General features: G+C 39.0%; 1 protein-coding gene across 2 annotated transcripts; it reads right to left on the bottom strand.

The window, feature by feature from the left end:
• Positions 1 to 18,802: 18,802 nt before the first annotated feature.
• TFAP2D (transcription factor AP-2 delta) lies at positions 18,803 to 70,357 on the bottom strand. Of its 2 annotated transcripts, XM_004424034.2 has the most exons (8): positions 70,319 to 70,357; positions 68,822 to 69,319; positions 65,305 to 65,365; positions 55,668 to 55,833; positions 55,372 to 55,490; positions 41,527 to 41,668; positions 35,973 to 36,086; positions 18,803 to 19,022 (listed from the first exon to the last, which is right to left on the bottom strand). In XM_004424034.2, exons 1-8 carry the CDS (start codon positions 70,355 to 70,357, stop codon positions 18,803 to 18,805), a joined length of 1,359 nt encoding a protein of 452 aa, XP_004424091.1. The 2 variants fall into 2 exon arrangements, with proteins under 2 accessions (XP_004424091.1, XP_087294011.1); XM_087437885.1 differs by lacking the exon at positions 70,319 to 70,357 and having other exon boundaries at positions 68,822 to 69,370.
• Between the last annotated feature and the right edge of the window lie 1,732 nt (positions 70,358 to 72,089).

Below are 72,089 nucleotides of genomic sequence, written 5' to 3'. Positions count from 1 at the left end.
GAAAATATGATCCACTACTTACTCTGTGAGTTAAGTATATGAAAGTTACCTAACACTGTCTGTGCCTTAGTTTCCTCGTTGGTAAAATGAGGATTATAACAGTCCCTCCCTCATGGGGCTGTTATACATAGTACATATTATGCAAGTGTTTGCTCGAAGAGTTATTAATGTTCTGTTAGAGCTGAGATTCAAACCCAAGTTGTTTGAATCTGAAACCCACGCTATTTCCTTGCCAATGATTGGAACAACGTTGCTGAGCCAGTGTTCCAGCCCAAACACCACCCACTGAGTCAAGATGCATCATTTAGACTTAAAAGCACCTGGCAAGGGAGGACTCAACACATTCCCAAACTAGGACCAATTACATTTGTAAGCCATTATATTTCACATAAATCTTCTGGAAACTTTGAATTAAATCCATGGTTCCAATAAAATTGAGGTTAATTATATCATCCATATTTTAAGAAAATTTACACACACAAACACACACTGTATATTTGTCACCCTCAGTGTGCTTGTAACGTTGGAGTAAAAACTTTAAAGGTAGGTGAACTGAGGCACAAATCAATGCAATTATTTATTTACTGTTGTAGTAAGTGCTCTCATGGACTTCACGGTCCAGCAGGGCTCGTAAGTGAATAGAGAAATATAATAAAGAATTAAGATATGGCAATAAGGTCTTCTTTACCCATCCATTTATACTTTATTTGACACCCACTTTCCTGCGTTTCTCACCTAGATCTTTTGCCTCTCCTGAGCAGCCTCAGTTTATCAATTGTCTGCACACTGGTTAGGATCCTCTCCTTCCATGTTCCCTACTCGTCAAATGGTTATCATTTTTAAAGTGTTATCCTAGTTTTATTTGGCAGGTTTGTAAAAGTTTAACTTAGTTCTGTAAATTGATCTAATATAGTTGCAGAATATAGATAGTCGATCTTGTCTCTGAATAATAGCCTATCATCATCTATCTATCTATCATCTATTTATCTATATATCATCTATATTAGAGGATATATTAGCTGGTAGGTGATAAATAACTAGTTGAATGAATTAGAGAGAGAGCAGCCATTTTCTCCTCTGACTCTTGCAGTCTAGTTGATGAGTGATAACTTGCTCCGTCTTCCAGCAGAGGGCAGTAGAATACGCTCTCTAGCTTATCAAGGCCGTGGGAGCTATTGCTGATATTTTGAAAGGAAGTACTGTGTTCCGATATGTTTGAAGAAAGAGCGATGTGCGAGTTTTCGGGGAAAACAAAGTTAGAGGAAAAGTGGGGGTTACGTTAATTCCTATTAGAAATCAGAATAAAAATTGATTTCTCATTGTAACTTTTTTCTTCTTCAGGGAATTGGTAATAGGTATGTGACTCAAAAGTATTCATCACCACATACTCCTGTAATTTTCAAGTATCTTCATTAATTATCTTCTATGTTTAAGTGATACTTCATTCATATTGTATTTCCTTGTGAAATGGGCTATAGAAATATAAATCTGCCCCTATGGCTACTAGTTTATTTTGTAAGGTAAATCTATGCCTTATAGTTACTAAAATATTTAGCAGTCAGATAAATCTGTGGCCTATAATTATTATTTTATTTATCATTTATCCAAGAAACATTTTAAAAATAACTTTAAAAAATTGTTTTTAGGGCAGAGATCTCTTCCAGAGCCCCACTTCTATAGATTTTTTTGACACCTTGTTTGTTCAGGCCATACCTGTGAATGTGTTAGGATATGCAGAAAGTTTTCTCAGTCCTCACCCTTTGACCTCACGACGTATTTGGTCATATTTTCATACCCTGTCACTCACGTGTACACATCTCTATCATCCACAAACATCCACCCACCCTAGTCCCTCCTTCCCCTGTAGTTATCCCTGTCTGTGCCAATTTTCAATTAGGAAGAGAGAAAGGAAAGGGAGTACGAAATCCAAACATTCCCCTGGATCACAACTCCTTGAGGTGTCCTGGTGTTGGAGATACTCAGTTGCTTCTTCGCCATGATGAAGGTGAAACTGGAATTTGGGGAAACAACGGGTAGAGAAGAAGAATGGGCCACAACAGAAGAGAGAGGAAGGGTTTGCTGAGAAAAGTCACATACACAGCAGTTTTTAATAGCTGTCCTGGATAAGATTTAGAGTTTATATCATCTCAAATATTGTATTAATTCTTATTTTTTATAGAACTGAGAGACTGGATTGTATTACATCTATGGTTCATTCCAACTCCAAATTCTCTAAATAGCTCCTTTTACCTGAGTGTTTGTCTGAGAGGTCTGAGGTAACAGTCTTCATCAAGAACATTTTTTGCTGTCCCAGACACTGTAGGAATAAGATATATGGGGTCCCTGCTGTCTTGTGGACTTTACAGCCCAGTAGAGCTCATAAATGAATAGAGAAATGAAATAAAGAATTATGATGTTGCCCCTCTATTTAGCCTTTGTGTATTTATTTGACTAATATTTATTGATGACCTACTCTGTGTCAGGTACCCCCACTCCCATGGAGACATGAAATAAATCACTAAACAAATAAATAAGATAATTTCAGATAGTGGTAAGTATTATGAAAAAAGTAAATAGAGTAATACAAAATGGAGTGAATGGGAGAAGAGTGTGCTCTGATTGCATCTAGCCTTGATTTTGATTGTAGTTTTGGTAGTTGTGAGGGATATCACGGAATACTCATCAAAGGATGTGATATGTAAACTAAGACCCAGAAGATTCACAGGCGTGAGAAGTGAAGGGGAAGGTGGTGGGTGGAGAGCACTCCTGTTTGTGCAAGATCTAGATGGTATGACTTGCCCTTTCAGGTTGCTGAAAATGTTCAGAATCTTCCCTGGATCTTGGAATGAGTATGGTGGGTGGTGGGGATTGGAGAGGCTGACAGGGCAAAAAATTGAAGGGTCCCTATGCCTTGTTAAGGTATTCGGACTTTGTCACAAGAGTAGTGGGAAACTAATATTCATTTAAATGGAATTGCTTAAAATTTTAAGAAATATTTTCTGGATATGCTTTGGTACTGGGTACCATTTTCTGCTTTGTGAACTCTTACTTTTGGCATAGCAGCAACATTTTTTTCTAAGGCCCCTGTATTAAACATGTGTTTTCAAAAGAATACTTTTAATTTCATTCATTTATTCATCAATATTTAAATGAATGCTTCATGTCAGGCACTGTTTTGGGTGATAGGATACATCAATGACCAAATAGATTAAATTTCCCCACACATGAGGTTCATGTGAAGGCATAAATTAAAGAGAATTCCTTAGGGAATGGTTTTGTCAAGAACAGTGAAGGGTCTGAGATTTTTATCTTGCTTGCAAACTAGCAAGTTAGCCTGCCGCAGTTTCATATAAGCTGGCAGAAGACATGAGACTCCTAGGTCAGAGACAAGGGACTTTGTTACTCATGGTAATAGCAATAGCCAGAGTGTAAGCACTTGTACCAGTTTCTAGTTCCCATGGGACAATGTGAAGAGGGCCTGTTGATACCTATACATGCAATGGGTTGTGTTATAAGAGAGGAAACCTGGGGCCAGCCTTGTGGCACAAGCGGTTAAGTACGCGCACGCCACTGTGGCGGCCCGTGGTTCGCCGGTTCGGATCCCAGGCGTGCACCGACACACTGCTTGGCAAGCCATGCTGTGGCAGCGCCCCATATAAAGTGGAGGAAGATGGGCATGGATGTTAGCCCAGGACCAGTCTTCCTCAGCAAAAAAAGAGGCAGATTGGCAGATGTTAGCACAGGGCTGATCTCCTCACAAAAAAAAAAAAAGAGAGAGTGGAAACGTAAGCCTATGGAACATGAATCTTTTGTCAAGGGCAGTAAACGAAAGCATGACTATTCTCTGCTCCAGAGGGAGACACTATATCTATCTCCCACAACTATTTACAGTACAAATATCCTTGAAAAGCTAGTTCAGACCAAAATAGTCAGTGCAAAAGACATGTAGAAAGACAGGAGACCCATGGAGAATTGTCTCCCGACAGGTTTGTCTTTGTTTTAGTCAACTTAAAGCATGGGTCGCAAAATTATTACAAGGCCAAACCAAGACTGAACATTCATCTGTTTCTTTTATAAGAAACAGTATGTCTGGATATATCCTTAGTGGGTCTGCATAGGTGAGCTTTTGTGAATACTGGCCTCAAAGCATTAGATCTGCAGAGTTTGGTCCTGTCTGCAGACACGTTCTCAGCGAGGCTGGGAAATGTGAGGGTTTTATATACTCCCTTTATGACTGATTGAAGTTTGTTATCCCTTTTAGCCAACTTCAAGGCTGTGTTTTCTGTTTATGTTGAATTTATGTGCTTATGTAAAAAGATAAGAACTAGGTATGATAAAATATACTCAGAAATAAATTTCTAGGGCCGGCCCCATGGCTTAGCGGTTAAGTGCGCGCGCTCTGCTGCTGGAGGCCCGGGTTCACGTCCCGGGCGCGCACGGACGCACCACTTGTCTGGCCATGCTGAGGCCGTGTCCCACATACAGCAACTAGAAGGATGTGCAGCTATGACATACAACTATCTACTGGGGCTTTGGGGGGAAAAAAATAAAAAAAAAAAAAAGAAAGAAATTTCTACTCAACAATTAATTTGTAAAATTACCAAGGTGGTACCTCTTAAAAAATGGTCATAGAGAATTTTCTGGCCCAATTTTTAACAAATATTAAGATTGGGGATCCTTTTTGATGCCTTTAAGTGGTTTTAAGTGGTTTTCAATCATATAGATAGTATTTTAACTATTACTTTCAACTCTAGAAATCTAGTTAATTTGAAATTTAATGTTATAATAATTCCATGCAGCATATATTTAGTTCCTTATGCAATAATTATTATGAATTTTAAAAATGAGAAATGCTACACTTGTGAAACATACAAAACATCCAATTTTGGGGGTTGCATGGATAAAAGTATTTTAAAATATAATAGGACACAAGACCAATGGCTTACTTAGGTAAGCACAGGATTTTTTTTAGAAAAAAAAGAATCACACTTGAAAGATTCATTTTGTTTAAAACCATTGATCAATCCAAAGCAACATTTAACTTCACTTATGGATTTTACCCGAAATCCTTTGTCCTCTCCTTTTTGGATAAGCAAATGCATGGCAATCTAGATGACTTTTACCTCAAGGATTTAAATGGGAGTAGCTGTTTCATTTTTTCTCTAAAAGAAGGCAGGGTTGGCATTTTTATACCGTTCATCCATGTTTGTATTTCTCGGTATCACAGGAATATTCATAGTTTTAAAGACTATCACAGCATTAGTTCGGGTTCCTTAGGCCAGTCTCTGGGTTTATCTGCCTATTTTATGCAACTATTCTGGTAACAATCTCATTCATGTGACAATGTTAAACTTGACATGAGCCTTGTGTTCTTGGAAAACCTCGATGGATAAGAAGTCCTCCCACCATTTTGTGTTTAGGGAAATGGCTTATTGCAAAGAAACACCTTTCCTCATATGACTTAGTTAAGACTCAGATGCCCCCTTGTTGACCTGTGACAATGCCAGACACACACCCTCCAAATTCCCATTCATTCTCTCGTAAATGATGAGTTGAACTGTTTGTACCCACTGACTAATCTGAACAAAATACCTACTTGACCAAACTGTAGGTAAGCTGCTTTCCTTCCCCCAGGCCCCAGAACTTTGACTCACTCTCATGCTGAGCCAACGTACAACCCTTCCTGAACAGCGCTTCCAAGGACAGGCAGACCAAAAGGAAAGACATTCCTGGGTTAACTGTCCTATCACTCCACCCACTCCCCAACACCAGACTCTTTCTAGCCTTGTTTCTCCCTCCATAGTAAAGAAAAGTTCTTTCCTGCTTGACTTTCGAGACCTGCAGGCCTTACGATTGGAGTGTTCTCTCTATTGCAATAGGCCCCTTTCCCTTCTTGCAACCATCCCTTTGAATGCAGTTTCTCCTTAACTGAGCCCAGGTTAGTTTTTATTTAACACGTTTCATCTCCAGTATTGTTCTTCTCACTGCTCTGCAAGGAAATTGTGAACCTTGTCTACAGGGAAAATTAAGTTCTGTTCACCGACATGTACAAAACACTTGACTATGTATGGTGATGGATGTTAACCAGACTTACTGTGATCATTGCACAATATATACAAATATGGAATCATTGTGTTGTACACTTAAAACTAATATAATGTTATATGTCAATTATATCTCAATTAAAAAAGACCAAAACAAACAAAAAGACCACTTGACTATTATTTGCAAATACTTGGAATACATCTAAAATGTCAAGTTTACTTTCAAACGAATCCACTCTGAAGATGCAACATGATGTAGCTAATGCCTGCGAATCTACTGGTTGTCAGATCCACTATCAACAATCCTCCTTCCAGGGAATTAGAACCTCGGACACCGAAAGGAGAGGTTCCGTGATGCTCTTTGGTTGGTGTCTTCACTGAGGGCTTCAGCAACCCTGGGTTTTGAAGATGAGGATCATCTTGCTCCCTTCTGTGTCTGAGGGTCAGGGTGGGGGGTGGGGCTGGACAAGTGCTAGCCTCCCCTCAGGATCTTGCCAACGCTCCTTGACCATATGGTCCTACCGGCACAAACCTGCTTTCCTAATGAGATTTAAAAATATTTACTTCCAAGCTCTCCACATCACCCTCCTGTTTTCCTGCTAGAAGGGGGCCTGAGGAAAAAGGAAGGAGTGGGATAAGAAATCTAAAGGGCAGGTGATAGGAGGTGTCACGGACTGAAAACCCTAATTGGTTTCATCACTTTCTGGATTAAAAATCCTCACTGGCTCCCTATTGTAGTTACCATGAAATACAGGCTCTTCAGCAGGGCCACATGCTTAGGAACATTTCTGCAGCCTCATCTCTACCCCCTACCCCTGGTTCACCTGCCCCTGGCTCACTATATGGCAGCCTCTCTGACCTCTGAGAGTTCCTGCCAACGCCAAGCTCTCTCCCTCCTCGGGGGCTCAGCACATGCTGTTCCTCCACCAAGAATGCTCTTCCCTTTCTCCTTGGACTGGTTAACTACCACTCATCCTTCAGGTCATTCTCCTTTCCATTGGAGAGGTCTGCCCTTCCTCTCCTTGACTAAGTTGAATCTCTGCCATTTTATCTTCATAATAGCACTTAAAATTTGTGTGTTTGTTAACGAATTTTAATAAAATTATAGATAAATGAATGAGTGTTTACTGTGAGTCAGGCATATACTAAGTACTTTACATGGTTTATCTCCTTTAATTCTCCCTATATTATTTATCCTAGCTTGCACAAGATTTAGAAACATTGTGGAACTTTCCCAGGGCACACAGCTAGGAAAGTGGTTGAGCCCGAATTACAACTGAAGCAGTCTGACTCCAGCACCCTCTTCACTCCTGATCTTTGCAAAACTGCCTCCAAAATGACTTTTTCTGTGCTAGGCTCTCTGGTAAACAATTTGCATGCACTCATTTCTGCGCGCAAACTCACAACAATCTTGGAAGTTATATTAGTGTAATCATCTTCATTTTGCAGATAGGAAAAACAAGGCATGGAGAGTAATTTGCCTAAAGTTATACCCAATTTGAAAGCATATATTTGAACAAGCAAGGGAAATGGCCAAGCCAAGGTCACAGGCCAGGCAACTTGACCTCAGTCTCTGCTTTAAACTAATCCGATAACGTGGCCCCCAGTGCTGCTCTCCCCCTCTGGCTCCATGCGTGCAGGGACTCTGTCTGTTTTGCTTAGCACCACATATCCAGCACAACGCTAAGCTCAGAGGAGCAAACCAATATATATTTGTTGAAGGAATGGAAAAACAGTGTTGGTTTTTTCAATCATAGCTGAAAAATTTGTTTGCTCAAATCAACATATATTTTATCATTAGAAATTATTCTCCAAAAACTTACAAATACCTTTGTTATATTAACTGTGAAACAGTTTCCCCCCTTTGATCACTTGTCCAATGCTTTTGGTGTCTATATAGAGCATTTCCAGCAGACACATTGTCAGCTCACTCAGAGCAAGGGTGAGAAGTTCTTCATCGACTCCTCCATTTTTCAAAAAAGATGTCATCCTGTTTCCAGTAAAGCAGATTTTAATCAACAACTGTGTCAGTTACATAGTGCTGGGTAACAAGTCACCCCAAAACTTAGTGAATGTAAACAGCAACCATTATCTTTCACTGCAACCCAATATCTATCAGAAGTTCAGCTTTTCTTCACATTCTCTTCATGTCCTGACTGACGGATATCAGTTAATGACTCTAAATATAACCCTGGATTAAGTCAGGCCAGTAGAGAGCTGAATAACTGGACTATTGTTTTGACCAAAAAGGGTCTTGTTTTCACTGAACTGTGTTTTGATATAATGCCATTTGTCTAAGAAACAGTTTCTCCTTGTTGGATGTACTACAGTGGTTCTTAACGGACAGGGCTTAGTGGGGTGGGATTTTGGCTTCCAGGGGACATTTAGCAATGTCTGCAGACAGTTCCGGTTGTGACAGTTGGGGGAGTGGTGCTACTGTCATCTAATGGGGACGTTCCAGGAATTGCTGCTAAATACCCTACAATGCATAGGACATCCCCCCACAGCAAAGAATTACCCAGCCAATCTGTCAAAGGTATCAAGGCTAAGAAACTCTAGTTTGCTGAAAGAATGTTGTTCATAGTTCTTTTTGCAAGGATTCTTTTGAAAAACTTCTTTATTCTAATCTAAGTGTTAGAAATAGTTGTATTTCTGCTGAGTAATTGTTTTGGCTTAGTCTTAGACACAAACACAGCGAATTGAATAAATGATCATCTTTTCCATTTTGCAATGGCTATTAGAAAGCTCAGAGTTAAATTTGTTACCCACCTGTAGGAAACACTCATAAATCTATTTTTTATTAGCCTCATTTCTAGCTCTATTTTATAACTTTACCATTAATTTGCCTTTTTATTTCTCAGCTATTTCTAATTTATAGTATTTTATCATTTGTATAAGTTCCTGAAAGCTATATTAAATCTTACTTTTGAAGAATCTAGGGGCAAAAATGAATAAATGTATCAAATAGAGTATTTCTAGTCTGTGATCAAGGACTTATTAAAAAATTAGTACATAATGAGAATTGCTATTTATAGCCACTGGAAATGAGCATGAGCTCTCAGATCTAGGACTTGAAATTAATATAAATCTTAAAGAAACAAGAACAATGAAAACAAAGGATTGACTACGATTTACAGTTCTAGTGCTAAACTTATTCAGCATTTTCTATTCTATCTTTAGCATAGCAACTGGCATATACTAAGTTCTCAATAAGTATTTGTTGAATAAATGAATGAATGAATGAATTTAATTAGGCTTCATTCTGATAAAGGCTGTGAGAAAATTTTAAAAAAAAATTCTGGGTTCAGGAACATCTTTGTTGATTAAATATGATTTATTGCTTATGGTTAGAATTTTACCTTGATCAATTTGCAAAGAAATCTGGAATTTCAAAGTTACCATCACATGTTCTAGGAGTTATGTGTCCATATGACAATGAAATACATGCTTATATACAGGGTAAGTTTAGCCAGACAGTAGGGAGAAAACTTATACGTAGTGTGCTCTGAGCATAGTACCGCTTTTTCCTCCTGTGTTCTAAGGAAGGCACAGGCAATCTTCTCCAAAACCCTTTCAACAAAACCATTACAGCAATCTTCTGTCTCAAAATCGTTATAATAGCTTTATAACCTCTAGGATAAAAGATAATTTCCAGTGGAATTCTGTCATTTATTAAGAAAACAAAACTTCTCCACTATAAAAAGGAAGTTACCTAATTAGAGAAAACATTTATGAAGCCAGAAGGAAATGTAGCTTTTCCACACCCCCTCAACTACTTTTAGAAAAAAGACATCTCGACTGTGCTAGTAAATAGGCTTCAAATAGATAATTAGGATAATTAGGAACAATAAGCCTTTACACCCATTTCAATGCTGTTTGAGGATACAATAATTTGTACAAAGAATGATTTGCTGTAGATGAGACAATAGTTGTCAGTTTTATTTTCCATTACTCTTGTATTTAAAATCTTAGTTTTAACAATGTGCTTACGGGATTTATACATTGGAGACTGAGTGTGATGATGACTTTCTGTGTTAATGCCTGAGATATGTTACACCTATCACTTTTCACTTGGGCACTGTGAATCTGAAAACACTTCTAGGGCTTTCAGTAATTTATGGTTGCCCCATTTCTTCCAGAGAATATTACATATTTTCTCTATAGACCTCGTGTTGGTCCTTGAATTCCATATTCATTCATTCGCCCATCATTCATTCCTGCCAAGCATATGCCAGGTAGGCATTGGGCTAGTTGCTGGGAACACAATGCTAGGCAAGATATATGGATTCTCTCTTCAAAACCTAATGATATTTAATACTAACAATTCCAATACTTGCAATAATATTAACAGCATCATTTGGGGCCCTTACCATGTCTCAGGCATTCTTATTATTGTTTTACATGGAAAATGTCATTAATCTTTATAACAACCTAATGATGTAAATTCTATAATTATCCTCATTTTCAGTTGTGGAAACTGGAGATCTTGGGAGTGGATTCTTCTCTAGAGGCTCCAGATAAGAGCCCAGGCTGGCTGTTATTTTGAGTTCAGCCTTCTGAGAGTTTAAGCAGAGACACAGTTGAGTCTGGCTGGACTTGTGACCTATAGAAATGTGCACTCATAAATGGATACTGATTTAAGCCGCTAAGTTTATGGTAATATGTTATGTAGCAATAGAAAACTCATATAGTTGCACTGAATTAGTAACTTTTTAGCTGATATCTGAAAGATAAGTAGAAGCTGGCTTGGTGAAGGAGGTTGGGTAGAACATGATGTTCCAAGCTAAGATAACTATATATGAAAAGTCTTAGATTGTGGAGAGTTTCAGGAATTCAAAGACACTTAATGTACCCGGACCATGGAGCGTGTATGTGGTGGGGCGGAGGAGAAAATGTGATAGGGGAAGCAGGGATGCAAGATACAGCCGGAGGAGGCTGAAGGAGAAAGCAAAGGCCAGGTCAGAAGGATATTGTAAATCCTCTAAGAGTCTGATTTTATTTTAAGGGCAACAGCAAGCCATGAAGAGTTTTATTTGGGATGTGCAAATCAGATGTACTTTTTAGAAGGACTCTCGGCAGTGTGGGGAATGGAATAACGAAGAGCAAGACTGGAGGCAGGAAAACCATTTAGGAGGCTATTGCAATAATGCAATCACAAATTGATGGTGCCCTGAACTAGGGGAATGGCTGCCTCATACAGTCAGTCACCAGGTTCTGACAAATTAATTTATTATAATATTATGGTATTAATTTGTCAGAATCTAGTGAGTAACTGTAGTAAGGGGTAGAGATAGGGAAACATTTAAGATGACTTACAGGTTTCTGTCTTGGGCAACTGTATGAAGATATCATTAACATAAATAGAAAGGGGCCAGCCCCATGGCGCAGCGGTTAAGGGCACGGGCTCCGCTGGCAGCCCGGGTTTGGATCCTGGCGCACACCACTGTGCCGCTTGTCAGGCCATGCTGTGGTGGCGTACCACATACAGTAGAGGAAGATGGACACGGCTAACATCAGTGTCTTTTTACTGTGTCTTCCTCGGTAAAAAGAGGAGGATTGGCAGGGATGTTAGCTCAAGGCTGGTCTTCCTCACACACACACACACACAAAAATAGAAAACTCAGGAGGAGGAAGGGTTGGTTGAGGGAGGGAATGGTTAAGAATCCATATTTTGATATATGTTGAGTTTGAAGATGCTGTTTTTCAGAAGGAGATATCCATAGGAAGTTGCTTACATGGATCTGGAGTGCCAATAGTCTGGGATGAAGATATGGATTTGTAATTCATCCGCTTGTGTTAGGCTAGGCTAACAAATAGTAACAAGTAAACCCTCCTGCCCCTCCACAGTTTCAGTGGTTTAAAGTAACAGAAGTTTAGGTCGGAGTAATGTGCACTTCTCTTCCATGTGGTCATTCAGGGATCCGGGTACATCTATCTTGTGTTTCCGGCATCTCTAAGACAGTGGTTCTTAACTAGGAGTAATTTTTTTCCCCCAGGAGTCATTTAGCAATGTCTGGAGACAATTTTGATTGTCACAATTAGGAGAGATGCTACTGGCATCTAGGGCATAGAAGCCAAGGATCTGCTAAATATCCTACAACACACAGGACAGTCCCTTACAATAAGGAATTACCTGGCCCCAAATATCAATAGTGCCAAGGTTGAGAATCCTCGCCCTAGTGCCTCATCATCGTCTCATGCAGCTAGTAGAAGAGGACATAACATGGAGGCAAGGGCATGGCTGGTTTTGAATGGTAAAATCTGGAAGTGGCAAATATCACTTCCACTCCCCCACTGGAGAGAACTTAATCACCTAGCTACAAACAGAAAGAAATGCTGATAAATTTAACCTAGGTCAGAGGTTAGCAAACTACGGCCCTGAGGACTAATCCAGCCCAATGTCTAGTTTTGTAAATAAAGATTTATTGGAATAGTCGTGCCCATTGGTTTACATATTGTCTATTGCTGCTTTTATATTACGATGGCACAGTTGAGTAGTTGCAACAGAGACTATATGGCCTGCATAGACTAAATATTTACTATTTGGCCTTTTACAGAAAAAGTTTGGCAACCCCAGGTAGAGATGTATATCCAAGACAAAGTTAAAATGTACTTTGTTAGATGGCTGTTGTTTTTTGCCACAAGAAAAGACATTATAGTTGAAATTACAATAGAAGATGATATTTTCCAGGGAGAATGTGTGTGGTGAGAAGATAAAAGATGCTAATATTATGCACACAATCAACTTTTATTGATAGTGAGAACACCGTGTTTGGACTTGGAAGGAAGACTAGACATAAATATCATCTTAGTGCCCTTTCTCCACATAGCCATTGACATCAAAGAACTAATTAAGAAAATACAACGTTAAAGAAAGAATAGCTTTGAAAATTTATATTAGACTTTGGCAATAACTCACACGTCCATGTTTACTTTTTGTTTTTATTCTTTTCTGCCTTTTATGGGGGACTGTTGAGTTATTTTGAATTTTCTTAAGTATCTTGGACTTTTAAAATCCTCCATGATGTAGATGGCAAGTAGCTGAAATACAGTTTTTAAGTGTAGTAGGTATGAATGTCTGTCTGCCAATTTGGATATTTGAGAAATGTCACTTTATTTTCCGTGATGTGACATAATTTCTGTATTTGAGCATTCATTTTAAACGTGGCAGAAATTTGATCTCAGTCCATTTAGGGTCTTCTTGGGTTGTATCTATGTCCCAGAATTGGGTGGGGAGGGCTTCTGTAGCACCAAGCTGTGTGGGGGAACGTGTGCCTGGATCTTCATCTATTGATGCTGGCATCTGCAGAGATGCCCACTCTTCTGTACTGTGTGATGCTGAGGCTGGAAATCTACAAACTATCTTCCTCATAACCCTTGCCTGCTGGCTTCTAATTAGGTTCTGGCAATGGGAGACACTGGTGGGAATTCAAAGGAAGAAGGAAGAGAAAGCGAAGTTGTACATATTTCCAGTTCCTGTCAGCATCCCTCAAACAAAAGAGGAAGGTTATGCCTCCAGCCTCCAGATTCTTTTGCATTCCCAGCACTAGCCATGCTCTACCCTCTCAGAGGAATCACCAGTACCAGTTTCAAAGGCTCAAGCAACAACTATGGAGAGGAAAATGCCCTCCTCCAAGCTCCCAGATGCAGGTAACCTCACCTCCTTCCTTTTGTTCTCCCGTCTGTAGGAGCGGTTGCTATTTTTTAAAATTATTAATATTTGGGTGATTCAGTGCCTCATTTTCGCTTTTTTACCCTTCTTACACCTGTTTAATCAGTTGTCTTTATTAAATCCTTTCTCTTTGAAATCCCTAAAGGGGTTTCTGTTCTCCTGACTGGACTCTAACTGATACACTTGAATTCCCATCTGGTCTTGATTGACACATGTCTCAGGTTTCTCCTGTGTGTACTTGTGTCCAACTGCAAGGATTTTGCATGCCTGCCAGCTACCACGGTCACTCCCAGGTGTGCCTGAAATATCCTTTTGCTGCTGCACCCCCTCTGGGTTGTAGGAATTGCTGCTTCTTTGTTTTCTCCTTGCACCCACATCATCCTTGTCTCTCCATGCCATGTTGAGAGAAAGTCCTTGGGAGAAACCCTGTGAGGCTGTCTGAGAACCATCTGCCTAGACACATACCACATAGACAGCTCTTCTGCCTCTGCACTATGCTGGGTGTTCTTCCTCCCTGGGCTTTTCTCTGGGATAGGGACATGGTTCCCTCTGTCCCCAACATCACCCCCAGGACCTGGTCCCTTCTCAGAGATGCAATGAGAGCTAAGCTTTGTTTAATTCCTCTTTTATCCTCTCCTTCTTGCCCCAACCTGGTATCCCGTGTGTGTGTGTGTGTGTGCGTGTGTGTGTGTATGCCTGTGAGGAGGAAAGAAAAGGCCCTGATATGCCCTTAAACCTCAAGTCCTCCTTAGAGCCTAGGATTCTGAAACTGAAAACTTGCAAAAAAGTTCAACTCTTTTGTTGCCTACATTCCATTGTGTCACATCCCTGCCCTAAGGCCATACAGACAAAATATTAGCTGCTTAAAAATGGGAGGAGCAGGGGGGAGGGTAGGAATAACCAGAAATACAAGGTGCATTTGTTAATTTTCAAAATAGCATCCTGCCCCAAATGTTTTTAATTCACCCAGAACCATAAAGTCTCTTTTCTCCTGATCTTCACCTTTCCCTTTCTCTGACCACAACTCCCTTTCTTGATTTTCCACCCTCCCCTCTACTGTTAACACCCCTCCTCCCAACTCCCTGGACTCTGGTCTGGTCTGTGTTGGGGCAACTTGTGCACGTTTTCATCACGGCACTTACCATATTTTAACGGCTGGGATCTTCATGGGAGATTGTGAGAGACTTGCAAGAAAAATGTTCTATTCCACTCTGTATCTTCAGTCTCTAGGACAGAGCCTGGCATATAGAAAAGGTTCAATAAACTAAGGAGAAGCTAATATCTAGGTTTAAAAAAATAGTTTGTCTAAACTCTAAGTATTAAGGACAACAGCTAACACATGTCACACTAAGCATGCCCCTGTTTTGCTCTTAGCAATTTAGATACTTTGATTCTGACAGTAATTATGCATTATTATCCTCATCTTAGACATGGGGAAATGGAGGCACAGATAGGTTTAGCAACTTGCCCAAGGTCACACGGTAGCAAGTGAAATAGCCATGATTTGAAACCAGGTAATTAAGCTTTAGAGTGTATGCTCTTAGTCACTAGGCCATGCCACCTCTCGCATATTGACTTGGCTTTGTAAGGAGATGGCATGCTCATTGTGTAATGGATTTTGATACAATTTTAAAATTGCACTCATCTAAAATGCCTCCAATGAGGCATAAAAGGAAGAAAATATAGGGAAATGGAATTATATTGTTTTACTCATTATTAATAAGGATAATTTATTGACACATTTACCTTAAAACCACCAGGCGGCAAAAAGTCAAATTCTTATCACTGTCACAGTGGGATGAGGATGCTCATGGTGCTAAAGGGTCATGTTCTGTCCTGGACATTGAAGAGAGCATACCCCAAAGAAGGGAAAGAAAAAATGGACTGTAAATCCAGGAAGAATTATCCCTATTTTTAAAGCATCTGAAAAGAAAGGAGCAGGAGACTAAGCATCTTGCCAGTGCTCTAATTTTTCCGGAGAAGAAAATATAGAGTAATTCAGAGTTTGCATTCAGTTTTCTAGAGCTGCTAAACTTAAGCCAAATGGTAACTCTATTGAAATAGCCACGGAAGTGGCATTTAAATTGGTCACTGAAACAGCCTTAAAAAAAACATTTCTTTCTGTAGGAATTTGACTCAATCTTTCATAAGTTTAAGTATAAAAATTTTACATTAATTTTCATTACTAACTTTGAGTAAGTATGAGAGGTTTGGATAAATTTTCTGGGCTGTATTACTTATTATAATACTGAAAATCAGATAGAGTTTTTTGTGAGCTACCTTCCTTTACTATAATCTATGATACTGCTAACTTTATAACTTTACGTTTGCTAAAATTCTGATATCCACCTAATTTTCTTTATTATTCTATGTTAAGTACATCCAACTTGCAACTAATATGATATAGTGGAAATATTTCCTTATTAAAATAAATAAAAAGAATTATCCATAAATTACGATGGAAGAAGCAAGGCAGATTGAAGCACTGAGTACTGAAAAAAAGTCAAAAGTAAAAGGTCCTTTGGCCTATTTTGGACAAAGAACACACACATATTCATTTACTCATTTATTTAAAAAGTGTTGAGTACCTATTATATACAAGGCAAAAGTCGGTATGTTAACAATGTCTATTAGAATATGATAATAAATAATGACTCTCAACATGACCAGTCCATCAATTCATTTATGTCCTAATGGCTGGTTAAGTTAATGATGGGTGCTGTCCATTTAAGCCTCTTAAGACACCCAAAATCCTGGTAAATAATATGCACTGTAGTTATAGTAATACTTTTGTTTCCAAGGCTAATAAGTAATAACACCCCATTGAGGTGTTAAGAACCTCAACTAGTCACAACTATGGGTGGAGAAGTAAGCTGGTACTATAAGCCAGATCTAATTTTTCATCTGATTATTGGTGAACATTTGACATAGTATATAACTACATTAAGTACCTAGCAGATATGCATATCAAAATGCCATATTAAATACATATGTATTATTATAATAAAAGGAGTAAAAGTTAATGTGGAGATTTCATTAAGGAAATATTAGTAGCCCACGACATCTGTATATAGCTTTCCTACTACTTATTAAACTGAAATATTCATTATTTTTGTTTCATGTGTATATTTTACAATATGGGAAATTTCATGTAAAATGGAATCATTTATTTTGTGATGAAATTTGGAACTGCAGCAGAATCTTAGCTTTATTCTATTTTATTTCAAAAAATTTAAAGCCGTGAATAATGGTAAAATTTTAAAAATGGAACTAGATAAACACAGGAAATCACAACTCATTACTTTTATGTTTCCTTATTTTAAACTCTTCTACTGTGTAACTATAAAACCCCTTTATTATAGAATTCCTTAGTAGTATCTTCTGTTAATTGAATTTAGTCTAGAAAATTTAGATTTTCATTGGTTGTGTCCCTCTTTTCTGCACAAGATTGAAGATAAAGTCAAATAATTTTAAGAATTATTGTTAGGTAAAAATACTTTTTGTGATCTCTATATGAACACCCTTGAGCAATTTCCTCTCAATTAAAAATAATACTAATATTCCCCATGGGGTTATAATATGGCAGACTTTTTGAAAGTAATTGAAACATGTTAACGGGAGGAGAATATTTTCATGCTAAACTTGGTGTTGGGAGTCCACGTTATTGAAATGATTTTTTTTTCATAGATATTGACTTACATCTTTATTTGCCTAGAAGTTTGAAAATTGTTAACAGTAGAAAGGTAAGTACAATGTGGTACCAGTCATACACATCAGGTTTCTTGACACATTCAGGTTTAAACGGACGGAACTTTCATTCAATTAGCCCCCGGCCCTTGCAGTCAGGAACCTCTTGTTTTCAGTGTCTTAACTAAAGGACAATGAAACTGTAAGAACAAGCTACAAAAAAAGGAAGCATCTTAAAAGCAAAAGTCTTTTCTGATCATTCTGTTTTTGTTTTTTTTATTGAAGACAGACCTGAATGCTTCTGTGCCTCTAAAGATTTCCAACACAGCTATCAGGCAGGTAGAAGAAGCACAAAGGTAGAAAAAGATGGGGTCTCGTTTTAATCATACAATCATTGGCCACCAGCACTTCAAGGGGCCTCCACTAGTTCCCTGGGCTCCTCTCCTGTCTCTGTGGGGCAGGGCTTTCTGGAAAGATCATTGTTCCTATTCCCATGCTTTCCCAGGCAACATAATATCAATGCTTTCCATTGGGAGCCCAAGAGTGGCAAAGCTACCTTTTCCTGTATCCATCCTGCCCCGACCCACTAAGTGCCATCTGTTTCCTTGAACTGTTAGGTGGGGGATAGGAAGCGAATGGATAGAAGAGTTCACCTGTTATCTCTTCAATATTATGCTAAGTCTCTTCTTAGCTATCAGGAAAAAATAAAAAGGACCTAGGATGGGGTGGGAATGGTCATACATAGAAGGGACAAAGTTTTCTGGAAGTTTTAAACACCACCAAGGCACTGGTAGTTAAGTGGGCTAGGGGAGACCAAAATTTGAGAATTTCTGTCAATTCACAGGACAAAGATTCATGACTGCCCTTTTCAGTTCCCAAAGCATTTATTGACAGATTGATTGCCAGAGTGGTCTATTGAATGAAGAGAGGCACTCTTCTGTTATAGGGAATGAAGTCAAGAAAGGTTGGAGCTGTAAGCACTGGTGTTGGATTCCAGTTTGGTCATGCTTTCTGATCCCTAACTACATAGCTGGATAAGGAAGTGCATCAGTTAGATGTGAAAAAGCATGTGTTGTCTCTCCAAAGTCCAGAAGTGCTGAAAAACTGTGATGGATATAATTCGGAACAATCAATTACGTGCACAAAAGGAGTTTATCATAACATAAAATTAAAAGGTGACAATTTCATCACACGGTTACACTGCTGTTTTCCTTTTTTTTTTCTTTTTTTTGGGTTTTGTCCTTTTTTCTTTCATTTTGCATTTCCCTTTTTGTTTTTTATGAAGGGTTGGGGGAGGGTAGAGATTTGGTCCACTGAAGATTAATCACCCTCAATGATATATATATTAGAAAAAATATCAGCAGCAAGACTCTCTGGAAATAGATTCTGTTTGATGTAGCTAGTCTGTCTTTTCTGTTTTGCCCTCTTTCACAGCAGCCTCTGAAGTTTTCCGCAGGGGGGCTTTCTCCGAGTTGGCATGTCCTTGGCCGGAATCCGCCGCTCCGCCATTTTTGTGGGTAGTGTGTTTTTCCAAGTAGTTCAGCATTTCACTGAGGACTGTTTGGAAAGTGCTTAGGGCTGCACATATTGCTGGAGTCCCAAAGCCATGAGTGATCAAACTGGAAATGAGAAGTGGTAGGAAAAAGAGATGAACAATTTACAGTCTGATGCAGGACAACAAATCCTCTCATTAGATCCAGAACATTCTATTAACAGGCATTTATTGTATTCATAAATGGCACCAAGCATTGTGGAAGTCAGAACACAAATCAATGTATTGCTTTTGACCATAAGAAATTTAGGACGTGTTTGGAAGAAGACTTGTCATTGATAGATTTGATATGCACTAGTTATTAACACGTCTGAGTGTTTAACACATGACTTGACTCTGCTTCTCTATCTCATTAAGAACCAAGAAGATACAACTTTCTACGTGTGGGAATCATCTTGTTTTTAAGAATGGCTTATATGCTTGTATGGGCATAGATCACACAAGAAGAAATCAAAATTGGCTGAGTGTGTTTGATGGCCAGCTGTTCCCCTAAACTCATTCTTCTCTTCTTTATAGTAATGGAGTTTTACCTGGGCACATGGCCATCTAGCTGGAGGCTAGGATGCTACCTCAATTTCCAAGCTTTCCTTGCAGCTAGGTTTGGACATGGGACTAACCCCCCACAATAGAACATGAGGGGAAGTGTTGTATGCCATTCCCACCTGCTTAAAAGGAAACTGAGTGCCCTTTATTTCCTCTCAAAATAGTTATGCAGCTATGCAGACGAGGATAATCACCTTGGTGGTGGGGACAGAACAAGATGGAAGGAACCCACTCACCGCCAAGCTCCTATATGAGAGAAAATAAAATTCCATCTTATGTAAGTCACTCTACACGTTAAGTAGCTAACTACTTAACTAATGCACAGATGTAAGGAGTGTTGTGGCAACCCCAGCACGGGTAGCCCCTCCTACCATGACAAATATCATCTCTAGTTAAACAAATGTGTAATTATAGATTCACTCTTCTTGTGAACAGAATCCACCTAAACTGTTCATTTGGTTAATTGTTTCTGAAGTGACACTCTGCCAGATTGCTCCCCATAATGCATTTCTTGTAATAATATAGAAAAACATGTTTGACATATATTATGCATATGTATAATATATATACAACATGATATATATATTGTAGATTCAATAAATGAAGTTATTAACTGCTGCTTACAAGTCGTAGAGTATTACGGTTGTTATGACATTACCAGTTTTTAAATAAGATAGTACCATCCTCCATAATATGTTAACTAGTTAGTCACCCCTCTTAGGGTATATAATCTTTAGGAACAAAAATAATGAGATTTTAAAACAACGCAAATGAGGGATTTAGATTCCAAGGCAGCCTACTGATATGCCTCCATGATGATAATAATAGGATCTACCACACAGAATTGCTGTTTATATTAATCCATGCAACGGCCTCAGGATGATGCCAGACCTATAGTGAGTGCTCAATAAATGGTAGATATTGTTGGCTGTGTGATATTCACGGTGAGGATAAAATTTTCTGCATGTTCCTCATTACACTCCACAGGTTGCTAGCATCTTTCATCAGGACATTTTACAAAGCTTGCCCTATGCCTTGGTCATAATTAACATACATCAAAAAGGAAAAAGACTTCAGTCTCCAATTATTTAGAAAATAAGAATGGTCAATAGTTGAGCAACTATGTATGCCAAAATTTGTAATATGAGACATCACCACAGTTCAAGCATCTGCATATCTGTGCTGCAGTGTCTAGCATTGCTGAGCAGGAAAACTGACTTCAGCTCCATTTCTACAATGAGATAACTAGAGGGGAATCTGTATGTTTTAGGCTCTATCAGGGAGTCTGGACAATGAATGGAATTGATTAGAGTGGTGGAAGAATTAATCATGGCTGCACCCACAAAAAGAACTGAGTGAAGTCATCTATTAATGTCTAGATGCTTGGCCTGGGTATAACTGCCTCTTTTCTCATGCTTTATTTCTGTTTAGGGCTCCTTGTACCATTAGATGAGTTTTGTTTTCCTCTATACTGTCATGTCCTCTTGGTTGTGACTGCACTCTTCACCTACACCTGAGTATGCAGAATTTAGTTTCACTAGGTTAAAGTTAATAGCCAGTATTTGAGTTCTGACCATAGGCCAAGCCCTGTCCTAAGTGCTTTATTCTATGTCACCTCATGTAATCCTGGCAACAACACTAAGAAGTAGGTATTATTATTTCCATTTTACAGATGAAGAAACTAATGCCCAGAGAAGTTAAATAATTTGCCTGAGATATCTGATATTGTGTATGGCCTCTGTGCTTATGTTATTCTCAGGCTGAGGGTGTGTTTTATGCCTTTTATTTGAGAAATCACATTCTGTTGGCAGTTTTAGCTTAGTTTCTCTAACTTTGTTCTAGTGCAGACTTGTAGGCCTGGAAGACGATAATTCTTCTTACTCACTTTCCTGTCTAAGACCAGGGTTGTAAAAAATCAAGTACAAAGTGGAAAGGTTTATATAAGCACTTTAATTCTCCATGTCGAGAAGAGTTGTTGCCCTAACTAAAGACTCTTAAACTGGTATCCTTTCTTGGCTGATGGTCTTTCTTGCTTCTAAAATATGTATCTGACCATTAGCCTGTTGAATTGTCATCTTTGCCCTGCACTGAGAACCAGGTGTACCACGTCTTCACATTGGCTCTGACCTTAGGCACTTTGTGATTTGGAGGAAGTTATTTAGCCTTGTAAGATGACAATGGTCTGACTAGACCATCTACGAAAATCTTTCCAATTCTAAGCTTCAATTCACCAGTATTAATAGCGCTCTTCTTAAAACTCAGATCATGGACAGAGGTTATGGAAGTTGAAAGACCACTGAGCTCCACAGAGAAGTCTAAAATTGATTGTGGAATATTCAACATAAGAAAAGTAACTACTTGAAGCATTATCTTTCAACATGAAAAACATAATGTAAATTTTGTTAGTTTCCTTAACATTATCTGCACATGAAAAAATATGTGTGGCACCTTGCATAGGATGATACTCAGTGCAAAGGACAGTCTCTGATCTAGCAGTTCTCAGTGAAGTTTATGAGTCCAAATAATTAAAGTAATCTAATATTGTATAGAATAGCACAGAAAAAAGTGTGAAATCACAAGATGATTAAAAAGAATTTATAGGAATATCATGCTATTCTGTTAGCCCCAACCACTCCAGAAAAATAGGTGTATATCTCCTTCATAGTGACATACAAAAAGGAGAAAAACAGTAATATAGAATCTACGGAAAAATAAAAGAAAAACAGAAATGATAGGGCTGACTTCCAGTCCTAGAAAGAAAATAAACTAAGGTCATCTGTAAGGGAATACATTATAGTCAAATCTCCAAAATCTTTGGTAATGGAGAATATTTTTTGCCTTTAGAAAGGATTATTTTTCAGCCACAGACTTAATATTTAAGTTATATTTGGCATTTGCATATATTTTCATCAGATTAACATCAGAGAGCATTTCACAAGCAAATATTACCTGGGTTAAATAATAGCCATGATGGTTTGAAGTAGGCAGTCAAAATCTAGAAGATCTTCTAAAATCAGATTCATCTAAAAGTTTATCCTCAATGAGACAAGTGAAAGAGACAACTACCATCTTCACGCCACGTTTTAAAATTTTTGCTGAACAGTGGCAGAGGGTACAAATGTATCAGATTTCTTAATTTATTTGCATTTCCCAGGTCTCCTTCCTTCACCCTTTGTAATCATGTGTTCTGTTACTTTATTTTTGAAAGGCTTATCTCTTCTTTACCCCCAAACCTATGATGGCTATTCTATTGTACACCTTTGTCCTCCCTCTTCTTTTCAGCCAATCTAAAGTCCATTCACCCTTCAAAGCTCTTTGGACAATATTGAAAAGAAGGAATTAGTTTCCTGATTCGTTGATTAAGATATTGAAAAAGATGTGCTTCTGCCAAAGGATAGAAACTTGCCAAAGTGATGAGAAAACTTAAATAGAATTCCGAGGAGAAAAGAGTACCATTCCTCCCAAAAAATGTAAAACTAGAGCCCAGCGAAGACAACAGGAAGAAAATAGACAGATGAGGGTAAGATCTCAGTCATCAAAGTGAGGAGGAGGAGTGGGAGCCGTATGGGTGGCCTTAGATCATAAGCGATAATCAAAGTCTACCAGAGTTTAATATGAGCGCCGGTAAGATGCTATACATGTCTCTAAAAATTTGTGGTTTGGGCTCTTACTATAAATTGGTAATTAAAATTATAGTTTCATCTTAAGAAAAATACAAAGAATGTTAAAAGAAAATAAAAGATACCACAAACCAACAGCAACAACAACAAAAACAAACAGGGCTGAGATGACGCACTGCTGTCACCACCTACACTGTACCTGACACTGTCTGTTGCCAGCATTTGGGGATTAGTCACCACCAGGAGGCAGCAGCCTCAGGGAAGGAGACGTGGGGACTCCAGTGTATGGAATAATCGAGTTTACAAAAGGCTAAAGGTTCCTTGGTTTCATTTGGGAATCTGATACCCAGACCAGCGGGATTTAGTTTAAAATTATGTTCCAAGAATGAGGAAGAGGAACAAGGCAGAGATAGACCCAAGGCTGGGGGGAGATCGTGCTATGTTAGCCCATGAGAGATTAAATGGTCATTAAGATACTTTGCTTTCTTTTCAAAGAGTCTAATCATTAAAACTGGCAATGGCATAATTAATGGAGTTGAGACTTTTTTTTAAAAGTATGTATGAGAAACTCCATTTCAGGATCAAGAAAATATAGGCATGTGTTTCTGAGACCCTGGAGTTGTTAGCTAATCTTTGAAAAATCATGGAAGGTGGGAGAGGAAGTAGTGAAATGGGACAGAGAAACATGCCTTAATAAAGCAGGGGGAAAAAAGAGACAATTTTAGAAACTCTAGGTTATTGATTACATTTAGATAGTCTTTAACAAATTTCTTGCAGTGAGATATTTTTAAAAATTAGGTCTATTGGGTTTGAATTTACATACGGTTATGTTGACCCTTTTTAGGTATACAGTTCACTGAATTTCAACAAACCCACACAGTCATATAATGCCCAACATTAGCCAGAAAGTTTTCCTGAGCTCCTTTCCAGTCAGTTGCCAGCCCCCACCACCAGCTCCTGGGAATCAGTGCTCTAATTTCTATCCCTACAGTTGTTACTTTTTCCCCGAATTTCATCTAAACTGAACCATAAAAGTCTGTAGTTCATGTAATTTGTTCCTGCAATGGGTTATTACAAATCTGAAGTGTTAACATTTAAAAAATAGAAGTGATCACTGAAGGGCTGCATGGGTGCAGTAAGGAGCCCAATATGGTAACTGTATTTCCTTTTATAAAAGTGTTATTAGAGCAGAGCAGTAACAATGCAATCTACTGTAGGATTCTTAGCAATGCATCTGACAAAATCTCCCCAAATACTGTATGATAAGTTTGGGGGAAAAATGAGCCAGATGACAGCAGAGTAAGGCAGATTCACAGCTGGTTGGACAATGACACCCAAAGAGCGGACTTAAGGGCACTTGTCAACCTCGAAGGATATCTCTAGTGGAGTGCTGCAAATCTCTCTCATTAATTCCACTCTGCTCGACATGTTAATTGACAATGTGGGCGAAGGCATCATGGATTTGTAACTTCACGGCTGGCATTAACATAGAGAGGAAGATTCCTACATTGGATAGCAGAACCAGAGTTCTGAAATATCTTAATGCGGTAAAAAGCTTAGTTGGTGGGCCAAAATCAGTGATGTCAAATTCAGAGGAGATGAAGGAAAACATATCCACTTGCAGTATACTGAGAGAAAGGTCTGACTCAAGAGCAATTCTTAGGGAAAAGTCTCGAATCAGTAAGTCTAAACGCAAATGCAAGGGTCAAAATTTGAGGTTTGGAGCATAGCTAGTCAGGCTTGGAAGCTATTTTTACCTTGAACTATTCTCTCTCTGCCTAACTAGATTCCAGCTCATTGATTTCATTTTCCTATTACTAATTTCACACTGAGGAGCAGGAAGGTTCTGACAACTGACTGTGAGCAATACAATCACCTGCTGGGAAAATCCAGACTGTGATAGTTTATGGCACCTGATGTTAGAGAAAATGTAACTTATATTTAACAGTCATCTTCTTAATTTTATTCATGGTTTTAAAAACTCTTATTTTGCTAGACCTCCCAATTAACATTCGCTAGAGCATCTTTCTGCAACATAAACCATCTCTTCAAATGGGCTCAGTTCAGGAAGGTAGTAACTGTTGCTGGATCCAGAGGTGAAGCTCTGCTTTGACTTTTCCCCGAAGTATTAGGGTATGTTCACATTTCAGCAACTGAGGGGACACCACAGAGCAGAGCCACACTTTCTAGGGAGATTTTGCGTGTGTGTGCACGCACACACGCACACTTGTGGTCTTACACTGTTTTTGCCTTTTTATAAGGTAGTGTCCTAACCTCTTCTTGACCAACGGACTTGACCTGAATAAGTTCTACTGCTACAGACTTTAACTATTTAAAGGAAAATACATCACAACTGTTCAAACTGTATTCTCCATCAGTGGGCTTAAAAATGAAGAAATTGAGACTCAGAAATGAAAACGGTATTGGAGGATGGAGAGAAGAGACTGCTATTTGAAAGACAATGAATTATATCCCTTCTTCTTTTTCCCTGTGTGGTTTTGCTAATGTGATAACCCCTCTTTAACTCAAACAGTGTTTATACTTACAAACTACTGATGTTAATGATGAGGACTATCAAGATACTGCCATATAATAGAAATTTCACTGAGTTCCCTTCACACCTTGTGATTCTTGGTTAAGTGCATTTTTTTATTGTGGCCAAGGTCCTATGTGTTTATCTTTAAAATCTCCAAAGCTTCAGTGTTTACTTGGAATAGAAGTTAAAATAGGATTCTGAACAGACATCTACCAGAGCAACAAGAGCTGTTTTTCTTTCCTTAATCTAAGTAAATATAGTTTACATTTCACTAGCTTTGTTGTATGCTAGAGAAATGTTACAAAGCTGTTTCCATATTGCACTAATTGTCCTTCGGAAATGCTTTATCATTACTTCAATTGATATGTCTAAACTAATTTAAATTAAACCACTAAAGCAATTTTCTAAAACTTAGCCTGAAGCAAACTCCTACGGTATCTTCCCCTGAATTCTTCCGATCTTGGCAAGAGTTGGGCCTGGGATCCGGCACATCCTTTCCACCTACTTAAGCAAACACTGATTTAATACGTATTGAGAAGAAAATGAAAGCAACATTAGTATTTGCCATTGAAGACTGGGTCACTCAGTTGTGTCTGCCAATCATGGATGGATTTTTCCAGCTTTCTTTTGAGATACAAAAAGCTGGAAGTAATAGATACTATTATGCTACAAACTAGAAGATTGAAAACCAAGAGAAAATAGCCTGCCGTCATCATTTAGGTAATTAGAGTGAAAGCTAATTTCTACCTGGAAAATGTTTGACAAGCAAACTTCTCTTCCTCCACTTCTTTTGGCTTGTGTAAAGGTTGAAATAGTTCGTACTATTATTCCTATTATTTTGTTATGTTGTATCATTCCAATAGGTGTTTGCTATCATATATCTTTGATTTCCTGAATTGCACACAGATGCCACTGTCGCCAACCTCCCTTCTGCTTTTTGGCCTCTGGGAGGCATGCAGGCAGCCAGATTTAAAGAGAAAACAAGCCTTTTCCTTTGCTCCTGGATTATTCAGCTACTGCGGGTTTCGGTCCAAATGTAGCCCGAGGCTCAGTCTGTATTCCTCACTACAGTTTTAGGTGGCAGCCAGAAAAATGCCTTCTTGCACTCCTGAGAACAGCCGTGAGGGCAGGAGGCTGGAGAACAGACCCTGGGGAACACCAGCAAAGGATTGTGGGGCTTCTCTGAAAAACCTTCCTTCTTTTCAGAGCTGTGAGAATAAGGCACTTCATCTCTCTGAAGCAGCACAACCCCTGAACGTAGGCCTGGAGAGAGACCTCACCGGGAGGAAAGTAGCTCCGGCTTCTCCTCCCAGAGCCTGGTGGCATCTATCCTTTGTAGCCTAACTGGTTGAGGAAATAGAGGAAAAGGAAAACTGGCTAATTTTGTGCTCGTTTTCTACATAGATTATATTGTCCCATGGACCCTAGTGCTTCTAAAATGGAATTTAATTAAGGTGCATAATTAAGGTATATGGTTCTCTGGTGGCAAGGATTCATTGAAATCTACTCATTAGCAAGGTCTTGACAGCATTCAAAAATGTTCTGTGGTTCCTTCAGCTGGTGGCTCTCAACCCTAGATGTATATAAGAATCACCCGGGAGCTAATTAAAAAAAATACCAATGTGTGAGTCCCACCCCAGAGATCCTGATTTAATTGGTCTGGGATGGGTCCAAAACATTAGTATTTTTTAAACAGTACCTATCCAGTTTAAAAGCAGCTAGGGAGTTGGATGTGTTCCCTTAGGGCCAAGAAACAGCACTTAACTACCATGTCTGCTATTCTTCCCAGGAAAAGGAGGATGATAAACTTCCTCAGCATTTCCCCCAGGAACTTCTGCAGCACCTTGGTTCCATGGAATGTTAATAAGTATTCTGAGAAAAAATAATTTCTGTGATAAAGTTTTGGAAACATGGGGCTAAGTAAGCATTCCTTCCATTCAAAAATGGTTCAATTCAAAAAGTTCTGGGAGCCTTTGATATGCTAATATGCATTGGCATACTTCAAGAGGAGTATAATAGGGTTTCTTGATCCAAAAAACACTTGACCAAGAGACACTTTCAAGGACTATCTCATGGGACGAGTGCTCTATGAAACTCACTTTGGAGAAATGTGTTTCTGATGCCCTGAATCTCTGCCCATCCATTGCCCAAAGGTCACATTCCTCCCGCTTTTCTCAGCCACTGACTGAGGTCCCAAAGGGGAATGGATCCTTGTGATTCCATTTTACTTCAATCCAGCTCATTAGCAAAGGAGGCTAAAGATACAATCATTGCACACGCTTTAGGAGAGACCAAAATCAACCACATCCAAGTCAACTCTGATGGTAAAGACATTTTTGACATCTGCATCCTATTTTTTACATATAGCAATAAAGCTTTTAGGGATAAATGAACCATTTCCTTATTTTTCTCTACGTCAGACAATTCACATTTTCTACTTAGAATAGGGGAACGGAAACGCTAAGCTTAGGGCTCTTGTGCTTTTTTAGATGAATTTTATTCAATCGTCGACTTTTTTAAATGAACAAGTTGCTAAAATATAAATAAATGAGATCATACGGAAACACAGCATAAGTAATGATTTAAAATGGAGTAGTAAACTAAGAATGGGGTAAATCATTATTGGTCTAGAAGGAGCCTTAGAGATCATCCTCTTTAACTGCATCAACTTTACAGATGAACATGCAAAGGCCAGACCAGTCAAATGTCTGCTCTAAATCCACACTTCCAGCTGGCAACCAAGAGGAGACTGAGCTAGGCCCCCTGACATCCATCCTGAGAGTTTCCCATGATCTCGTGCTGTGTCCCTATGAACTCTCCCCAAATCCACAGCTCAACAAAGATAGAAATTATTTAAATAAAAATTTACCAAATTTCTTCCCAAATATATGCATTCCTCAAAATCAATTATTCACACATGTAGTTATTATGGGCCATGTTTGTAACTTGTTATTAGAAACAGTTGCTTCTGGTTTCTGTTGTTTGAATTACTAGTCTCTTATGTGCTGAACCTAAAAATCCATAAAAATGCCATCAAATGATCTGCAATGGATGCTTTTATGTCTGTATCTCCTGCAGCATTTGATTTGGTGCCATGTAACTTGTGAAGTACAATAAATATTGGCAATTGATTTAATTCTTTAATTTTCTGCTTAACGTTAAGTGAATGTAAGTGATTTTATGTAGATTCATACAAGAAGTGCATCATGGTTCCATTTGTCTGCTAAGGAAGTGAAAGCTATTGCCTGTTTTATTTTTAGTCCACATTTTTTCGAGTGAAAGTTTTACTTCAAAGGAGACTCATTTTTACTCTTCGATAAATACAGACTGTCCTTTCTTATTTAACTAGTGAATAAGACCTGACCACTTAAGGTATGTATTTCTTTGTATCTGGGAATGGCACTCACTTTTGGAGTTTAAGTTAAAGATTTAAAGTTTAATTTCCACCTTGTGTAAAGGAGCTTAAGTTTGGAAAACACAAGATTTTTTTTTTCTTCACAATTCAGGCCCACTATTTTCAGTATTCTTAAATAAAATGGGCTTAATGGGAATTTTATTGAGTTCATAAACTTGAGACCACCATTCAGTTTTATTTTTTAAATGCTAAGCCTAGTTGTGGAATTTATTTCATAATGTTTTCTTTTTGGATTAGAGATTTAATTGAAATTTCTTCATTTCTCTTCTGACACTAAAAAATACTTTCACAAGATTAAGAAAATCATCCACTGCTGATTACCTTCCTCACTACTTTCCCATCCCAAGAAAATGAAAAACTAAAAACAAAACCCAAAACTATGCACAATTTAGGCTCCTTGGAGAAGACCAAACATGCTCCCATTTAAGCAGAACAAACATCCTCTCTTCAGCATGTTGCCAAGCACACAGCTGTCGGAAGACGCTAGTTGAGTTGACTGGAATGCATGTCATATGTGGAACACGAAAGAAAATGAGGATGAATAGCCCAGAAAGAGAAAACTCGGAGAGACATGAGAGCTGCCTTTAGAAATTGGGAGGGAAACAGGATTAAACTGACTCTGTAAGGCCCCCAAGGAGTGGGACGTTAGGGAGACAGATGTTGCCTCAATGGAAGGAAGGCATTTCTAATAGAGCTGTCAGAGATAGAAGGGATGCCTAGGCAAGAAAGGAGCCGTCTATCATTGCAAGTTTTCAAGCCTGGAATGGGTGACAACTTGACAGAGTTGTTGGAGAGAAGATCCAAATATTGAAGGAAAGTGGGAAATGTAGGGGGCCTTCCAACACTGGGAATCAATGAAGAAAATTTAATCACCAGCAAACATACAGATATCTGGGACTGCCTATATATTTCTTATTTCCAAAGCATTATGGGAGTGGTAGGAGGGTCTATTTCTAAGAAGTTGTGATGTCAGTACACTTTCTGACTCAAGTAGGATAATTAAGCACATATTCATTTCACTTCCCCAGCTCGTGGTCCGATTAAAACATCATGGCCCTGGAAATGAAGCTGTGGAGAATACATCCAAGACCTAATAGAGATAGTATCATAATCTACATTTAGTAACATATGTTTATTGGACATATACTATGTGCTAAGTACTGTGGATAGATAGGGAAGCCTTTCCTAATTACCCCAGGTAATTACCTATACTCTGCTTAATCCTCCGTTATAAAATATCTCTCATATATTATAAGTCTTTATGTGTAATTGTCTTCCACATTAGAAGTTTCTAAGGAATGGGACAATCCTTTAGTCATTTTTGTACCACCTGCTATTAGCATGGTAAAATGCAAGAAACAATAAAATTTCAGGCTTCCGAGGTGGGTGCTAAGGAAGAAAATTTCCTCAATTTTCCAATAAGCTTTTCGCTCTGAACTGAGCATTAAAGATATTCTGACTTCCTCCCTTGTTGTCAGATGTGCTTTTGCTTGACTTCAGACTCAAAGAGATTTTAAGAACATAAGAGACAAAGAAGGGAAAAGTTGTAAAGATTTCCCGAGATCTCAAAGAGGGAAATTCTTATCATTTCAGAAACTTAGGGCTCTGGGTTTCCATCTGAGCTGAGTCTGTTCTGTTCGCGAAGCCCCATGCCACCTCCGTCTAATTGCCATCACCATTCCTGGGAATCGTGTCTTCAGGGTCTTCTGCAGATTTCAATCAATTCTCTTCCCTTTTCAGTAGGTGTTGTGGTGTCTGCTGCATTCTCTACAGCAATACGTACTTTTGATGGTACTTAGTAAATTATAAATAATGAATAAACCTGCCTCCTGTCATTTTGATGGAAACAAGCAGCTTTCTAGGCTGTGAATCATGAGAAGGGTCACTGCCATGCGCACAGTTTCCCAGAGCACCCTGATACGTCAACTGCCACGGAAAACTGGAAGTAGTTATCTGTGCTTTACAAGGCCAGAGCATTCCCTAGCTTTACCTGGACATAGTCAGCCTGCTGAAAGTAAGCCACAGTTCTCAGGGTACCAAATCAGCCACCCTATGAGGTGTACTGCCAGTGGTCTGCATTGGGAAGGAGATTTTGACTAAATAAAACAGTAACACACATTGATACTACTAATCAGAGTATGCTCTATATCCATCCAATCATGCTCTCTCCTTACTTCTTTCCAGCCAGTGTTCAGCAAAAACAGTGGGAAATCAGACTCTGCCAATTGACTATTTTCAAAATCAGATGTGACATGCTTCCTTTCTACTCATTTTTCTCTTGAGCTTATGCTTCTATCGAAATTAAAGTTACCACTGTCAGTAGGAAATTATGAAAGAGACACACTCGATGCTGAGACATTTGTACCCAGATTATTAGCAGAATAATAGACATAGAATCTTTTTACTATATTAGTGTACAAGACAGAACTTTACATAATTCTCAGTATCACTTTAAAATTATTTGAAATTGCTTTTCTTCCAAAAGAAAAAAAAAAAAAGATAATAGTCTAGGAATATCCTAGGACTATGGTTCTTAAAGCTGCATAACTATCAGAATCAACTTCAGAGTTTTGCAAATAACAGAGGCCAGAGTCCAATCCTAGACCTGACCTATGAATCAGATCTTTAAAAATGTACTTCTGTCCTTGAGATTTTTAGAAAGCTCCAAGAGAGATTTTGCTGTGAAGCCAGGTTTAAGGGCTACACTTATAAAGTGTGGAGTCTTTTTCAAGGTCAGGCCACAAGCTGAGTTTTACTACCCTATTAAAATATTCTATTGAGGTTTCTTTTAATAACTGTACAGTAAAAGAAATACATACATTTAAATTTGGTCTACATCAGGAGCCTTCAATTTGGGTTTTAATTGGAAATGTCAACTGTGTATCTTTTGTTTAAAAGGATATAGTTTAAGACATGCAAAAGAATGAAGTTGGATACTTACCTTACACCAATACAAAAATTAACTCAAAATGGATTAAAGATCCAAACGTAAGATGTAAAACTATAAAACTCTTAGAAGAAGACATAGGAGAAAAGCTTCATGACTTTGGATTTGGCAAGGAATTCCTGGATATGATGCCAAAAGCACAGGCAACAAAAGTAAAAATAGGCAAATTGAACTACATCCAAAACTTCTGTGCATCAAAGGACATAATCAACAGAATAAAAAGGCAACCTACAGAATGGGAGAAAATATTTGCAAATCATATGTCTAATAAGAGGTTAATATCCAGAATATATAAAAAACTCCTACAATTCAACAACAAAAAAGCTAATAACCAATTAAAAATGGGCAAAAGAGCCAGCACTGATGGCCTGGAGGTTAAAATTCAGTTCTCACTACTTTAGTGGCCTGGGTTCGCTTCCCAGTCATGGAACCACACCACACCACTTGTCTGTCAGTTGCTATGCTGTGGTGGTGGCTCACATAGAAGAACTAGAACAACAGACAACTAGGATATACAACCATGTACTGGGGCTTTGGGGAGGGGAAAAAAAAAGAGGAAGATTGGCAACAGATGTTAGCTCAGGGCAAATCTTCCCCTGAAAAAAAACCAAAATGGGCAACGGACATGCATAGACATTTCTCCAAAGATGACATAGAAATGGTCAACAGATATGAAAAGATCTTAACATCACTATTCACCAGGGAAACTTAAATCAAAACCACAATGAGATATCACTTTGCACCCATTAGGATAGCTACTATCAAAACAAAACAAAACAAAAAACCAGTATACAATAGGTGTTGGCGAGGATGTGGAGGAGTTAGAAATCTTGTGCACTGTTGTTGGGAATGTAAAATGGTGCAGCCAGCATGGAAAACAGTATGGCAGTTTCTCAAAAAATTAAAAATAGAATTACTATATAATGTAATAATCTACTTCTGGGTGTATATCCAAAAAATTGAAAGCAGGATATCAAAGTGATATATGCACACCCATTTTCAAAGCAGCACTATTCACGATAGCCAAGAAGTAGAAGTAACCCAAGTGTCCATTAATGGATGAGTGGATAAGCAAACAGTGGCATATACATCTAATGGAATATTATTCGGCCTTAAAAAGAAGGCAATTTAACACCTGCTACAACACAGATGAACCTTGAGAACATTGTGCTAAGCGACATAAGTGAGTCACAAAAAGACAAATACTGTATGATTCCACTTATATGAAGTATCTAACGTAGTCAAATTCATAGAGACAGAAAGTAGAATGGTGGTTGCCACAGGCTGGGGAGAGGGTAAAATGGGGCATTATTTAATGGTTATAGAGTTTCAGATTTGCAGAATGAAAAAGTCCTGGAGATTGGTTGCACAACAATGTGAATATACTTAACACTACTGAACTGTACATTTAGAAATGGTTAAGATGGTAAATTTTATGTTATGTGCTTTCTACCACAATAAAAAAAGATGTAATTCAGGAAACTTGCTATAAAGAGAATTTTGGTGAAGTGATTTCTATCATCCTACTACCTTCCATTATGAAATCAGAAGATTTCATCTAAATAAATAATCTGGAATATAGTTAAAGCAAAACAAATGAAAAATTTGGCAAACATTAAAAAGGCATAATAGATGAGAAATCATAACTTTCTGAAATCACAATACTCAACATATAAATAATACAAAAATTTTATAGATGATACTTTTATAAGTAGATATACCATGTAGTGTTAAAATGTTTTAAGGTATGGTTATGTGTTTCAAATTGTTGTGATTGAGAATCTGCAGCCATATATAATTTTGAGAGTTTAACACCCGAAATACAACCTCTCTTTTTTACTGAGGATGGCAGGAGCAATTTACTAAATGTTTAGCTCTTTTCTGGGTAACACGAGTCTAGCTTTTCTGGGTAAGACCAGATTAGCTTGTTACCATATTCTGCACGGGGAGGTAAAGAAGAACATGTAAGGCCCACATACAAAAGTTTCCTCCAAGGAGTTCTATGGCATTCAGTTGGCAACTAACTAAAGTATCAACAAATTAGCAGATTGTATCTATACTGAGCCAACAAATGGTTTGCCTATTTATTTCACACTGTAGCTAATATTCAAGTTCCACATTGATGCTGTATTTTGTTTTGAGCCTGAAAAAGGACAACTGACTGTCCAGTGAAGCTGCAGCATCTGTCATTGGAAATAACCTAGTAGATATGACATAAAACCTGAATTCTCTGTATTTTAACAGTAAATTCCCCCTTGCAGTAAATTTGTAACTTAGCGAACTTCCTTAAATCCAGAATTGAAACTGTATAAAAATTATTAAGCTCTGAGTTTAACTGCTGAAAAAATTATAAATCTCTCTAGTGTGTACACAAATAAAAATGTGGAAAATATTTGCACAGATATAATCGTGGAGCAATCCACACCTTTTAAACGGGGATCAGTGGTGGAGTAAATAATACATCATTTATTGAATGCTCACTTTATATTCATTATCTCATTTTAGCTCACAACCACCTCATTTTAGCAACACCCCATGGAGGGGTTCTTATTCCATTTAAAGTTAGGAAAACAGAGGCTTGGAAAGCATGCATGTTACCCCAAACAACCCAGCTCACACGTATAAGGGTCTGGATTTGAAGATGGTTCTATTGACTCCAAAGCCTTTTGCTCTTAACTTCTGGGCATTGTTATTTCCTCCTGGTTTTATTACACTCACTTTCACTAACACAATTGAGTGACAGGAAGAATGTCCTGTGAAACATACTAAATGTGAAACATTTAGTGCATTTTTTTAGAAGATAAATCCTGAGTTTAGTCTTCAGAGATGTACCTATTACATCTTGAGGAGACGTGCAACATTATGGAAAATAAAATATTCTATTTAAAAGTCTCTGATGTTGCAGATAAAACTCCAACTTATTTAAATACTCATTATTTTATATAATTCAGTATCCTCAACAGCATTATACTCAATGAGAGGTATGGAACACATTTTAAAATTTAATGTATAATAGTCTTTCCTTAGCATGTTTTTTGAAATGAATGATAGGGGCCGGCCCCATGGCTTAGCGGTTAAGTGCGCGGGCTCTGCTGCTGGCGGCCTGGGTTCGGATCCCGGGCGTGCACGGACGCACCGCTTCTCCGGCCATGCTGAGGCCGCGTCCCACATACAGCAACTAGAAGGATGTGCAGCTATGACATACAACAATCTACTGGGGCTTTGGAGGGAAAAAATAAATAAATAAAATCTTTAAAAAAAAATAAAATGAATGATAATAATTAAAAGATGATAAAATATTTTTCATATTGATGAGAAATATCACGTAAGGCATTAGAATTCTAGAGTTTTAAAACTGGACTTCACCTGAGTAATCACCATCTTCTTTTTCACATTGCATCTAGGGCATAAATTAACCAGAAAAAATATTCCATTCTCTTCCAAACATCTCAGAAAATGAAATTTAAAATATGCTTTCAATAATACACTCTAGGATCTTTAAAATATGCTTGTGTGGTCCAATTTAAGAACCATTTGCAATTTCTAATTGGGTAGAAATTATTAACATCCTCCGGGAAAACCAGTCTATGATATCCCATTCATTTCTGTCATATCATCTGTCATTCAACAACTTACCTCACCAAGATAAAGAACTGTTTAAAAATTTCAGAATCCCAATCCAAAAATGCTAACTAGGATTTGAAATAATCGTGTTCACAATTTCCTGATAATTGCACGAAGATATTAAATTTTCTGATCTAAAATGCTTCATACATTACTTATTTTTACAATTTGATCTTAAATGCTTGGAATTTCAAAAAATTCAGTCAGTTGCCATGTGAATATATAAGTGATATCTCTAAATGGAACAGTGATAGGAATACAAAAATACTTGGGTTAGTAAAGATGGTCTAACAATTTAAGAGCGAGTCTGAGCAATGGAAAGCCAGTCTTACCTGAAATGAGTTAAGTGTCTCTGGATGTCCAGGTCTAGGATTGGAGTGGGTCTGGAGGATCCCAGTGGTGATCTATCTTGGCTCAAGAGATCTTGGAATTCTTTACAAATTTGTCTAAAATAAAAGATTCAAAATTGAAGTTGAACTCTTGAGATGGGTCTTTAATCTCATTGCATGATATTTTACCAAAGGTTTGTTTTCTCTTTTAAAAGAGGATTAGATAAAATTTCGTAAAGCAATCTCCAAAGTTCCATCTACAACATACAGTGGAGGTACTCAACGGCAAGTTTGCTCTCAAGCCCTACAGCATCATTGTAAAACTTTTCAAGTAAATAACATTCCATGGGCACTGACAAAACCAGTGCTCATTTTTAAGGTGAATATTCATCGATTAACCTCAGATTTTTGGAAGAATATCATATTTGTAAACAAGTTTAAATCAAGTTATAGGCTTATTTCAGAGCCGTGATTCAAGTACTTTGGAAAATCTTTTCCCCCAATATTTCCTTATAATTCAGACTCTTGTAGACTAAATTTGTATTTTAATATTTGAAGTAGATAATCACTTACAATTCAGCTCACTAGCCTCACAAAAATGATTATGTTATGTTCCATGTAAGATGGTTTCTTGCAAAAAGTCCCCTTAAGAGCATTTTTCTGCTGCTGTTCTTACATTAAATGATTATGATTTCTGGTCATTGGTTTCAGTTTTAATTACCACATTACTGTGTATGCTGGATAACGGTAAAGCCCTTGTGATACATAGTCCAAAGGAGACAATTCTAAAGAAGCCAAACATATAAAGAAAATAGTTGTTTTGTTTGTTTAAATAACAAAACACTAGATTAATGAAATAGCTGAAGAGTGAAGTAAAGGTCTGCCAAGAAATTGCTCAAAAGCATACATCATCTAGGTGAGGCCGCTAGATATTCAAGGCGTAATGTCATAATGATTAGGTTTTTTGTCTAGATTTATGATGGGCAGTCACAAAATTTAATCATGTAGCCCTGGTCATAATTATCAAAGACAAGACATGTAGCCAAAGACAAGAAGAGAAGGGTCAAATTATTTCAACTGTATGTCTTTCTATGGACCCAGCCGCTAATTCCTCTCCAAAGCATGTGTGTCATTGACAAATAACTATTAAAAAGTGACAAATGTCTCAAAGCACAAATAATTTATCACTGAGTTAAAATCAGTGGAGCCTTGTTTACAGTTAGGTGCCTAAAGTTTCTTCCAAATGTCACTTGTGATTTTTTTTTAACAAACAATGTGCCTCAGGTTTATTGCCAGTGTTCAAATATTATGTCCTAACACAGAATATGCCTTTTACGTTTTGAACACAGATGAAAGTAAAGGAGGGTCCTAGGGAGAGGAAAAGCAAACAGAGATAGCCCTTATCTGCTCTAAATCACACAGGATCCTCCATAATCCCCTGTTAATGCCATTTGGTGGGGCATTGTTGTCTGCCGTGTTTCTGTTATTTAATACAGTTAGATATGTTGTTGTCTTTGTTCTTAGGAAATTTCTAACTAAAATTTTAAATACAGACTCATGCTATTATTTTTCAGACTAGCAATATGAATTTCCATGTGGTAGCCTATCAATATGATCCATTATTACAAAGAATATTGGGGTTGTTTAGAGACTAGTCTTAATTTTCTATCACATTAAAATATATTAAAAAATTAAAACAAAGGTTGAAACGTTTACTCTAATTCTTGAGTTATGATATTGGAATTAAATTTGGACAATTGAATAAATTAATTTATAAGTTGGCAAATAAACTTCTTCACTGCATAAACAGTACAGCAAGATACAATAAACAAAGTTGATGAAGAAATGAGAAAAAGGCAAAATGTGGAAAAATTTAACTTATGCTAAGCAATTCAACTACACCACACATGAAGTTGTTTCAGGAGAAGTTACAGAATTCTCAACCTTTGATATTTGATTCTGGTGCCTAACTCACCAACTTAGGACAGCATCTAGACTTCAAAACAGATGACAATTTTGTAGGTTCCCATTAGGCAATTATCATTATCATCTCATTATGACAGTTATAGAGTTATTATTTTTATGACTAGTTTCATTCTTATTTAAATTTTTATTTATGAAGCTGCAATAAGAAATACTCATTTCTCAAAACAAAATGTCACATTATGAGTTATGTAACACAAGATGGTCTTTGATGAATCATAAATTCTAACTTTATCACTTACATAATTGTCCTGAAGAATGTAATTTTTTAGCTGATGTCTGAATTTAAAGTTCTACGTTTCTCCTTTTGATGATTAATGTTATGGTAACAATTAAAACTTGTTAACTATTCTGCTTTACTGCAATGTAGATCAAATGTTAAGCATATTTAGTTCTATGTTCAGTGAAGAGGTTTAAATGTGTTTTCATGAATCAAATAAATGTTTTGTCTGGTACATTTTTAGAATTCAAAAATTCTCAGTTTCTGTCCCTCCTCCTCAGTAATTGTCTAATTACACCAAAATATTTGGTTAATCAACAAAACACTAGAAATAAAGAGGAATTAGGAGGCCAACAGCACTTAATCATTGGTCTTCATATGATTGTATACTTGGCAATATAATTAAATATAACTGGATCTGTTATTCACAGAAGTACAAAAGAAATACATAAGCCAATCTGACAACACAGATCAGCAGTTGGATCTCTGATCCAAGAATTTTGGATTTCATATATATTTTTGATAAAAATTCTCACAGTCTTGTGAACAAACATGAGCAGACTAGAATGCAATGAATATCTGTGTAGGCTACTTAATTTCAATTTTGAGCATTTTAATTGAAAATATCCAATGCTTTACCATTGGAAACTTAGAAACTGCTCAGAATACATGTTGGATCAATTCATATGTTGCAGAAAAGGCATGTTATTTCTACACATCCCTTAATTTATGTACTTATATTGATGACTATTTGTATTGTGTATGTTTGCTATGACTACATAGTCTCTGATTCTTTAATTCTTATTTCACACTGTCTAATAAGAAGACAGGATGGGTATAAATAACCAAAAAGACAAAAAATTTATAAAGACTGTCTCCTAATTTCTAGAAGTTGATGGTCTATTTACTCTTTTGTAAAATAAGGTAATTGGAATTAATGAACTCAATTCTTGCTTGACATTGAATGATCTGCAAATGTCTAGCTACCGGCAAAGGGATCAAAGAAAATTATATGTTTTCACAATATTTTACGAAATAAAAGTTCAAAATATCACCTACAATAATATATATTACTTAGATCTCAGGTAAAAGAAAAATATTACTCCCTAGTTGAATCCACCACTCTAAGCTAGATGTCTCAGCATAACTGACAAATATGGAAGTACTTCTCTTACTTCCCTCAAGTTCTTCTAACATTTACTTCTGTAAAGGCGTAATCTTAGCATCAGTGTGAATGCACTGACTCCCAAACTCTTCAACAGAATGATGGGAGCTCCAAATAAAATGGAAACTTGTGTTTGGAATATTAATGGTGGCATTGTTGTGTGTCATATGGGTGAACAGTTATAGAACGATTCCTGGGGGAAGGAGGACAAGAAGAAGGATTTCTCTGGATTAGGAGGTCAAAGTCTTAGAATATGCACGATGAGACCACATCAAGTAATTTTGAGGTAGAAAATATGAAGGTGTTTTCTCTTGGATAATTTGTATTTGGGGATAAGATTGTCATTCAGAGGTATCACATGGGTATACATACTGGGAGATTGGTATGATCCTGACAGCCAGAATGATATTATCCTTTGGGAACACTTGGGGGGTATTACCTAACTTCCAGAACTGTATATTTCTCTTGATCCATAACAATATTTATATTTCTCCTGAGATTATATTAAGGATTCAAACTAACTAACTACATACGCTTTTAGTTCCTTGTGGAGAAACTGAAATATGACTGATGAAGACATCTCTGAGTCAATAAACTATTTAGAAGAGGGAAGGAACACAAGAAAAATAGGTACGAAGACTCCCAGGGATAAACCGTGCAAAAAGTCCAGGTGTAGGTATTTCCACTAGCAAGTTTTCAGGACCTTGCATAGCATGAAGCTTATACCCAAATTCTAAGTCCAAATTTTATATCTGCCTTACAATTTTCTTTCTCTAACTTTTGATCTTCATTTTCTCTTTCCCCTTTATCCTTGTGTCGCCTTTTCTCTTCTCTTTTTGCCACCACCTTTTGTTTTCCCTCTCTTTGGGGCAAGATGAGAGAATCATCCAGTACTCTCAGAAGAGCAATGTATAAATATATCCTAAACCCAAACAGTGACAGCTACAAGGAGCACAAACCCCAAATAAGGGACTCAATTGTCTTGGGCAAGCCTGTTAGGTAGCAGGGGTCCCACATAAACCCTTAAATTTGTAAAAAACTAAACAAGACAAAAAAACCAAACCTATGTGACATTAGAAGTTTGTAGAAAGAATATTTAGTTTTGGTTTTATGCATTTTGAGCCAATTTAAATTTTTTAGCCAACATACAGTAAAGTCATTTTTTTCATCAGTTTCTAAGAAGCCACATCTTTAACACTATCTACCTTATACTTTCCCTTTAAAAGTTTTCCCCAAATGAGAAACTAATTTCTAAATGGTAATGTAACCATCTGAGACTATTAGTTCTAAAATCCGAATAGTTAGGAAATTAGATAAGATTATAATGGTCTCTATGTAGCAAAGACATTTTAATAAAGAGAAGACAGCAAGAATTAGCTACCATCTGAGAGATTTTTCTCTAAAAATTTGAATGTGACTTTGCAGCTGTATTGACTGTTCTGCTGGGTTTTCACACAACAAATGTAGTTCTTCCATTAATTATCAAAGAACTTTCAAGTGGAGGGAATTTAAAGTCATATTATGCAAGCTTCCCCTTTCCTACATCATTTCCATTATTATTTTAATTCACATTTTAATTGGACTTTCTACAATTTTCAGAAGCTTTCATATACATTATCCCTTTTCTTTTCGACAATACCACCCCAGGGGGTGGGGCACGACAGGGATTATTTGCTTAATTATACACAAGAAAAGATGGGGATATTGATGGCTATCCTTGGTCCCAGAGGTCTCCCTGTTACCTCTCACGCATCTGGGTCCTCATCTTTTCTCACATTCCCCAAACACTCATAGTGTTTTAAGATCTTTAGCCTCATTTATTAAGGCACAGTGAGTGGCTTAGACCAAATTATACATCAATCAATGGCATATTTGCCTGGAATTTACGTCTTCTAAACATGCTTTTCTCCTAGGCATACCTGCATATTCTGGAGAGGTTTCCTAAGAACTTTCATCAGTGTCAATGACAGCCCCATCACTTATCAAGGGCAGTTTGTAAGTCTCGCTATGAGCACAAGGCAGTGTGTGTGTGGGGGAGTTGGGGAGGGTCTTTCTTTAATACATCTAGCTGCTGGTATGTGAGACCCTCTTGTTGGAGAGAACTGGTGCTTTTTAGACTGTTTCCCTCATTCAAAGAAAATTGAAACACTGAGAATGAAGGCATATAGAGGCTTCCCCCTTCTGCTTACTTGGTCGCTAGGATCATCTTTTTTCTTGCTGTCTGTTCTTTTTGTTCCATATGTTGTCTGGCAAGATGTTCGCCTACCGCTTTGGCTGGAAACTCTGTTTCACAAGTGTAGCCAAAATCCCGAGCCAAGTGTAAAGCTTCCCCTGTTGGCAGACAATAAAAGTCAGTTTCTCATGAATGTCCAAACTTAACAAGAATACACCTTATATTTTTCTCCAGCCTCATTCCCGGTTGTGGTCAGATGGATCATTTTTCCTATTCATTCTAAACAATCCAAGGGAAAGGACTTTGGAGGTGAGGTGGGGTGGGGTGGGATGAAGAGAAACTGAGAAACAGAAGCTACTTACCAGGCAGGAGTCTGTGGAAAATTGAGGGGAAAATCCAGAACCACAGTCTAGGAATTTTGACTCCCCTCGAGGCTCTGGCCATCAGACCACAGCGACATCTGAGATCCTATGTATTAATGCCCTCAAGGAAAAAGCTCCATGGGCATGTCATTTTGTTGCTGCTCAACCTACAACCTACTTTCAGTACATCCAAAATATTCAGATATCTTTTTCATGAGACTTATCAAAATATCAACAAAGGGTCTTAACTTTTCCAAAGAAGTTGGAACACTTTGAAAAAGGAGATAAATAAATTACATCAGTTTCATAACATTATATTGCTAAAGAGAGCATATTGCATAATGATGGTCCTAGCATCATCAGGCTCTATGGTAGGCTTCAGAACCTTTTAGCACTATGTACAATGCTTTTGTTGTACATAACTTTATTCTTTCACAAAATCTGAAACCCGAGTAAATTTTTAAAAATGGCTTAGCAGCAAAGTAATATTTGGCGATGGAATTCAGTCTGGAAAACAACAGTTAGTATTTTTAAAGCTCAAGCAAGCCAAATCTTACTTGACCATTAACACATGAATAAAGCAGGATTTCACTACCTGTATATTGAGCACCGACTTTGCACAATGTGCAGTGCTCAGTAGGAGTAATGGGGGATCTAAAAGGACATCAAAAATGGTCCCCGTTTCTAGGAAGATGACAATCATACGAAAAACAGCAGCAACGACAACAACACAAAAAACACCTTAGTAGCATTTTATAATTTATATCACACCTATATAAGCATTATCTATAATCTGTACGTTTATTGACATTATGTTGATATTAGATTTAATGCAAGCTATTGCATTACTAGTATCAAATGAGTGTTAGGGATAAAATGTTTTGCGTAAGTTCAAAAAGAGGAGAAGGTAGTAATCATGGAGAGGTGATTCAACAGCTCCATGGTCAATCAAATTTTGCCATAAAGAAATAAAAAAATAATCAGGCTTGATGAGCAAGTCATATAACCCTTGTTTGGTGGTTGGCCAAAGTAACAGTCTGAGAAGTAATGAATTTCATCCTGCTTTATACTCATAGAATAATAGAGTAGTGTACGAATTAATACCAGGAAGAAATAAAAACGTTAATATTACTATAGAGAGGAAGGAAAAGTTTATAGGTATACAAAATAAACATATAAAATAGGCTAGTTAATATCAATGAAAGTTTCCTTAATAAATACATTAATTTTTCTATAGAAAAAAGAAATGTTAATCCTTCAAACTGGGAAACTCATATTTATAAAGAATGACAAAATTGCCAACAATCGAAAATAGGAAAACATTTTAGGATAGTATAGAGCTGAGAAAATATAATCCTGAGAGTAATTTTCCCTTAAATTATTCTTGGATACCTTGCTTTTCTTACAACTAAAAATCCTAAGGAAACAAAATGTAAATAAATTCCTTACGATTTTTTCCGAATATTTTAATTATAAAAATTTCAAACATATAGCAAAGTTGAAAGACTTAGACAGTGAACACCATATGCCCACTCTTAATGTTGTACTAAATTTGTTTTATCATGGGGTCGTACCCATGGCAGAGCGGCTAAGCGTGCGCGCTCCGCTGCTGGCGGCTGGGTTCTGATGTTAGCTCAGGACTGATCTTCCTCACAAAAAAAAAAAATTGTTTTATCACATATCTATTCATCTTTCTTTACCTCTACTCATTCTTCAATCTATATTAATTTTGGTGCATTTCAGACTAAATTGTAAACCTCAATATCTCCCTAAAAACTTCAGCATGAGTGCAATTAACTGGAGTTCAATATTTGCTTATAGTTTTTTTTGTAAAAGCCTTTATCTCAAAAGTTTTCCCTGATCTATATTAAGAAGAAGAAGGAATAAGACTAAGATTTATGCCAACTGAGTAAATGGGAACTGGTGGGGAACTGGTGTATTTGACAGAAAAGCACGTTTATACAATGGAAAGCTGCACTATGACTAAGATGCAGATATTAGTTAATATCCTGATTTGAAGTTTCAATGTGTACAAGTATTAACAAAGCATTAAAATGAGACTCTTGAATTTATGCGTTTAATTTTTATTTACATTACCAATAGACGGCAATGTTGTCATTCAGTTTTTCATCCATTCACTGAGTCCTTATCAATTTTTTTCATTCCCACAATGTGAGAAGTCCTGTTCTAGGCCTTGGAAAAGTCTAATTTAATATAAAAATATTACAATGAGGTAAACATATTAGATCAGATAATGTTTTGTGAACCATCTGATCATGGTTCCCCCCCACCCCACTTTGTTTTAAAGCAGTGGCAGGACTTTAGCTAAAATTTTTATGTTCATGTAGTAGAAAACATTGTTTGTTCTCCCTAGTAAATAGAATGATGACATAACTAAATGATGGAAAGGATCGCTATATTGATTAGTCTGGAGAGTGCTAGTTATTGGAGATCACAGTTTAGGGTAAAGCTGTAATGTACAAGCAATATTTTCAAAGCTCTTAGTACCAGCAGTTTTGCACCCTAACCAGTTAGGAAAGAAAATATGGGCATATTTGCCAGGAGAAATGGCACAAAGGTTTTTTTTAAAAGGACATTGTAACGCCGTATAGGATGATCACTTTTGCTAGAAAAATGAAGAAGGGAGATAATTCAAGAAACTTCAAATTTGAAGTAAAACATCTTAAAGCTTGACCCATCAGATAGTGGCCACAGCACCTGACCTCTGAGAGGATAAACTCATGTGACCTTAGGACTCACAAGCATCTTGCAACTAACAAAATAACTCAATTCATAGTGTCATCTTTGTACGGCAAGTCGTTATGTGTATTGATATAACTGCATTTTGCAATACTCACACAGAAATAGATATTTAAATAACATTTTAAGAGAAACTATTATATATATTTTTTCCTCTACTGTTTGTGCAATAGTGGGAGAAATGAAACAGTGCAAACAGGAGCATGGCAGCCTGCCTCTTAAATTTTGTGCTAAAACCTGATTCTTGAGGATCTGGCCCATTTTATGCAAAGCTCTCACCGTGTGGTAGTTTTAAAAACAGTTTGAAGGGAACAGCTGCTATTTACATTTATACTGACAGCCAGATCCTTCCTTGTCTTAGTTCTGTTTACTGCTGTCTCCTGCTTGCGATATAACATTGTTACTGGATGTATAGCGATGCTACATCAAAAGAAGTGGCAAGTGAAGACACTCTGATATGTAGTTAAAATGTGTATATCATGCTACAAAAGCTTTTGTGTGTGAGGACCCAAGAATGAATAAATAAAAGGATCCATGAATTAAAATACACGTGATATTCAGTAACGATGACAAATCTATAGTTAAATCCTGTACACCATGTATCTTAGAGTCAACAGCTTTAAGAAAAATAGAAATTTTAGGATCAGAAAAGCATATGAAGAAGACTTTAGGGGATTTGAGTGATTTGTGAAAACAAAGATCCACAGTTTCTCTGTCTCTGTGGTGGGACAAAACACCCACGTGAAAGACAAGCAGGTGCAGTAACCTTGGTGAAAAGAGGGATCTGTGCAGGGCCGACAACCTCTTCCCTTCTGTTATACAGCAAATATGGCTGCTGTCCCCTTACTTCTGCTCAAGATGAGGTAAGATGCCCTAGTTCTATTTTTTTTTTTTAGAATAGGTTTAAGCTAGTCCTTTATTTCAATGTATTGTGCCACTTGACAAACCAGGTCCCCCCACAGCTGAAGCAACACAAGAACCTTGGCATGTACGTCCATTTTACATCATGTCACTTTAAGAATTAATATCTTTGAGGTAGGATACATGGATATTTAGGGGGATAGGGTTAGTGCTTGGACAGGATTATTCTGAGTGCAGGGCTTTTAGGCTATATATGCCAAGCAGTGCCACCCTCCCCTCCGAAAAAGTGGAAACCACTAAAAGATATTCATTTTTTTATAGTAACAAGAGCAATTGATGACTCATATTGAGTATCTCTCTCAAAAAGCTGGCACAAGTAAATTACAGAATATGGGAAGAACATAAAAAGAGAATTTGCTCCCTAGTTTCAGGGCATACATTTTTCACACTCAAAAGCAAAAAGTAAAAAACGAGGGGAAAATACTAGGAAAAATCTAAATGGCAATCATTGCTGCAGCCCAGATATAGAAAGTTAATGAAAAAATATTTTCTGAAGAAAGATGATTGCTCATTTGGCTGAGATTCTGGATTCCCACATTATTTTACAGGTAGATCTAAATGCATTTTAAAAGAAAAATAAACATACCTGATTTTCAACATTTTATACAGTCATTAAGGATTTTTCCTTCTTTAAAATTATTGTGTTTTAGGGAAAAATGTACTTTAGACAACAAAAAATCAATATCTAGTACACTAATTTATACTGAAGGATACTCCTACCTTATTATTCACTAGATAAATCTTACCAACTGTCACCACAACAATATTGCCTAAAAAACAATTTAGGTTTAACTTAGTACTGCAATACCCAGTTATTAAATAAAAGCAACAATTCATATGTGCTAAATTCCAGTCACATATCTATGTAAGATTACAATCTTTATTGACATGTATGGAGAAATAGCACATCCAAATCTATCTCTGGGATTATTCTAAGAAATACCCATTAGAAAGCAAATCTGAGAATATTTTCAAACCTGGATAAGATATTACATTAAATAAATTGTTTTCTAATATCAAGCTACAGTAAACCCTCGAGCTGAAGGACAAAGTTAATACATTTGTTGCAGGTTTCCCAAACTATTCTGAAAGGAATGCACTGTACAATACTATATATCACATGATCTGTGATATACATAGGTGCCTTATAATGTGGCAGTTCCCTAGTTTAATGATGATTTTGTTTAAACACCAACACTTTGTTTTTCAAAGCGATAGTCTTGTTCCCCATTGCATATCCTGCACTTGGCACAGCACCTGATTCATAATGACACTCGGTAAACATCCGTTGAATGGAAAAGCTTTCAAGTATTTTTCTGGTTAATCATCACAATAGTCTTGTGAGGCACCCCTTCCAAAGAATATAGTGCACAACTAGAGCAAAAGAGAATTGCTAGCAAGAATGAAAGATACAGAAAACCCTTAAAAATAGAGTATATCGTTATTTCAGTGAAACCATTTAATAAAATAGACTACACTTGAAGGCAGTGTTTTTCAAACCCTTACTACTCCTATAACCTGGGAATTTGTTTAAAAAAAAGTCTGGGTTCCTCCTCATATCAATTTATCGAGGGAGCCAGGGCATTTGCATTTTTTGAAAGCTCCTGAAGTAATCTCTACCTAGGGTTGAGAACCACTGTCCTAAAAGGAAGGGAAAGCGTTCTGTAAGGATTAACTATACATCTTCCCCAAATACAAGGATTCTGTGCCTTATACAAAAGGAAGGCAGTCACCACAGAGTTAATATTAAACTGTAAAGGCCTCTCTCTGGCCTCTTGCATGATGAGTTCTGCCTTATTTGGCTGATATAGTATAAACTCTAGAAACCGAAAAGGAAATGTGGTGATAGAAGTAGAGACAGCATTATTAGAGAAACAAAGTCTATTGAAAAAGTATATTTGTATAGGGAGATTTAGTGTAAGATGATGTTTGCTTTTCATAGTAGTAGGCAAAAGATGGATTATCAACAAAAGGTGTTGGCACAACTGGGTGGCCACCTGGAAAAAAAACAAATCAAATTGGATCTATACCATACATCCCACAACAAAACAAAGTCCAGATGGATCAATGACTTAAAAATAAAAAATAGAACCACAAAATAATTAGAAGATAACATGGGAGAAATCTTGGAATTAAAAAGGTCTTTTGAAGTATTATAATAAAAACCGAAAGCCATGAAATAAACTATATGAGGAATATGACTATATTAATAACAAAAATTCTGCATGACATAAACCTGAACAAATAAGCAAAAACAAAAAACTGATAACAACAAACAGACAAACCAGAGCCAGGGGTGAGAGTGTGTTGCAACTCACACAGAGACATACAACCAATTTTCCTGATATATAATGAGCACTTAACAAATCAATGAGAAAAATATAAACAATTATCCCATAAGGACAAAGCAAATGAACAGACAGAAAAGCTCATAAAATTCTCCTAAGAATATAGTCAACCTCCTTTATAATAGAGGTAGCTTTTTTGTTTTTTTTAAACAATCAAATTAGCAAAGATCAAAAACTTGATAGCACCCTGCTTGGGCTAGAGTACAGGGAAGTTCTGTCACATCAATGCTTCTCAGCCCCACTGCTGATGGGATTATACATTTACAACTACTATGGAGAACAATCTTCCAATAATCTGCTAAAATTACAAATGCAAATATCTTTTGACCCTGCAATGTATTCCTAGGAATTTATCGAATAGACATACTTGCATATCTGCATAATTATTTATGTGTGAGTTTTCTCATCGTGGCACTATTTGTAATAGCTGAAGATTGAAAACACCTATATGATATTCAGTAGGGGACTGGTTAAATAAATTGTAATGCACTCAAACAATAGAATACCATGAGTGTTTCAAAGAATGGAAACTTGTAAGCACTAAAAAAAATAAAATAAAAAAAGGAACATTAACATAAGGTGTGAAAAAAAAAAACCCAACATGCAAAATAGAGTGTATGGAACACTATAATTTCTTTTAGAAATAAAAAAGAAACATACGTACACACGTATATCCTTGGAAGGAAATAGAGAAACCAATAACAATTGTTTTCTTCCAGGAGGGAGACTGAATGACCAGGGAATAAAAAGAAAAGGAGGTATTTCACTATACACTCTTGTAATTTTTGAGTTTTTTTACCATTTGTATAAATTATCTATTTAAAATTATATTACTTCAAAAGCAAAATTACTCTCTGACCCTGTTCTTAGAAGATTTAATTCTAAACTCAAATATTTGTTGCAAATTAAAACATGGGCAATTCCAAAACTTCCATTGTTAGTCAGTAGGAGTTAGACATCAATAGGAATGATTACAGTCTACAATTTCACTAGCATATCTATGAATTTTGATAAATGTAAATAATGGAAGAAAGCAGAAACTGCGTGTTTGAGAAGCACATTACTTGAGGCATAAAGTTTGAAAGAGAGAATAATGTAAAAAAGAAAATAAAATCACCAGGAAAACAATGCAGAGACATACTTTTAGGTGAGCATCACGATTCACAAGTATGTGTAAGGAACTGGACCATAGGGAAAGAGCAGGACTGAGCCAAATGGCTTGGATACATTTGTCTTCTTGTGCCTCAGTCACCATGAGTAGGAGCAGGAATTTAAGGACACCTTGAGCACATAGACACAAAGGCATCTATGTAGTAGCCTATTTCCTCTGCCTCTAGATGTAAACAGCTTTCCCCCCTAAAAGTGAATGAAATCATAAGATGCAAGTCAGGGGAGTAATATTAGGAAGTAAGCAAATGATTTAAGAAGATGTTTTCTGAGATAGTGTCCACTTGTCCATAATATTGTAAGATACAATCCCTGGTTCATTGAGACCAATCACTGAAAATTCTGATAAACACCCGTTCTTAGATATTAGACAACAACATCCAATTGTTCTCTAATTACCAGTTATCAAAGCAAAGTATCTCAGACAGAAACTATTCCATGACTTAGAATGAGAAATTTACAGATTAGACAATTCCCATTGGTCTGAAAAAAAGCCATCTTCCAAGAGAGATCTTAAAATGAATGATTAACATAGGCTCTACTAGCATTTATATTGCTCAGCCCAATTCCACTGGTAGCTCTGAAATGCAAAGAAGACACTGTCAATGCCAGAGTGTTTGTGTGCCAAAGGGAACACCAGGGTCCCCTAGTGATTGGGCCTTTCCAAGTGATTGTCTGACTAAAGTGAGCACCAGTTAGAGTTATTATGACAGAGGGTCAATTTATTACCATTTTTATATCATGTATGGTTTTAGAAGAAACCTTTATGCCAAAGCAAAGACTAATGTGGGAATGTGATGTCTGGAATGACCAGTGCAGGAGTTATTTTGGGATGATGGTCCTTTCAGACCTGCAATTGCCGTGAGTCCCTGGAGGCTAGAATTAAGCTTCACACGTCCATAGAAACCCATCGTACCCATGTGGAGACAATGAGAATATCAGCTTTGTCCTAAATCTCGTGAGAAGAGCAACTAATGATGAGCATGCTCTGTGTATACATTACCACCAATACTTGGCAAAAGGATTTTGGTGTTTGAATCTGACAGGCCTCAAGCAGTGAACAATATGTCTTCCTAAAGTAAAAAGCCATGGATAACTACATCAAGAAAACTGGATATACCTATACTCGCTATACCTCATCTACAGGAAAGAATTCATTGCCAAGTCTGTTCTTTTCCCTTGTTTCCTGGAAATGCAATCACATAGGCTCAGGATGAAAGAAAAAGGGGAAATAGCACCACATCATAGCATTCCTTTCTCTTACCTTTGGTTAATTTGGCTGGAGTGGAAAGAAAAGGTTTTGTATTGATAATTATTCCAGAAAAGAGGAACGAATCAAGATTTTATGTCATCCTAACTTTGGAGGATTAAGTGGCAGCAGAGGGCTCATCAAGATTTAAAAAACTTGTGCTAGTGGATGCAAGAAAGCTCGAGACACTTGTCCAGGATTCCTAGCAGCAGGGGAGGTGCAATCCACAGTGATTCTTTCTTTCTATCCCTTAGTTATACTTTAGTTAAATTCAGAAGTAGTTCAGCAATGCAACTGTTCATAATCCACGCCACAAATACAAATCCAAGTGGAACACACGTGGTGGTGTTGCAAACCGGGAGACGTGGGTTCTCGTCCTTGCTGCTCCCAATTTTACGATCCTGTGCAGAATGGTTAATCTCACTGTGCCTTAGCTTTCTTATTTGAGAATAAGGATAACTAAAATTTACTAAGCACCAGCTTTGTGCTGGGCACCATGCTAAGTGCTTTATAAACACTCTGATTTAACTCTCACAATGACCTTATGAGGGTACTATTATTAACCCTTGATAGATAAGGACACTGATGCTCGGAGAGGTTATGTATCTTTCCCTATAGCACACAGCCAGCAAGCAGTAGAAGTGAGTTCAAACAAGGTTATTTGATGTCAGAAGCACTCTTAACTGCTATGACCTAGTGCCTTAGACTACTCAATCTTCCATTTTCTTCCAGGGCTAAAGTTTAACTATTGAGTAAATTTTGCTATTAAGTAACACTGTTGTTTAGGGAGAAAGAATCTAGAGGACAGGTACTAATCTTTATTAAGTGCCTCTGTGCCACCTGGTACCAAGTGTTTAATCTATGTGAATGCATTTAATCCTACAGAAAACACACAAGGCAGATGTGGCAGAGATGGGTGCTGGACAGTCAAAGATTTGTCCTTTCTGTATATACTATAGAGTTGTTGTTGAGAAGACTGCCCAGCTAGTGACTACCTTTTCTAGTGTACCCCACACCCACTCTAGAATTAGGTGTGGCCATGCAACTGGTTCTTATGGAATGTGAACAGCACTAACGTGGGTCACTTCCTGTCCAGGGGGGTAAGAAGCTGTGTACGTTCACCATCATGTCTTTCTTTATCGTGAACTGAATGTATAGGGCTCCTAGGACCTAGAGGAGGCATAGCTACAGATGGAAGGACTCTGGATCCCTGAGTGTGACTGTGAGAGGAAGGAAGGCTCCCAATGAGGAACACTAACATCAGACTGTGATGAGCGAGACATAAGCTTCTACTGTGTTAAGCCACTGAAAATCTGGGAATTAACTGTTCTAACAGCTAGCATTACCCTAACCATTACAGATATTAAGACCCTTATTTATAGATTAAGAAAATGAGTCTCAGTTAGGTTAAGGAACAGTTTAAAGTCAGACAAAATTTCAAAAGTGATATTATTGGGGATGGGGGTTTGGTACTAGGCCAAGGGATAATAGATTTTGCAAGTGGTACAATTAGTTCACAAGAGGTAAGAATGCAGGGCAGGATCTGGGAGCATACATCTTTTTGAAAGTAAAGAAGGAAGCAATAGTGACAGAGGGTTTAAACTTGAAAAAAGTGAATGGAGAGCATACACAATATTTGTAAATGGTCCCCTTTCTTTTGCTGATGTATATTTACACCCTTCACTGTCCCACACTATTTTTAAAAAATATGTATATAAACAGAATTTGACTTTCTGTCATAACAAACTACAAGCTTTCAGAACTTAAACTATGCTTTCAGAACTCCTGGTATTGCCTAAAAATACTATATGAGCTTTTGCAAATTCAGCAAAACTGTCCCAGGAAGGCACCCCACTCAAGTGAACAAAACTTCCCTCCAGCAACACTCTGCAACTTTGGCCATCTTGGAAAACCTTAAGTGAGGTGGGGGTGATGGGCAGGCATGACTATATAATTGACTCCTCATATTTGTTTTAACAACCACCAACTCTGCAAAGATTATTCTGGAGTAAAATACAAGGGAGGCAGCTACAGAAGTTTCCAATTAATAAATGATAAATATATAGCAAGAGTATTTGAACTACAATGATACTATTGGCAAAATTCTTTGTTTTCCAGAGACAGAATTTTTTCCACTGTAGAAGAGTCTGAGATTAGCCCAAGATCTCAGGAAGATCAGTGCATTGGGTTAAGCAACTCTAATCCACAGTATTTTCCAGAGAGTGACATCTCTCTGATAAAATAGATACCAGAATGGACAAAGAAGAAGTTATAGCAATGTGATTAACAAGGGGAAATAAAAAGAACTTCAGGCCTATGATAAAGTGGGGCACAAGAAGTTGTACAAACCATTAGTTATGTATTTAAATCTCATTAAAAGAAGACATATGGTTAAAAAGGTGATATGATCTAGTACTACATTCGGGGACTCTAGATTCAAATATTTACAGCTCATTCTAGCTCAAAAATATTTATGTTATATGGGCCAAAAAAATCCCCACTCTAAATATATACCTTATTAAATGTTCACTTTCAAATAACTTTGTCAGGTGAAAAGAAGTCAGTCTTGAGTTCTTCCTCCCATTCTTACTAGGTGCAATGATATTTGTAACAGAATTGTCATGAATTATTTAAATATATTACAAATTTGCATTAAATAGCCCTCTCTTTTAAATCTCTAAAATAATCCCTAAGATAATGACTTTAATATGTTGATTTGAGAATGATGCTAGGATGGAGCTATTAGTAGAGAAACTCCATTTTAAAGAAATACACGAGAAAATGATTATAAAATAATAAAAAACAAAATGACTGAAAACCCAAGGCAAGCTTGGAAATCTAGGAATATCATGAAGAAACCACTGTTATGTTAGTGACAGGAGTAGTTTTTGAAAAACATATGTTCATTTGCTAATTTCATTCCTTATCATAAGGTACTTTGCTGTTCATTGATTGGGTCTTTATAAAGGTTAAATGATCTCTGCACAAGAGCCAGCAGGGTCTTCATGCACTACTTTTTCTTTGGGATTCCTGTCAAAACAGCAACAATGGCCAGGCTGTATTCAAATCTTCCCCAGAAAGGGGCAGAGACAAGTACTATAAAGTCATAGGAGTTTGACATTCATGAGATTTATTCCTAAGTCTGTTCTATGAGAAATAAAGCCAATCAGATATTATTTATCTTGTGCTCAAAATGGGGAGGGAAGTGTGATTGAATCCCAGAAATGTACTGGGCCATCAGAATGTTTGAGAAACAACTAGTCAGGTCATGGCTAGACTACTCTATAAGTTTCAATCAACAGTTTTAAGTGACATTTAACAGAAACTAAATTATTAGGTATTGGTGATTAAAATGCACATATGGGTTACTGTAGAAAATGCAGGAGATAAAGGGGAGATATAAATTTAAAAAGAGTGGAAAAAAATAGTGTTCTTTCCCACAAGACCATAGATTTGTAAGAAAGCTGATGGACCATTTTTGACAACTAGGAATCTAGTTTTAGAATTTCTGAAAAAAAATTAATCTAAAATGTTGCTGGCTTTTACAAAAACATTTGATTGAGGGGGAAGCACCACCCAAAGACCTGGTCAATTCAAGGTCTTATCAACAACAACTGGTAAATAGGTGAAGTTTTAATTTACCACCTAAAACTGTACGAGCAAAACGAACTTGAAAGAACTGAAATCAGACTCATGTTAGCTCAAAAAGGATGAAGGTCCCAAAAGTGTTGAAGAGAAGCACCAACTATTTCAACCTCCCGGGAGGTTGATAAATCAGAGTTGGCTCACCATTATTCTGTATACATCCAGCATCAGCTACAGGATTCCAAGGACTGTGAACCTAATGCAGAAAATGGCCTCATGCTGATTAGAAAGGAGTCATCAGCTATCACCACCAACCCAACTGAAATGTGGGAATAGAAATATATAGGAGAGTCCTCAACCATGGAAATTGCTCTTTTTGTCAGCCCAGGGATAGAATGAAGCCTATTTTAATTTACATAGAATGTCCTTGATCTTCAAATATTAGGTTCTCCTCATGTCCTGAGACAACTTGTAGATTTTTAAAACTGGTGGTCATGACCCATGACTCAACAGTGAATCTTGAAATAAATTTAGTGGGTTTGCAAGCAGCACTTAAAAAGAACACAAAAATATGGAACAGAATAAAAATATCAGAGAACATAGCACATAGTAATGAAATTTAAAACTTGTATGTATGTGTATGGGTCCTAATGTAATATATGGGGAGTTAAGGGATGCAAAAGGTCCCTCTTATTTGAAACAATAGCATTCTGGGTTATAGAAGAACTCTCCTTTGACATTCAAAAGCTCCCCCACAAAGTTAAAAATAAGTCTCCAATAATACTTCTTTTTAGAAGATTGAATGAGAATACGTAAAGTTTAGTCCTTACAGAAGAAACAAAAGGGAAAAGGTAAATTGGAAAAAAATAACTTCCGAGAATATATTTCCACCTCTGTCCCTACCCCACTAGTTAACCCTAACCTTTCTGTGACTCAGCTCATCCACCCATGAAGCCATGGAACTTCACCGTACCTTAAGAGAGGTGCCTTAAGAGATGTCGACTAGGATTAATACCATATGCTCTCAGGCTTGGTATCACGCCTAGACTCCTCTGAACTCTTTATAACGGATTATTATTTATCCTGTAGATCACGCTGCACTGAATTACAGTGAGTTAAGTCAGATTTATCTGAACTCTAAAATAAACAATAATAAAAGTGACAATAGCACAGCCAGTTTTATGTTGCTGTTATTTAGGGAATACTTGTCAAGGTAACTAAACCTTCCATTGTTATCTTCTCTATTATTGCCAATATTAGTAAACTAAATGATATTTTATTAATTATCTAAGCCTTATATTAAGTCTAGCTTAATCATCATTGTCATGATTATTTGGAAAATTCACCTGTAACTGTTAACTGTTTTTCTTAATAGTACAGACAAAAATTAAACAGCATAATCTAACAAATCTGAGTGTCAAAGAATTGCTAACCTTCCATCACTACTTCACAGAGCTGAAAAGTCATACCTTCAACTAAGGAAGTGAGGAGGGTGACATTGGCTGCTTTCCGTCTTCCTGCTGGCAAATTCAGGCCGAGCCTATCCAGTTTCTCTCTCAGGCAGCGGCCCCCATTCTTGGATTTTGCTCTGTCCAAAAACAAATAAAAACTAGGTTTTGAAAGTTCACATTCTGAGGAAAATGATGAGAAGTCTTGACCACACAGGGAAATCGACATGGGACAGACGATGTTAAAGGCTGAGGTTGAGGAGTGTGGTATCAGTATAGTTAGAAGCCCACAGTGCCAGAAAACAACTTTGTCTTACCTTCTCAAAATGCCTCCCAAGAGTGAAGCATTGAGGCATTCAGGTGGTGAGAGGCGCCTCTTTACTTCAGCAATGGTCACCTTGTATTTGGAAGTAGAACTCAGAAGGGACAATCGACCAGGGACAGAGCAAAACAAGTCTGTGGGGTTGACCACACAAGTGCCACCTTTAGAGGAAGAGGTATATCATATATCAGTGACAGTGAGAGCAGATAACTGCATGCAGGACACTTAATATCAAGGCACTACTCAGGGCTTGAGAATACCTGGCACCACGTTCCTTACACACATCACCTGGATCAGCTCAGAAAGCTGCTCTGAAGATGTTCTTTCAAATAATATTCACGGTTTTGTCTTTCACATATCATACAGAAAACGTGTGTGAGGGTATGGCTTTAATTTTAATGAAAATTAGCATCCTATGGGGTATTGGCTGGCCTACCACTGTTAATTTTGACATCATCCATACCAAGAAGCACTTCAATTAACTAAAAACCCCAAACTCCACCAGTTAACCCTGCAAAGAGTAGGTATTATTTATCCACGGCTGTATGTGTATATGTGTGTGTGTGCACACATATACACAATGGATGGATATTTTTTTATCCATGACTTACTATAGACAACAGTTTTAAAAGTTCTTTTCCAAAATGTTTGAGAACTGCCATCTCCTTTCCCTCATCCACCTACCAACTGTAGGCACCAAAGTCACTCAGTCCCCTGGTACCACTAAAAACCATTTTCACATCACCAGAAACTTCCAACTCATGTGGATGAATGATAGGTCAAATCCTTCTACCATATGTCAGCCCTCAGGATCAGTACACAGAGTCGAACACAGCACAGGACTTAGAACATAATAACAGTAACACATTAAATGTTAGTGGCCAATAATATTGATGTGATTGTTATCGTTATTACTATTAGGGAACAAAGCAAAGATAACTGCTGGTAGCAAAACGACCAAAGCAATTTTGCCATGCTGGGGCTCCTGGAGCAGAAGCCTTCTGTCTCCAAGGTCCAGAAAGCTCCTTGAGCTTTGCTCTCGTCTTGGAACAGCAGAGTACACTCCCTAACCTCACGCAGCTGAAGTAGACTTGAAGCCCCAAGGTGATCATTGTTGGGGAGAGTTTCCTGCCACCCAGTCCTCCCTTACTACGAAAATCCTGAGCCAATGTCCACATTGCTAACACGGTGGCTACACAGCCCCAGGATCCAAGGCTGCCTCCCCATGCATTGACCAATCTGAGGGCAGAGCTTTTGAGGTTCAGCAGCAAGTTCAAATTCAAAGTTTGCTTTTCTGAGCATACATTTGATTTCTTCAGCAATGGGCGATCTTAAGAGCCATCTCCAGAAAAGGATCAAGTTCTATGAGGGAAAAGAAAAAACAAGTAGGCGGAGGAAGAAAAATGGACAGGAGAGTGTTGTCCAAAGTCATTTTACTCAAACGGTGGTCCTCAACTGGAAGCATTGTCGTCTCCTAGGAACTGTTAGAAATGCAGAATCTCAGGCCCAACCCAGACCTTCTGAGTCAGAATCTGCATTTTAACAAGACTCTCTGGTGGTTCATGTGTGCATTAAAGTTTGAGAAGCCCTGGTCTAGGGCTCCCCCCTGGCCTCCCATGCAGCTCCTCCCCTCCTTTACTAAGCAGCTCAAATGGAATATTATATCGGTGGAGTCTCTGGCATCCAGATTCGGGTGTGTTCTCTGGGCACTGTGGCTAAGGAGCCTGAGAGGATGTTTAAAAAGGCAAAGGGGTCCTGGACCTGGGTGGAGAGAACAGGCTAACTGTGCCCCACTCTTACAGTGATTCTACCCCTGTACTTTCTGGAATTCCTCCTGGCTGTCTCACAGTCATCAAAGTTTCCTCTGCAAGTTCTGGGACCAAGGTCTTTCTCCCTAAGCATTCTGAGGCTGTGATCACCCCGAATGCCCCACCCAAAACAGAAGAGAGGATATTGAGAACATCAGAGTAGCCAGCCCTCTCCAGGCTGAAAGACGGGTCCTGTACACTCGGCCAAACGCCCAGTGCTAGTGCCTGGAAACCTGCCTTCAGTTTGAAATCTGAGAGGTCGGAATCTCAATTGTCAACGTGAAATCCTTTTCTTGGCATTAAACTTGTGGCCAACATAATGGAAACCATGCAAATGCTGCCTCAGAAGCTGGAAACACAAATTCACCTGCGCTTCCCCACTCTCATTCCCAGAAAGAATTTTAAAACTAATAATAATGATAATAATAATATTAGTTTTTCCAGATTTCTGGGCTCGAAACTACCATTATACTTTTGTTGATGCTCTCATTTTGTACCTATAGATGCAAAATGCTTTTTAAAAATAAACTCTTAAGTGACTTCTCAAAAGTTGAGATGAATGGGAAAGTAAGCTAGATATCAACGAATCTGGGTTTTAGTGTCATATTGTGAGAATCATGACCCTGAGAACGTTACGATTTAGGTCATTGTGAGGTCATCTGAAGCAAAAATATTCAGAAAAGAAATCATAATGTCTATATTCAGAATTCACACAGCTGTCTCCTGAAAATGGGCCTCCATCTAGGGTCACTATGAATCATAAGCAAATTTATATTCTCACATAAACCCCCTTCTCTTGCACACTAGCTAGTACACAACTGAGGATTCAAGGAATCTCACCCAATGCATCTTAAGTTTATTATGAGTGAGAGGAGTGTTTGTGTATGTGTTGTTCTCCTGGCTGCTAAAGAAAGTGGGGACACAATTTTAGACCTCTCTTATCTTTGCTAATCTACAATGGGTAGAAACCTAATTTAGGGAGATGCAGAAGATTATAATTTTTATAGAAGGAGTTAAATCAGGCTTTCTCCAACTGGAAAACTGCCCCCATTTGGCAAAGTGAACCCTATGTGCTGAAAAGCAGCTGCTCCCGGGAAGTTACTGGGTCTGCTGCCTAGCCAAGTGCTAACTCCCTGGGCCCTGGGACTTTCTCTCCTGCATCCAGGTTGGGCTTCTGGCTTATGCTCAAATAAGCATTTATTAGGTAAGTTACACAGGCTGCGTATTAGGAGTATGCTTTATGAACACACAAATTGCCTGGAGGATTTATTTTGTATTCAGGATTAGCCATCAACTCTAGACTCTTTTATTTTTTATGTCACAGCATCTTTAAAGGGAATTTCTGTTGCTTTGATACTTGGTATTGCTGCAGCCTTGGGGAACTCTCTCGTCCTGGCTAAAGATTTGGCAACTTGTAGAGTTTACAGAAGCATGGGGAAGCTGATACCTTTCTTCCCAGTGGTTTATTTTTTAGGGAGGAAGAAAAGAGTAATAGGTCAACATAACCAGAGTTTTGTATCTGGAATGAAGATTCCAAGGAGGTGGGACTTCTTTACCGGGTTCCAGACTACAGATGGCAATGATGAGATTTCAAAGAAGGAAGGTCATGTGTCAACCAGTATTCATCCCCAGTGTTACTAGTTGAAGTTCCTCATGGTGCCTGTGTTGCATGTCAGCTCTTATTGAAATTATGTAATATTCATTCTAGATCCAGCGCTCCGGTTAGGGGTGTCTTTGCTGCCACAGCCAGGGTACTCATGCAAAACTTCTCTAGAGTACATCCCTTTTCCATTCATAGTGCACAGAAGCAATGCTTCCATGGAGGTCACTATTTTTAAAATTGAAATTTGGAGATAGGGCTTTGTATTTCCAATGATGCTGCAAACTCAGATGGGTAGCTATAGTAACAGCATAAGAAATCTGGGACTAATCTACTCAAGGTCACTTGTCTAGGACATGGCTATCATAAAAGGGATAACTTTGCCATAGCAACAGGAAAAAGTCAGCCAAAGACTTAATATGTGTGGGACAAAACCAGGCACAGAATACCTAGATGCAGATCCTCCTGCTGCCAGACCTTGTTAGGTCGCATGCAGCCAGAAGAAGCACAGATTGGTGCCACGCCTTTCTAGGTGTGGCTGTCTGCAGACACAGTACGGGGGAGGGGAAAGATTATTAGGCTGCAAGTAAGAGGTTGGCCAACTAGCGGCCCACGCAACCTTAGGCGGTTGAGTAACTCTGGGCATCGGTCTGTCCATCTGAAAAATGGGGATGCTCATAGCTGCTCTACTTATTTTTCCAGCTTGTGAGGAGGCGCAATTGGAAATGAATGCACGCATGCTCAGCAACCTCAGTAAAGGCCGCAAACCCCACCATTGTGTTGAGCGACTAGCACGTCGCGCGGTGCGAGCTGTGAGCGCGACAAGACCCCCACCCAACTTTTGCGCGCTATTGGATGGGAAAGCCAGGCGCCGACGCCTGGCCGCACTTTTCCTCTTCTCAATCCAGGCAGTTAGGGCAGAGGAAACAGCCACGGCTGTCTCCAAGGAACCGAGGTTCCCCCGGCGCCCCTAAAGCCCGCTCTAAGCCACGCGCCCGGTTTGGGTGCCCCCCCTCTAAGAACAGAGCGAGTGATGGCTAGAGGCCCTGCGCGCTCTCCAGGTGCGATCAATACTTCCTGGCGGGTTTCTGGGCGCAGGGCCCGTGCGCGCAGCCTCTCCAAAGCCTCAGTGCCGCCCCGCTCGCCGCCGCTTCAGTGTTGACATAATTAGACCAAATCTTGAGAGCAAAATAAATGTTCTGTTCGCCTTACAGCCACACAGATGTTTACAATTCAAATGAAAGAAATACAAACGGCAAGGATTTTTTTTCTCCCCTTCTTCATCTCCAGTGATCGCTCGTGTTTTCTGACACATTAAAAATGTGTAAGCGATTACAGGAGTTTCCTGTCTCTGTTTTTCTGCGGGTGCATTTCTGCGAGGTGCGCGTGTAAACTGGGTGGGGCAGGATCATTCTTGGCTGCTTCCTCTCTAGCCTCTCAATCCTAATACCCCCTCCCTATGTAATCCCTTCCCCCAAGGTAGCAGATAGTAATTGTAATCAAACAGCAAAGGGATAGGGGCTTACTTGCAATCAAATAGTCCTCAGATGATGTATCAGCAGCGAATGGCACTGTTTGGGGGGAGGCTATACCATTACAGGTATAACTGGATTACGAGTTCTGAATGCGCTCCTCCGGGTGCAGATTCCAAGCAGAACAAAAGAACGGGAGGTCTGCAGGGGGAGACGTACTGGTTTAATGTGGCGGTGGGTGTGTAATGGTGTGTGTGTGTATGGATTAATCCCCATTTCTCAATGCAGAGAGTGTTTTGGCTTTTGGTGATTTTCAAAGCAATAAAGAAATTAGAAGGCAAGGAGCTGAAAAAGCAGCTCCCCCTCCTGCGCAAAAAAGATTTCCAACAAATCTTGCTTCTAGATTCTTTGGTATATGAATTTTAGATTCAGATAAAGGAGACTGAATCTGTATTTGGGGACTAAAGAGGCAGGCGAGGCTCCGGGTGTACTTCTGGCTCAGTTTTCACAATGCCATAGAGATGAGTTTTGGCGATTGGAGTAAGGAGATGATTCCCGGGGCTCTGACAAAAGAAGAGGAACAAGGCTTCCCACCTCCCTCCCATCTTACTCCTCCCAGGAGCTGCAGAGAGAACCAAGGGCTCTTTCTAAATCGAGTTCCAAGCTCTGGAACCCCAAGCAGCAGAGAAGAGCTCATCCTCCTGCCCAAGCCGACCGTGGGCAGCCGTGAGGGCTGCAGAAGAGAAGAGCGATCAGGTCCATCCAGCCTGTGATTGGCAGACTGGACGATTGACGCTAAAGCCCCGTTTGACGGAAGTATATATATATATATATTTTGAAATTAAATCGGATCTGACAATGTTTGTACCACAGTGTAAATGCCTCTGCCTTGGCGTGCCAGTCACCACTAAGCGATCTAACAAACCACAGCTCTCTCAAAACGTGCAGAGTTCAGATCATATTAATTCTCCAAAAATGTTTTGATTCAAAGTAGTTTGTATTTTGTGTAGCCACGGGCAATCCGGAAAGCGCTCCTGCCTGCCTGTGGCCGGGTCCGCTCCCTCTCCGCGTGGCCCAGAGGCTATGGCGGTATTTAAGCTTCTGAAATTAGCCTGGGGCTGCAAGGCAGAGTGATCACAAAGCGAAACAAGGGGGCTTCCCCTCTTCACTTTTTTCTTTCTTCCTTTTTTTTTTTTTTTTTTTGAGTTTGCCATCCCGATTTTACAAAAAAGACCAGGGCCAAAATGTCACTTTCCACCCAAATACGGAAAAGCTGGGTCTTCTCATCTCACCTCCATCTTCTTCTGAAGGCCACAGCCCCCTACCAATTCAGCCCCTACCCCTGCGATTCCAGTCTGGATCCACTCATTATTAGCTTCATCATCATCGTCGTCATCGTCATCAACATTGTTCTCCCACTGTTAAATTCTCAGAGCGAGAAATGAAAGGGACCAGCGCCTGACAAAGGGGAGGGGGCCATGAGGGAGCCTCAGAAGATTCATAGGGAAAAGAAGAGTGGGTTTTCCTTTTTTGTTTTAATGATTAAAAACACAGACGACTCCTGTAAATAGAAGCCTCATTTCTTCAAGAGATGCCTTTTGAAACCCAGTATCTGAATATTCAACGAAGGCAAAGCCCCACTCTGTACGTACAACATTAATATGATCTCTGCAGAATTTGCTACTCGGAAATATTAACATATCAAAGCCGACGCCGGAGGCGAGAGAAGCTATCGATACGCGAGCACGGGGTAAAGTAAAGATTATTGGTTCTGATGGTTGGAGTGGCGGAGCTGCGGGCAAAATCGCGCACACCATTAACCGCGAGTGAGCGCGCAGGGAGCTACACCTCGGAGGCGGTGGCAAATATTTTATCTAGGTGGTAATTACCTCGGCGCTGCCCTCTTCCGCGCTGTCTTTCGCTACCGGGCCTTCATTATAGGCAAAAACAACATAACTGCCTCTTACCAAAGTGAGGCAGGGAAATGGTATTTTGTTCTTTGCAAGTAGAAGTGGCCAAATTTAAATTCCCCTCCCTCCCACACACCACTGCAAAGCCAGAGCGCCTCTCCCGGGTGAACTCGTGTAGAGTACTTAGGGACCCATCTTCTAGAAGAGCATTCAGGGGTCTTTGGAAGTGAAATCTATCTTTTTCCTCCCAAGGTAAATTCTGGAAATCATTAGAAATGTAAGAACTTAGCACGAGGGGGAAAATGGCGAAAAGTTGTGCTTTTCAGGAAAACATGTTTCATGTGGAGAGTCATCCGTGAACCACGGATTAGAAGAGAAACAGATATTCCCATCTAATAGGGCGACATGGCAGAGCGCTTGAGTTGTCCTCTCGATTTTTGATGAACAAAGGTGACGTGAGCTACTGATATTAGGAATCCTGTGCATTACCGTAGTGACAATAGAGAGAAGGGGTTTCCTTAGCGTGTCTTCAGAAGCGGGGAGTCCTCAGATGAGGGGCTGGGCGGGCTCCGGCAGGATATACACCACCTTTTAATGCAAGACTTCCTTGCTATCCATTTGTAAATTGTCATAAACGTTCATCGTTTCAGATTAAACAGACACACATAGACACATACCCTGGTCTCCGGACTCAACCAAGTTAATTGGCCTTTCTCTAAGACACGTGGCAATAGAATAAACTCAGCAGCTAAATTCTAAATTCCTTCGCGGAGTTGGGGGGCGGGGGGAGGATTAGAGTTTAGTGAAACAATACAGACATAAACCTCAAGTTACCTCTCCTTTCTCTTTGGAGCCACGCTGTTCTCCTAAAAGATCAATATTTGGTTTAAAATAGCAGATTCGGCACTTTTAGGTGAAACGAAGTGGCACCGAATTCTCCAAGAACAATAAAACAGCGCCTAATGAAAACCATTTCTGTGGCTCTGATAGGATAGGACTGCAGTTCTCATCCTGTAGTTACCCTAGAGCGTTGGCCTTTCTTGGGAGGATGGTGAGGGAGTGTCCCCTAAACCTCTCTCCGAAAATTCAACTCATTACACAGCCGCCTCCTTTCAGCTCCCGCCCTCAACCTCGAATAATTCCCACCCTCTGTCAGCTATTGTAAGATCTAATGCAATTTAAAAGCACTTGAGAATGCGATCTTGGAGCAAGTGCGGAATTGAACGCAAAGACCGCAGTAGCGCTAGCCGGCTCTGGGAGGAGCTGGTTCCGGGCGTTAATTAGTGGCGCTGTCCTTCAGCACCACCGGCGTCTCCGTGCGCCCTGAGTGCTCGGCCTCGCCTGCAGTGTGACCGCCCCAACAGATCCAGACCAGCACATCTCACCCGGCCCTTCTTTCACTGTGTATTAAACTCCTCCCCACAACAGTATGTATATTTTATTTCAATTTTCACTACTCTTGAAATTTCATGCCATTTCAATAAGGCTGAGTATTGGCCTGAAAAGCTAAATATTGCTCATTAAAAAAAATCTTTGTGGAGCAATACTAGTAGTTTTTAAAAAAAATAGTTTTCAAATCTCCACGGGTGAAACAATAGAATTGACTACTTATTTTACACTTAATGGAAGTTCCACTATGACAATAGACGAGTTCCAAAAACACTATTTGTTTTCTTTCCCTCTCAGTTTAAATGGAATTTCACACTGGACATTGGGTTGTAAAACCTGTAGTTTAAACGTGAAAGAATACACTGCTTTCTATCAATGCATTTCATTTTGGGGAAAAGCATTGGAATCTTTCAACAAGCTTTGAAAGGGATGGAGAGGGACTGAAGGACATTTATTTGGTGCCATCAGAAGTGACTCAGTCTTTAGTGGTTCAGTTACTAAAGACAACTCCGGCCCTGGAGCTGGAATTAGTCCTGGTGAATAGGCCACATCTTATTAATTCGTATGAAGTTGGAATAACAGCTGGTCCCTCTTGCCTTGTGTGTTCCTCGGGTTACTCAGCTTGCTAGGAAAATAAGCTTCAGAGGCTCTGGGTACAGTTAAGTGGGGAAGCCAGAAAAATCTGCACTGCCTCGAGGCCCTTAAAATGTCATAGTTCAAAACCTTTTGTCAGAATGGAACATCTGAGATACAGCCCCCTTCAGTGTCTGAGCTGAAATCAACAGCTCTCAACTCTTGCCTTCCCCCCACCTTCCAATTCCATGGGTAACTCTGGATTCAGATGTTTTCCTCAACAGATGGGAACAAGAAAGCTTTATCTGGTACAGTTAACACCACCTCCTCCTCCCACTCTCCCTTAAAGAAAGAAATGTTCTGGACACTTAAAAAAATAAGGGCAGCTACAATATTGGTGTTTCATTAGCCTTCCCTGAAGCCTCAGTGAATCTAGCCTTTCACAGAATCCTTCAAAGCCTCAAGCTAACACCATCACCTCAAACACCCAGGCTGTGGCTGGCACATTTAGGGCTAAAAAAGACCAGAAATTCTGCTCCAGGATGCGGTGATGGGGGAAGGGGATGTGAGAAGGATTTTTTTTCTTTCTTTTCTTTTTTTTTTTTTTTTTTTTGCCTCTAACTTTGATTCTGTCACTGTTCCATGAGGAACAGCAAATGTCTTCAATCACAGGTCTTTTGGGCACAGGCTGGGTTCAAGCCTCAGTGGAGAAAGGGAGGCTTTTTAATGTGGGTATGTCCGTGGGGGACAAGAGTAATTGACTAAGAGTAACTGTTTTCTTAGTCACCAGACAAGGGATCTCATGTTTAAAAGCACCACCAGGTCTTCAAAACAAAGTAATAGATGAGAGAAAAATATTTAGTTTTAACACGTTACTTACCTCTTCTTATCACTCCACCTTGGCCATTGAGCACAAGCCCACATTGAGCTTCCACAGAGCCCTTAATAAAAAAAAAAAATCACTTAAATAGATACTAATAGGTATGACTACATGAGTTAAGTCTTTCAATCTGCCCCATCTCTGAGTAGATATCCCCATAATCCCATAGTAGACATTTAAAAGCAACATTGAACTGGAGCAAGTTTGGCACCACACATAATTTTAAGGAAGAAAATTGCCAGAAAAACCACAATCTAAAAGTTGTATAAATCTTAAGGTATGCATTTTACAGCACCATACAATATTGCACTTCAAAGTGCCTGAGTACCTTTCATCTTGGCAGAAGAGAATGAGAAGCCCTTTGAGTCCCCATCAAGGCACCGAGCATATATACAGACAGTTTCCACGGCACTTTCTGCATGGAGCAAATTACACCAAAAGTGTCAGGTCTGGCACTGTGGGTTTCTTGGGAGCTCAGAGGAACCATTTCAAGTGCAGGATTCAAGATATCTTATGAGGGTTCTGCTTTACCTCAGATGTAGGAGCATCCTATAATGCTACCCAAAATGTGTCTTATAGAGGAGACACCTTCAGGTTCACTCACGGTAGATCTTCAGGCTCCTAATGGATTGAGGGACCATTTGAGCTGAGAAGAAGGAAAGGGTTTGCTGATTTTTGATTAAGAAAAATAAAAATTTCTCTCTGTCTTTTTTTTTTCCTGAGTCAAAATGTGTTAAAGGCTCATTTTCCTTTACAAACAAACGAGGTATTGGACATGAAAGAGGCCTTGAAGGGTGTTAACCTACCCAACAGCCCGTGAAGAGTTAAGTAAATGCGGAGAGAGTCGGTGCATAATAAAAACCCACTTTACAAAACAACCTTTACAGCCCTGGCTCCCTTTTGCTTCCCCATTTTCACCATATTGAGGCAGGCCTGTAAGACCCCCCTTTTCAACCTACTCACGAGTTCTTTCTTATTTTAAATGTTCTGCCTTAAAGTGATTATCAAATCAATATGAAAAAAAAAACTTGGAGACTGAGCATAAATTAAAGCTGTGATGGGAAAAGGTGTGACAGTTTCCTTTGTTGGCCATAGCAAATCTTTTTAGGGGACTCAAAGATGGAACTGAAGCCACAAGACTGTTTGCATCTGTTAGGCAGACTTAGACCGCCCTCCAAACCATTGGACTTTCACTTAAAATTCTGTGCAGGGAAAAGTATATTTACATTTGTTGCATTTGAAATGAGGCATATGCTGATGAATGTTTTAAAAAGGAAGAAATAAAAGGAGAGAGACGGGTTTCTCCCACACATCCCCTCCCCATTTCTCTTTTTAAAAGTAGCTATGACTTGTTTTCTCTTTCTTTTTCATTCTGCCAACTAAGTCCAGGAGGAGTGGAAGAAAATAACTTGCCAGATTTACAACTTGCTTCGTACATACATATATATATCATATATAATGATATATACATACATAGATATGTCTGGATCCATAAATATATCATACACCATACTCCTCTATTTCTTCTAGTGTCTTGCAGTGTTTTTCTCAATATGAATACTCCCTTAGTATGAGTAATAAACGGGAAAAGGGAGATTAAGAATATAAAAAGGACCTAGGCTGAAAAAAAGGTTTCAAAATATCTGAAATGCACAAGGTAAAGAGCCTCAAATCTCTCCAAGGAAGTGAACCTTTTTCCCTCTCATTCTTTGGCGCACCAGTAAGATGTTTATTTTCTTAGAAGAAACAAATCTTGGTCTTTTCACTTAACAAACTTTTTCCCCTCATAAGTAAAACATGTTGTCTGGTCGGGTGACATTGCATAAATGACCAGTTGAATGGCACTAAGTCGAAAATTGGATAAACTACGGTGTTCTTTTGCACGGGATTCGCTCTTTGTCTGGTGCTTGCAAATGTTCTAATCCCCTCTTTTGAAAAATGCCCCGCTTTGTGCCTAGCACAGAAAAAAAATTTGTACAGATACAAAAAAATCAGCAGCAGACGTGACTATTAAAAGGAGTAAATAGGTTTTAGTTGAGCTAAGCATTGAATGGCAGATTTTTTTCCTTTTGAGACATAAGGGGATCTTTGTGAAAAATGTAAAAATGCCCTGAGCGTATAAAATTATTTCGTGAATATAAATGTAGAAAGTCAAGGTTTATGGAGCCAAATCTTTTTTCTCGTGTGCCGATCTTGCAGCTATGGCTCTTTGTTGGGACTGTAAGGGCTTTCACTATAATTTAAAACTAATCCCTTGCTCGGAGGTAAATGAGGGGAAAAGATTTTCTGTGCGCAACAAGGGATCTCTTACGTCTCCAACTTGTGCTCCTTGGATAGCTCCCCTTTCGTTGTGGAGACTGGAGAGAGTGGCCACCTTTGTGCGGACTGAAAAAGTAGGGACTCGCAGGTAGAGCTGCACTTTCAGCCAAAAGAAGCTACAAATTCATATCTTCTGGGTTCCTTTTTGGACATTTGTGGGCTTATTTGTTTGAAATGTGGCTGTGACGACATGTTTGCGTAATTATAAATTCTATTGTTGCAAAGTATGTGCAAAGTGCATTCAGAAAGAAAGAAAGGAGAGAGAGGTATTCTTTCCTTCCTTCCTTCCTTCCTTCCTTCCTTCCTTCCTTCCTTCTCTCTTTCATTTTCCTCTCTCCCTTCTTTTCCTCCTTTCTCTCTCCCTTCCTATTTCTTTTCTTTCCCTCTCTCTCTTCCTCTATTTCTTCATTTCCTTCTTTTAAGGAGTTGCATCTTATGTAAAAGTTAATGGCCTGGAGAGGAAAAGTAAAGTTGTGAATCGTCCAACTGGGCAGCAGGATTGGGCGCTCCTCAGGTGGAGAGAATTGCGCTCAACCCCACACCACGGCAAAATGCATTGTGCATATCCTTTCACTGGGGTAAATTTTTGAGGCTTTCATTTGCGATTCTTTCCACAGCAATCTAGTTATATTTGGTGAAACTTTTGCTAGAGCTCAGGGTCCCAACAATGTCCAGAGAAAAAACCAGCCCCCCAATTTATAGTAGCTCCCCACAAGCTCAGTCTGGGACAAATGCCTGGGACATGCGGGTAGACCCAGAAAAGCACCCAGACTGAGGGTGCGATTGGTCATCAGCTTATCGGGTCTTACTCTGAGTCCAGTCGGCTCAACCTCAGCCTCCTTGATCTTCCCCACCCCATCCCCTCAGGGACAGAAATGTGGATTCATAAAAGACGTCTGTGCAGACCGACCGAAAGTGGGGGCCCGAAGCTAGCCGGACTCCCGAGCGTCCAGTTCCAGGTGAAATGCCTTGATCCAATGAGAGGGACAGAATGGCACACGCCTCTTCTAATTGTTTTGATAACTTTCCATAAGTGGTGTGTGTGTGTGTGTCTGTGTGTGTGTGTGTGAAAGAGAGAGAGAGAGAGAGAAAGAGAGAGGGAGAGAGAGGAGACGGCTTACAGTCAGAGCACTAACGGAGCGGGAGGGGGAGGGCGAAGGGGGGAGGGCGCAGACAAATTCGCTGCATGCTTATTTACCTGCAAGTCGTCTGCTCCCGCGGCGGCCAGCCCCAGGCTGGGCCCTGGCAGGAGTCTTTGATCTGGGTGCATTCCATACTGAGAGCCATGGCTCATGAGGGACAGGTCGTGGCGGCGGTAGGCATCGAGGCAGCCCAGCTCCCGCCTCTGCTCGTCCAGGCAGGACGACTTGAGCGCCCGCGCATTGTGCAGGTTAATAAAGTCGGTGGGCTCCCCGTGATGGATCTGCTGGTAGTACTGTTGCGAGTGGTGGAGCGAGTTCAGAGAGTAGGCGTCGGGGGTGACGGCCGGGTGGCTGTGCTGAAACTCGTAATGGAAGGACTGGTGGTGGAGCGGGGTGTACTGGTGGTTAGTGGAGAAGTAGGGGGACGCAAACTCGGTGCCGGTGGTGGAGTAAGTTAAAGGAGAGGAGGAGGAATAGGCGACAGTGGAATTGGCTACGGACTCCAGACAGCCAAGCTGCATCAAACGGTAGCTGTTTGATCCGTCGTGACGTATCTGGAAGGAAGAGGGGGAAAAGGGAGAGCAGAAAAACTTGAGGTTTGTCATTTTGCAACCAAGGCGCTGCTCTCCTGGAGCCGGGCGCTTTCTCGGGCTCTCCAAGGAGAGCGAGCGCGCAGGGCTCGGGCCGAGCGGCAGCCGGGGCTCAGCGCCTTTGCCAGGGAGCCTTTGTGAGCAGGCGAACTGGGGGTGGGCGGCCTCGTCCTCACAGTCGAGAGAGCGGAAAAAAAATCCCCCACCCTATATAGGTGCGGGTGACACCACACACACACACACACACACACACACACACACACAGCCCCTGCCCAACTTGCGCAAGGAGCTGGGCGTTGGAAGCCAGGTTTGCGACTGACTCCGAGGCCGCGGGGAGCAGAAGGAGCGAGAAGGAGCGCACAGAGCGCGGGCCCGCGCCTGGCCGCTGCCACCAGATCCCAGCAGCGAGATGCCGCGGCTGTCCACGCTGAGATGTTCCTCCAGAGCTGCTCAAAATCATGGTCCATATATTTTAAAAATCCAATCTGTAAATCGTTCAACTTGCTCATTTCCTTAACTATTTGGGGCAAGGACCCATCCCCCCACTTTCTGCTTCACTTTTCTAGAATAAGCCCATTCCAAAAGGGGTGCGTTGTTTCCCACCCCCCTTGTCCACCTACCGCCCCCCCCCATCAATCTCTTTACTTTTCCTTTCTGAGTATCTTTTTCCATTTCTATCTCTTTCTCCTCACCCCTCCTCCCTTTCTTTATTATTAGGATTATGTTTCCCCCTCATTATGGCAAATGTTTCTTAACGTGGCAGAGAGTTGCCCTTCCTGGCGACAGATGTCATAACGAACTTTCTCCCCTTTCCTTCCTTAACTTCCCCGGAAAGCCAGATTATAATTAAACGTAACGGTCCAATATAGATTAGAGACAGGGGAAGCTGCCGCCGCCGCCACCGCCGCCGCCGCCACACACACGCGCGCTCAAAAAAGAAAAAAAAAAAAAAAGTAATAATACCTCGGCATCGTGGACTAGTCCCGGAAAGGTAGTTGACATGTTGGGTTTCTCCGAAAGCTTACGATGCAATTTCCCCCTCCAAAAAAAGAATCGGGAAAAAAAAATCCAAAATTCTTGTATTTTCCAATTTTTTTTAAGGAAAAAAAAATTTTCTATAGATAGAGATCTAAATTGTAATGGCTTTGCCCGGATCAGATAGCTTCTTGCCTCGTACCCACTTAAAAACCTGTAGGAACAAAATTTTCCCTCTGCACAAAAGCAGCTCCCTGGAACAGATTTTGTACTTGCTGAGTATTTCTTTGGCTGATGTCGTAGGTCCCTTGGTAATATAGAAGTTTTGAAAATTAAGCATCAGCACTGAGAACTGGGAGGACAATAGGCAGAAGAGATTTATCCCAGGAGACAAGGAATAAATATTGTATCTTCGCCTAATAAGGAACTGTAGGTTCTTTCAACATTTTTATCCATTTTTTCCAACCTTTATCATGCTTTTCTATACTGACTGAGGTGGGGACTCTTCTCTGCAGAGAGCATTTGCACACGTTTTATTGTGAAGATACAGATCTAGCCCTGATATGTGTATATTAGAGATAGAAATATATATTAATTAAAGCTTCCTTTTACATGAGTAAGTGTTCACTCCTATTGGTTCCACTCCCTGGAAGCTGAAAGCTGTTTTTTCCAACAAGCACCCAAATCAATTTCACCCAGATTGGGGCGTCTGCTTTTGCCCAAGTGGAAACAATACTGCTCTTTCCATATTTACATCGAATTTGGGTTCTTTTCCTCTTTTTAAAAGGCAACACCCGGCAGTACCTTACACTTTCAGCGCCTTTTAAAATAAATAACTATGATGGACAGTCCCAAGTTTCCATCATAAAGAAACGATGTAATTGGTAATATATTTACGAAAAATACCAAAGAATAAAGACGTGTGACAAGATTCTACATTTAGGTGAAACATTGTCCTCCACTCCCCAACCCAACTCATTTTCCCCCTCTTTTGTGTTTTCCTTCTTCCCTTTCGGAAACAGTTCTGGAGTGGGGTCTGTGTGGGGGGTATAGACCACTTAGCAGTGACACCAGGTATTTGAACACCATTACCCCAAAATAACCCTTAAATGTTTGAACGTTATATTTTACAAAGAGAGGGCAGGAAGGAGGCAGCACACACCTATCTCTATCTCATCGGTGGATTTGTCGACTTTCAAACAGTATTTGAGCTTTACTTCGTTCAAAATTCGGCTTCCCGCACCAAGTGGTCTGGCACCTGAAGAGGGGAGCGGTAGCCACATGCCCGAAATACTGAGGTTCTGCAAGGTCTGCTCTCCAACCCTGTCCATCTCATAAGAACTGGCTAGCCCCACAGACTCATCTCAGAGATAGAAGGAGTAATTTAGTCTTAATTGCCATTTCATTTGGTTAGCTTTTAAGTATTTAAGCTGAGAAGTTGTCTTAATAATAAGCCGCAGGCAAACAGGCATGTGGCTTTTTTTTTTAGGTCGGGGTTTGGGAGGGTTTATTAGGATCTGCTCATGCAGGCTAACTGGGGCTGCCACTCAGCGCTCTTTGCTTTATATAAATGGACAAAGGCACACGACAAGAATTGAAATGCACTGTCTGAAATGGAGCTCCGTGATGCTTCAGCCCTGCGTGAGGGTCAGGAGCCAACACTTGCTCCCTTTTTCAAGGTGCGTGTCCCCCTACCCCAAGTTCTTTAAATTCCATCCTTTGGTCTAATGAAGTCAGGAGACTGAGAGCCCAAAGAAGA

Source organism: Ceratotherium simum, chromosome 13 (assembly GCF_057802395.1).
Source record: "Ceratotherium simum simum isolate JZ-2026a chromosome 13, ASM5780239v1, whole genome shotgun sequence".
NCBI classification, from domain to species: domain Eukaryota; kingdom Metazoa; phylum Chordata; class Mammalia; order Perissodactyla; family Rhinocerotidae; genus Ceratotherium; species Ceratotherium simum.
This window is presented reverse-complemented; position numbering and strand designations above follow the sequence as displayed.

Excerpts from the sequence above, each read along its gene's own strand:
- TFAP2D (XM_087437885.1), bottom strand. The coding sequence starts at position 69,370 with ATGACAAACCTCAAGTTTTTCTGCTCTCCCTTTTCCCCCTCTTCCTTC. Across the intron at positions 55,834-65,304 it reads AGGTGGAGTGATAAGAAGAG|GTGGCACTTGTGTGGTCAAC; the intron begins GTAAGTAACGTG and ends CTTCCTCTAAAG. Across the intron at positions 19,023-35,972 it reads AGACACTTAACTCATTTCAG|TTTGATCACTCATGGCTTTG; the intron begins GTAAGACTGGCT and ends TCTCATTTCCAG.